Source organism: Symphalangus syndactylus, chromosome 8 (genome assembly GCF_028878055.3).
Source record: "Symphalangus syndactylus isolate Jambi chromosome 8, NHGRI_mSymSyn1-v2.1_pri, whole genome shotgun sequence".
Classification (NCBI taxonomy): domain Eukaryota; kingdom Metazoa; phylum Chordata; class Mammalia; order Primates; family Hylobatidae; genus Symphalangus; species Symphalangus syndactylus.
The window spans coordinates 61,982,623-62,054,505 of record NC_072430.2 but is presented as its reverse complement, the minus strand read 5'-3'; the positions used below and the strand labels follow the sequence as shown (position 1 = coordinate 62,054,505).

General features: G+C 41.8%; 1 protein-coding gene, 1 long non-coding RNA gene and 1 pseudogene across 4 annotated transcripts; 1 reads left to right on the top strand and 2 right to left on the bottom strand.

Moving 5' to 3' along the window:
- Positions 1 to 12,221: 12,221 nt before the first annotated feature.
- Positions 12,222 to 20,746, bottom strand: LOC129487857 (uncharacterized). Its single transcript, XR_008659487.2, has 3 exons — positions 20,628 to 20,746; positions 16,494 to 16,594; positions 12,222 to 12,838 (listed from the first exon to the last, which is right to left on the bottom strand). It is a non-coding gene; the product is annotated as an uncharacterized lncRNA (long non-coding RNA).
- On the top strand, positions 20,668 to 51,738 carry LOC129487856 (putative charged multivesicular body protein 4B-like protein CHMP4BP1). 3 transcript variants are annotated; one of them, XM_063645574.1, is made up of 4 exons: positions 20,668 to 20,835; positions 28,594 to 28,716; positions 47,658 to 47,937; positions 50,797 to 51,738. In XM_063645574.1, exon 4 carries the CDS (start codon positions 50,970 to 50,972, stop codon positions 51,483 to 51,485), a length of 516 nt encoding a protein of 171 aa, XP_063501644.1. In that variant the 5' UTR covers positions 20,668 to 20,835; positions 28,594 to 28,716; positions 47,658 to 47,937; positions 50,797 to 50,969; the 3' UTR covers positions 51,486 to 51,738. The 3 variants fall into 3 exon arrangements, with proteins under 3 accessions (XP_063501644.1, XP_063501643.1, XP_063501645.1); XM_063645573.1 differs by having other exon boundaries at positions 20,712 to 20,835; positions 47,658 to 51,738; XM_063645575.1 differs by lacking the exons at positions 20,668 to 20,835; positions 28,594 to 28,716 and having other exon boundaries at positions 50,785 to 51,738.
- On the bottom strand, positions 23,480 to 32,528 carry LOC129488741 (large ribosomal subunit protein eL34-like; annotated as a pseudogene).
- Positions 51,739 to 71,883: the final 20,145 nt, after the last annotated feature.

Genomic DNA, 71,883 nt, shown 5'->3' with positions numbered 1-71,883 from the left:
AAAAAGGAAAGAAAAGGCTAAATACTGTATGATTCCAAGTATATGACATTCTAGAAAATGCAAAATTATGGAGATGGTAAAAAGATGAGTGGTTACCAGGGATTGGAGGATGGGGTGTGAATAGTCAGGGCACAGAGGATTTTTAGGGCAGTGAGACTATTCTGTACAATACTGCAACGGTGGATACATTCCATTAAACATTTTTCAAAACCCAAAGAATATATAACACCAAGAGTGAGACCTAATGTGAACTATGGACCTTGGGGGATAATTATGTATCAATGTAGGTTCATCAGTTGTAACAAATGTATCACTGTAGTGTGGGATGTTGATAGTGGTCGGGGTTGTGCATATGTGGGAACGGGGGTATATGGGAACTCTCTGTACTTTCCACTTAATTTTGCTGCGAACCTAAAAACTGCACTAAAAAAAAAGATCACTTTTTTTTTTTTAACCTGAAACTTACACTAAAGTTGCAAGTGCAGTACAGAAACCTTTTTTTTTTTTTTTTTTTTTTTTGAGACGGAGTCTAGCTCTGTCGCCCAGGCTGGAGTGCAGTGGTGTGATCTCGGCTCACTGCAAGCTCCGCCTCCCGGGTTCACACCATTCTCCTGCCTCAGCCTCTCTGAGTAGCTGGGACTACAGGCGCCCGCCACCACGCCCGGCTAATTTTTTGTATTTTTAGTAGAGACGGGGTTTCACTGTGGTCTCGATCTCCTGACCTCATGATCCGCCCGCCTCGGCCTCCCAAAGTGCTGGGATTACAAGCGTGAGCCACCTCGCCCAGCCAGAAACCTTTTTTTTTAGACGGAGTCTCACTCTGTCGCCCAGGCTGGAGAGCAGTGGTGCGATCTCAGCTCACTGCAACCTCCACCTCCTGGGTTCAAGTGATTTTCCTGCCTCATCCTCCCGAGTAGCTGGGACTACAGGTGCATGCCACCACGCCCAGCTAATTTTTTTGTATTTTTAGTAGAGACAGGGTTTCACCGTGTTAGCCAGGATGGTCTTCTGACCTTGTGATCCACCCACCTCGGCCTCCCGAAGTGCTGAGATTACAGGCATGAGCCACTGCGCCGGCCAGAAACCTTTTTAAAAAAAAATATTGGCTGGGCACAGTGGTTCATGCCTGTAATCCCAGCACTTTGGGAGGCTGAGGCAGGCGGGTCACTTGAGGTCAGGAGTTCAAGACCAGCCCGGCCAACATGGTGAAACCCCGTCTCTACTAAAAATACAAAAATTAGCTGGGTGTAGAGGCACATGCCTGTAATCCCAGCTACTCGGGAGGCTGAGACAGGAGAATCGCTTGAGCCTGGGAGGCAGAAGTTTCAGTGAGCCATGATTGCATCACCGCACTCCAGCCTGGGTGACAGAGTGAGACTCTGTCTCAAAAACAAAACAAAACAAACAAAACAAACAAAAACCAAACAAAACAAATCTTAAACTGTTTGGGAGTAATCACTATTTGTGATGCCCTATCACCCACCCCCAGATATTTTCGGGGGTTTACGTAGAACACTCTCCTATTTAATCACACAAAAAATCAGGGAATTAACATTGGTAATTAGTGGTATCTAATCCTGAAATCTCATTAAATTTCATCAGTGGTCCCAGTAATAAGGCAACATAAAGAATCCACTTCAAGAAGAAAAAAAAAAAGGAATTGAGAGAACTTGAATAATTTTAACACAAGTCATATTTGAGAACAAATGATCGAAAATAGAAAAACTGGAGGCCATTAATAAAGAGCTGGAAATTTTCAACTCTTTTTTTGGGCTTAAAATAAAGAGTTTGAGAAAAGGACTGATAGAAGAGAAATCTGAGCATTTAAAACAAGTTGAGGTATGACTGACATTAAAAGAAAGATTCAGTCTTTAGAAGATGCATCAAAACACGTACAACTTCAAGTAGCTGCAACCAAAACGGCTTTCAAAATAAATGACAAGAATGAAAACAAATTCAGAAGCACTAAAAGATACTTTGGATGAAAATTCTGGTTTTCAAGAAAACATAAAGGGCTGGACCTGGTGGTGTCCATTGTTAACAGTGTAATCCCATAATCCCAGCACTTTGGGAGGCTGAGGCGGGTGGATCACTTCAGTCCAGGAGTTCGAGACCAGCCTGGCCAACATAGCGAAACCCCATCTCTACTGAAAAAAAAAAATACAAAAAATTAGCCAGGCCTGGTGGCACACGCCTGTAATCCCAGCTACTTGGGAGGCTAAGGCAGAAGAATGATTGAACCCGGGAGACAGAGGTTGCAGTGAGCCAAGATGCATCACTGCACTCCAGCCTGAGTGACAGAGCGGGACTCTGTCTCAAAACAAAACAAAAAAAAAGGAAACATAAAGCGAAAAGTGGAATGGGAGAGTAAATTACCTTATCTAACAGAAAAAAAAATCAGAAACTCTAAATTGCACACGAGACAAGGCTTTTTGTTTGTTTGTGTTTGAGACATGGTCTTGCTCTGTTGCACAGGCTGGAGTGCAATGGTGCAATCTTGGCTCATTTTAGCCTCGACTTCCCCAGTTCAAGTGATCCTCCCACTTAAGCCTCCCAAGTAGCTGGACTACAGCTGTGCACCCACACGTCTGGCTCATTTTTAAATTTTTTGTAGAGACAGGGTCTCCCTATATTGCCCAGGCTGGTCTACGAACTCCTGGGCTCAAGTTATCCTCCTGCCTCGGCCTCCCAAAGTGCTGGGATTACAGTCATGAGCCACTGCGCCCAGCCACAGGGGACAAGCACTAAATGATAAAAAGCAAGCCTCTGGGTGAACATGTGCTAAAAGTGGGAGATTAGGCTGCCGTTCTTGAAGAAGCAAGCCTAGATGGTGGGAACTTACAATTGGATATAATGAAGATAAACCAAAAGGAGCTTGAATAAATGGATTGGTACTGATACATTAATTATTTAAAACCTCTTGGCCGGGCACAGTGGCTCAGGCCTGTAATCCCAGCACTTTGGGAGGCCGAGGCGGGCGGATCACGAGGTCCAGAGATGGAGACCATCCTGGCTAAGATGGTGAAACCCTGTCTCTACTAAAAATACAAAAAATTAGCCAGGTGCAGTGGCAGGTGCCTGTAGTCCCAGCTACTCGGGAGGCTTAGGCAGGAGAATGGCGTGAACTCGGAAGGTGGAGCTTGCAGTGAGCCGAGATCGCACCACTGCACTGCAGCCTGGGCGATAGAGCCAGAGTCTGTCTCAAAAAACAAAAAACAAAACAAAACAAAAACCAACAAAAACCAAAAAACAAAAACCTCTTGAAGCAAAAAGAAACCAAATGTACACTAACTGAAAGAAGGTAAATTAATTGGCACACTTAAAGGTCATCTTAAAAGTCTCCAAATGAGTATGTGTCATTGCAGGAAACAAACAACAAAACAACAACAAAACAGGAAGGGAGAGGCCAAAGCTTTGGCAGAAACTTTAAGTTCTTTCAGAATTGCATCAAGGAAAAAAATAAATTTTCACTGAAAAAACAATTCAGAGAAAGTTTGCCCTGTAAATACAGAGAAGAATCTTTTGAAAGCAGATGTAAAGATCAAGTCATACGTGTAAAGAGCTGAACACCTATAAAATAGAAACCAAATTCTTTCAGAAAAATCCAAAAGAAAAGCTGGCTATTATCAAAGCTAGCTTATTACCTATAAAAGAAAGGCTTATGATAATGAGCTGGGAGCTGTGTTGGTTGAGAGAAACCCTGATAATTTAAGAGGAGAAAATGCATGCATTCAGATGTCTGGAAAAGAATCCTTATATTCCAAATGGGATATTTGGTAGAGGCCCAAGAGGATCACTAGGGAATCCTCTGGATGACCAGATCCCCAGGAAAAAGGAACATTCAACTATACTGTCATGGAGATCCAGGGCTCAGCATCTTGTATGAATCATATGCTGCCCTTGTTGGGTCAGGATCCCACAGAAAGGCTCCCTTCCTCAGGAGGCCCGCAGAAAGGCTCCCTTCCTCAGGAGGCCAACTCCATCTCAATGTGGATCTTCTGCAGGAGCAGGAGAGACCTCGTCTTGCTGTCCTTCACACTAACAGACACTTGGGATCTTCTTTTGGCTCACCTTCCTACCTGACCTGGGAGCCGCTGGTTCCAGTTGATTCTTCTCTCATCCTCCTGTCAGGGGTGAGATGTCATAGAGGGGACAGAAGAGCACCAGGACATACTATGTTGCCTTTCCATCCCTTACTGTAACTTCGTCATCAAAAGCTCCTGACTGTGGTGTGCTGGAGCTAGCACTCAGGTGCTAGTGAGAGCAGATTATGGGCATCTCTTCCCAGCTTCACATTAGTAGCTTGAAATTGGCCACGATGGGAGTATTTACACCATGAAATAGGCAAACGTGATATAAATCAAGCTTCCCTGCATAGCCCACCCCCATCCCCAAGACCAGCACTTTGGCCAGCACTCCCTGTCCCTTTGGCAGTAATTCTTCATTGTTCATCAAAATCACCCATGCCTGGGCTCCTCCTCCCAGAGATTCTTTTTTTGTTTGTTTGTTTTTGAGACGGAGTCTCGCTCTGTCGCCCAGGCTGGAGTGCAGTGGCGCAATCTCGGCTCACTGCAAGCTCCGCCTCCCGGGTTCACGCCATTCTACCGCCTCAGCCTCTCCGAGTAGCTGGGACTACAGGCGCCTGCCACCACGCCCGGCTAATTTTTTGTAGTTTTAGTAGAGACGGGGTTTCACCGTGGTCTCGATCTCCTGACCTCGTGATTCGCCCGCCTCGGCCTCCCAAAGTGCTGGGATTACAAGCATGAGCCACCCCGCCCAGCCTCCTCCTCGCAGAGATTCTAACTCAGTTGCTCTGGGGCTGTCACTATGCATCCTACTTTTCCTAAGCTCCCTAGGTGATTGTAAAGTGCAGCTAAGGTTGTGAACCACTGTCTGTAAATGCTTTCAACGAGCCTTTGATCTGTTTGTTGTAGAAGAGGCCTTTAGACGTTACCTTAACATTTCTTTAAGGAAAAACAAATCTACCTTGAGTTCTAAGTTGCCATCTACTCCCCTGAGCCAAGTAAAGACCAGCATGGGAAAAGGTTGTAGAATGCCTTGCACAGAACCCAGGGTGTTCTCAGATAACAAAAGCCCTCTGGGTGTACTTTGGTGTTATTAGCTCTCCTTCTCATCAGGTATCTAATATTATCCCAGAATGATTTCTTTATGTTGGGTGGTGCTTTTGACATAGGTCTCTGGCACTAACTCCCTTAAAATAAGTGCTGCCTTTTCTTTTTCTCACAAGACTTTTACACTTTTTAGGCAAAAATAAAAGGTTTTAATAATTATTCAGCTTTTGGTTTAGAGCCTGCTGAGGCTTCATTAGCCCTAACAATATATTTGCAATTTATTTTGCATGAAGCATATGGATCAAGAATTTGGGCACTTGATGTGGTGTGACCACAGACTTTGCCGTATATCCATAAAGAAAGGCTGGGATCCTGTGCATTTCTCCTTATGTATTTCTGGGCTCCCTGGGCCCTCCACTGTGCTTGGTCATTGAATGGTACTGTTTTGTAACAGGTCAGCCATGTATCTCTTTGCTTTGTGTACACATTCTGAGAGTGATACGGACAGGAGCCAGGGAAATAATGGGTAGAAGAGGGCAGTTCCCTGGCAAAGGCCCCACCCCCAAGCCTGGAAACCCATGGCCCTAAATGAAAACAGGCATTCCTGTTTTCATGCCCAAATGTTGCCTTCTGGCCCGCCACGCCCCCCATCCTGTACCCATATAAACCCCAAACCCCAGGCTCCATGGGCAGATGAACAGAAGAGCAGAGGAACAAAAGAGTGACATGGCGCAGAAGAAAAGGAGAGAAGAGAAGAAATGTTTACACATCGAGAGAAGTTTGGCTGGGGATGGTTGGATAGGAGATTGGCCGCGGGATGGCTGAACTCCATGGCAAGATCATCTTCCCACTCCATCCTCTTTCCAGCTCTCCATTCATTCTGCTGAGAGCCACTTCCATTTGGCAATAAAATCCTCTGCATTTACCATCCTTCAGTTTGTCCATGTGACCTGATTATTCCTGGATGCCAGACAAGAACCCGGGTAGCAAGAGGGCATCGAACTGGTTAACACTTAAGCTGTCTGTGGATGGCAGAGTTAAAAGAGCACTGTAACATGCCCACTGGGGCTTCAGGAGTTGCAGGCACCCACCCCTAGATCCTACCACGGGGCTGGAGTCCAAAAGCGCTCACCCCAGCTCCTGCACCTGCCTGTCTGCGTGCTCCCCCTCCCATAAGGAGACACACCCCTGTCGCACGTCCAGTGAGGGGGGTCAGGGAACTCCCCTTTCAAGAGTATGGAGCCAATTAGAAAAGCAACTGACAGAAGGACGATTTAGGGGTGAGAGAAGAACTTTGATATCCGTCTCATTGCCATTTCCGTGTATGCTCTTTACAGCATTACAGAAGCATTTGCCTGCCCCTAGACTTCAAATTCCAGGTGTCTTATAAATGCCTAGGATCTGTCATTGTCTTCTCAGTGGAAAAATAGAGCAGTCATGCCCATAAATAGAGGTAGAAGTCATAGCTTCACTTTTTCCACTTAACAACGAATTGTGTCTTATATAGTAAGGCTTTTAAATGTTTTGCTAATAGTGTCTATGTTTCACAAATGCTTTGGGATAAGAGCAGAAAATAAGAATGAATCTAAGGTTTTTTGTTTCATGTCAATATTACCTAGAGGTAATTAATAAGTTTATTGGTTTTCTTCTCAAAGGTATTCACATCACAATTTCTTCTAAAATTTTCAAGCGAAAATTTTGCATTTACTTGTTACTTTTATGAAATATATCCAAGATGCAAAACATATCAGAGTAATTTTACAAACATCCACAGATTCACCATATTTTGTTCACATATTTTCTTTCTTAAATATGATGTTATGGATAAAATTGAAGCTCTTTTGTTCCCCATTCCAATTCTTTCCCCCTTCCTTTCTCCCCAGGGGTAACTATTATTCTGAAGTTGTTTTGGGTATTTTTTCATTCAAGTCTTTAGGCTTTTATTGCAATTGTAGCTGTCCATAAGCAATACCAAGTATTGTTTTGTGTGTGTGTGTGTGTGTGTGTGTGTGATTTGTATGTTTTTAGGATTTGTATAAATGGTAGCATATAGTGTATGTTGTTTTGCAATTTGCTTTTATCACATGAACAAAACGTTTTCTGGCCCTTTCTCTGTTTTTTCCCCAATGAATAGGGGAAAATAACATGTAGGGAAAAATAGTTTGCATTTTCCTAATTATTTGAAAACAGCTTTTAAAAAATAATTAGGTACTTGTGAGTCCGGCTCTGGATTTAGATTTTACCAACAGTTCCATAAGACTGACAGGGAATCAAATAAAAGGGTACTCAGACTGGACTAAAATTGTTGTCAGGTTTTTTGCTTTGATCTCTATTGCTAAAAAAAAAAAATTGTCAGATTCAATTGTCACTTAGATGAATATTAAATTGTGTTTTTATTTATTTATTTTGAAACAGGGTCTCATTCTGTCACCTAGGCTAAAGCGCAGTGGCATGAACATGGCTCACTGCAGCGCCAGCCTTCTGGGCTCAAGTGATCCTCCCACCTCAGCCTCCCAAGTAGCTGGGAACACAGGTGCATGCCATCATGCCTGGCTAAATTTTTTTTTTTTGAGACAGAATCTCGTTCTGTCACCCAGGCTGCAGTGCAGTGGTGTGATCACAACTCACTGCAGCCTTGGTCTCCCAGGCTCAAGTGACCCTCCCACTTCAGCCTCCCTAGTAGCTGAGACTACAGGCACGTGCCACCATGCCTGGCTAATTTTTGAATTTTTTGTAGAGATGGGGTTTTGCTATGTTGCCCAGGCTGGTCTGGAGCTCCTGGGCTCAGGAAGTCCTCTCCCTCAGCCTTCCAAGTAGCTCAGACTACCGGGTGTGCTAACATGCCCTGCTACTTAAAAAAATTTTTTTGTAGGCTGGGTGCAGTGGCTCACGCCTGTAATCCCAGCACTTTGGGAGGCCGAGGTGGGGGGATCACAAGGTCAGGAGATGGAGACCATCCGGCTAACACCGTGAAACCCTGTCTCTACTAAAAATACAAAACATTAGCCGGGTGTGGTGGTGGGCGCCTATAGTCCCAGCTACTTGGGAGGCTGAGGCAGGAGAATGGCATGAACCTGGAAGGTGGAACTTGCAGTGAGCCAAGATCGCGCCACTGCACTCCAGCTGGGCAACAGAGTGAGACTCCATCTCAAAAAGAAAAAAAGTTTTTTTTTTTAGAGATAGGGTTTTGCTATGTTGCCCAGACTGGTCTCAAACTCCTGGCCTACAATGATCTTCCTGCCTTGTCCTTCTAAATCATTGGGATTACAGGCACAAGCCACTGTGCCTAGCCTCAGATTCATATAATTTATCTTTGATAACAATGTGCAAATTTTAGTCCCATCCATGATAATAAGATCCAATCTGCTAATATCTGAAATCAAACTCCCTGAAAAGAACATGTAAGTCATCTTACCCTTGAAAAGGCACCAAGAAAAATGTCAGCATTTGGAAAGACCAATAAGATTCACTCCAGCACATTCAGGTAGTGAAGACCAGTTAACCATTCAGGAAAGGATCACAAAGCTATGGCCTTTAGGGAGGGTCATACTCTTTAATTTTGTTCCATTTAAGTAATATCGACAAATGTGGCAATTTAAATATCACTGCACTTAATGAAGAAGTATTTTTGTCTCTGACTAGTGCGATGTAGTAAATGAAATTGTTCTCATTGATTATTCATGCACTCACTGATTCAATAAATCAGTAGTGTATGCCCTTAATGAGCTCACGTAGGGAGAGGGGTAGCTCTATGCAAAAATTACATTAAAATGTTTTAAATGAAATAGCAAACATGGAAACAAAGTATACCATGCAATCATAGATCTTGGGAATAATTTGTTTAGAGAGTGAAGGAAGAAGTCATGGGGATGACATTGCAGTAGGTGGATAGGAACATGTTGGTGTGCATCACAGTGCTTGTGTCTTCTGTGGACGGCTTGACAGCCACCCAGGAGAAGCGCAAGGGTGGAATTGAAAGAGGCAAAGAGTACCAACTTTACTCATTTTATACTTTGTATAGGCTCTTGAAAGAAGGATGGCTCAGGCAATAATTTTGGAGCTTGAGGCAGGGCGCGGTGGCTCACGTCTGTGATCCCAGCACTTTGGGAGGCCAAGGCGAGCGGATCACAAGGTCAGGAGATTGAGACCATCCTGGCTAACACAGTGAAACCCCGTCTCTACTAAAAATACAAAAAATTAGCCGGGCGTGGTGGCAGGCGCTTGTAGTCCCAGCTACTCGGGAGGCTGAGGCAGGAGAATGGCATGAACCCAGGAGGCGGAGCTTGCAGTGAGCCGAGATCATGCCACTGCACTCCAGCCTTGGTGACACAGCGAGACTCTGTCTCAAAAAAAAAAAAAAAAATTTTGGAGCTTGAAAAACTCCACGTTTCTTTTTTTTTCCTGTGATGTTCCAATAGGGCTTTTATTTATCAGAACTCAACTTCTTCCTTAAAGCAGGAAATTAAGAATTAGATGTGCCGGCTGGCCACAGTGGCTCATGCCTGTAATCCCAACACTTTGGGAGGCCGAGGTGGGCAGATCACAAGGTCAGGGATTCGAGACCAGCCTGGCCAACATAGAGAAACCCCGTCTCTACTAAAAATACAAAAATTAGCCAGGCATGGTGGTGCGTGCCTGTAGTCCCAGATGTTCAGGAGGCCGAGGCAGGAGAATCGCTTGAACCCGGGGGGTGGAGGTTGTGGTAAGCCGAGACTGCGCCATAGCCTGGGCAACAGAGTGAGACTCTGTCTCAAAAAAAGAAAGAAAGAAAAAAAAAGAATTGGATGTGCCAACACACAGAATAACACAGCTGTGGAAACATATTTAGGGTATTTTTTAGAAGGATTTAATGAACTTAAAAATGGAGCTAGTGACCACACTGTTTTTTTTAGAAACAGGGTCTCAATCTGTCACCCAAGCTGGAGTGCAGTGGTGCAATTATAGCTCGTTGCAACTCCGAACTCCTGGGTACAAGCAGTCCTCCAACCTCAGCCTCCCAAGTATCTGGGACTACAGGCACACACCACCATGCCCAGCTAACTTTTTCTGTTTTTTGTAGAGATGGGGTCTCCTTATGTTGCCCAGATTGGTCTTGAACTCCTAGGCTCAGGCAATCCTTTCTTCTAGGCCTCCCAAAGTGCTGGGATTATAGGCATAAGCACCCGTACTCAGCCATTACCACACATATTAGCATTATTCAGAGGACAGAACTCTAGAGTTTTGCCAGTACTAAAAAATGTAAAAAAGAAAATGCTTGCATCCATGCAAAAGCAACCCCTGAGTAGCAAGGAATGGAGGAAATAGTTGAGAAAGGGAGAGGATTCAGATCTGTACTCGACATGCAGAGACCAGACGGATATCATGTGCAGATCAACAGGAGTCTTCTTGGCTAGTGATGACTATAGAAGTCACGCCTATTGGAAAGAAAGTCAAAATATATTGGAGACATGGTAGGGACAGAGGCAGGAGAGAGAAAGAAATACAGAAAACTAGAAAAGTGCAGCAATAGTAAAAGTAACAGATGGCAGAAGCCACAGGAGCAATGGGGCATTAAGGAGCATATAATCTGGGTGTGAAAATGTCAGCTCCAAGATGAGAAAACCAGAATAGCTCTGAACCAGGAGGAGCAATGAGATGCTCACACCTTCACTAATTTTATAAGGTCGTCCTTATGCTACTTTGAAGGTACACTTTGGCTTTGCTGAGGGGAGGGACATCAAGAGAAAGGACAAAAAGGCTCAACTGACTTTAGTGATACATGTAGGCATTACTGTTCAAAGTGTGTCTTGCTGAAGGCACACAAAAACATGTATAACTCAGCAGTCTTAAGAAGGGCCAAGGCGTGAGTTGCTATGAAAGGTCAGTGGGATTCTTTGTCAGTTACAGTGAGCTATAATATAGTGGCACTATAATATACAGCCTATGTAATGGTACATTAAAAAAAAAGCCAAATCGGCCTGGCACGGTGGCTCACGCCTGTAATCCCAGCACTTTGGGAGGTAGAGGCAGGTGGATCACGAGGTCAGGAGTTCAAGACCAGCCTGGCCAAGATGGTGAAACCCCGTCTCTATTAAAACTACAAAAATTAGCCAGGTGCGGTGGTAGGCACCTGTAATCCCAGCTACTTGGGAGGCTGAGGCAGGAGAATTGCTTGCACCTGGGCAGCAGAAGTTGCAGTGAGCCGAGATCATGCCACTGCACTCCAACCTGGGCGACAGAGTGAGACTCCGTCGCAAAAAAAGAAAAAAAACCAAATCACCATAAACTTTTCCAAGGAAAGTATCTGAAGGCACCCCTATTCAAGTTCAATACTAATTAACAAAACAAATGCTTTTTTTTTTTTTTTGGTAAGGAAATCTTGATACCCAAGCTCCACTTTTTGAAAAGTTGTATTTGTTATTTCAAAGTAAGACTTGGCGATCAAAGCATAGTTTTGCCTGGTAAAAAAATGTCAGCAAACCCTAAAACTGCAGAATAAGTTGCTGGGTTTTTTTGCTGTTGTTCAAAGAACTCAACGCTGAGCAAAATCTATCCCCAGGACCATTTTTAGCAGGCTGATGTAACTAGGTTATTTTAGCCAGGCAGCTCTTCCTTTGCTGTAGCAGGTGCCTGTGAATTAGATGTGCTATGGCTTGAGAAGAATAAGGACAGGCTGGCTGGTCTCATGCTAATACTGCAGGCTCCCCCAAATTAAATTTCAATGACTGGAAAATGTCATTTTCTTGAAGATTTCAAAATGTCACATGAGTGCCTACTCATTTACTTAAATAACACAATCTTATGCATTAATAGACAGACTGTTTCCCGCACTGATTTTATCAACTTCTGGTATCATTAGTTCAAGATCATTCTGGAAGCACAGCAAAGCAAAATTACTTTATTACTGGAAAATTGTAGAGCTTGCCCCCAAAGGAGGTTAGTGTCTTTCCTCCCATATTTTATTTTCTCTTCCACATATCAAATAAAAATATAAAATATATATCAGGATGTTTTCAGCTATAAAATTTTTTAAAGCCCTATGCATGACTTAAATAGCAATGGAATTTATTATCTCATATAACAAGAAGTCTCAAGGATTGGTTAAATCAGAGGTGCACTGATGTCCTCAGTCTCAGGTAACTTCCATCCTTCCGCTTTGCCATCCTCCTGTTTCTTCAGCTAACTCCTCTCATGGTTCCAAGATGACAGCCATACTTCTAGACACCACATTGCAGACACAATGGCATCTAGCAGCAAACAGTTGGTTTCTTGCATGTTTCTCTTTTTCTCGTTGTTGGCAAATATGATTTTATTTAGGAAAGTAATGCATTTCAACAGAAAATGAATGTCTCTTTTTAGGGGTAAGAGAAGATTTTTTTCAGAAGTATCTCAGCCAACTTCCCATTGCATTTTATTGGCTAGAATTACATCACACTCCCATAAGATTATTATGTGAGTTGAATCAGTCACTGACAGGGAGATTAGGACCACACTGATTACCGTAGAGCAGGTTCTCTCAACCTTGGCACTACTGACATTTTTGGTGGGATAACTCTTTGTCGTAGAAGCTGTTCTGTGCATTATAGGATACCGAGCAGCAGCATCCCTGGTCTCTCCCTTCTAGAGGCAGATCGTGCTTCCTCTCAAGTAGTGACAACTGGAAATGTCTCCAGACATTGCTGATGTCCTCTGGGAGGCAAAATCAATCACTCCATGAGAACCATGAGGTCAATCATTATTCACACAACGGTTCTGGGCCCACCTCCCCAGAAACACAGATCAGGATTCTGTTAACAAGCAAGAAAAGGGGAAATTGCTGTTCAGTAGGCAGTCAGAGGGCAGTGACTCCCACACCCACACCATTTTCTTTCTTGCTATTTTCAACAAATAGACGAGGGGCTTATTAAAAATATAAAAGACGTTAACACAAGTTATTTGGCATTACCTGATGAATACTGGTGGTTATCTAAATACCAAGTGGCTAATGTAAATATCCTTGTAATCAATGGGTGATCTAGGTAATTAAATCACAGGTAATTTGTGTGGAAGCATCAAAATCATGACTGGCTGGTTGGCTAGGTTCTGTAGGGCTCAGATGTTCCTACTTTTGGTCATATATTTGCAGCAATGACTTAGATTTTGCCTTTATTCAGGTCCTATTTTTAATGTACAAGTCTCTCTACTCATACTACTTTTATTAGTCATCTACCGTAACATTTGCGGCCTGGATTAAATCTTTTAGTAAAAGAAAGTATAAATATTTTTATTAATTCAACAGATATTTATAGGGTGCCTATTATGTACCAAGCCTGAGGCACTGTAAAGGAAAACAAGGCTGAAATACTACACTGGATAGTTAAGGAAGGCTCTCTGAGGCGATGACATTTTAGCTGAGACAAGTTGGGAGAATAAAGAGAGTTGATAAAAGGAACAAGTCTGATTATACTGGGCCACAGTAAAGGGTTCTGATTTTATTCTAAGAGCAGGGAGAAGAATCAAACGGCTTGAAGATTGTGTGTGTGTGTGTGTGTGTGTGTGTGTGTGTGATGAGCTGCTTCCCTTTGCCTGTTATATTTTTGTACTTGGAATGCAGCTGGGTTTAATTCCTTCTGTGCTATAATAATTAGTGGGCTATGCAAACCTGTGTTCTCCTTTTGTGTTTTTTTTTGCCTTCTATTTCTTAAGGAAATATTACCATTTTGGCTTCTAGTCTTCTATGCACAGCTCTTCCATCTCCTGGTTCTTTAAAAGGTCCCAACCTCTGGATTCAAGCTCCAGGGTCTATGGCCTCATCAGGATCATGTCTTTTTTTTTTTTGAGACAGGGTCTTGCTCTGTCTCCCAGGCTGGAGTGCAATGGCGCGATCTTGGCTCACTGCAACCTCCGCCTCCCGGGTTCAAGAGATTCTCCTGCCTCAGCCTCCTGTGTAGCTGGGATTACAGGTACACACCACCACGCCTGGCCTCTAGCTGTGTTCCCATGCCATCCCAAATAAAAATAATATCTAAGTAAAAACTGTGCTGGCTAGGCAAATGTTCCTAACATTAAGTCCCCCAGTTTTGTCCCCCCCTCCGCCCCCACCACCCCCAGAGCCTCCAAAATCCCTCTAAATATAAAGTCGGGCACCTTCAGTGCCCTGAGAAGACTGTTAAGCCAACACCTAAGGTAGTGTTGGGGCCAATCAGGTGCAGAGGGGAGAGGAAGCTTCCAGGCTGAGGGACCGGGAGATGGAACAGATTGCCTGACTTGACGGAAGAGCTAACATAATGCTGTCATTGACTTCTGTTGTACTGCACTTGAGTTCCATAGACTACATAGAGATTTTAAATGTAGGGACATCAGGAATGCAGATTGTAACTTGTGCCTAGAAATCTAGTAAAAATTCAAACATTAAGGAGGGACTTGGAGACCATTGTGGCCTGTTATCTAATCTGCCCAAGTGTTAATTTTGATGAAAAGAATGTGAAGATTTCAGTCTAAGCCTTGCTTATAACTTTAGCAAGACAAGGAATTTCTCCTTTTTTTTTCTTTTGAGACAGACTCTTGCTCTGTTGCCAGGCTGGAGTGCAGTGGCATGATCTCAGCTCACTGCAACCTCTGACTCCCGGGTTCAAGCTATTCTCCTGCCTTAGCCTCCCGAGTAGCTGGGACTACAGGTGTGTGCCATCTCACCCAGCTAATTTTTTTTTTTTTTTGTATATTTAGTAGAGATGGGAGGTCCTCACCATGTTGGCCAGGATGGTCTTGATCTCTCGACCTCGTGATCCGCCCGCCTCGGCCTCCCAAATTGCTGGGATTATATGCGTGAGCCACAGCGCCTGGTTGGAATTTGTCTTTTTTTTTTTTTATTTTGAGACGGAGTCTCACTCTGTCACCCAGGCTGGAGTGCAATGGCACGATCTCGGCCCACTGCAAGCTCTGCCTCTTGGGTTCACGCCATTCTCCTGCCTCAAGCCTCCCAAGTAGCTGGGACTACAGGCGCCCACCACCGCGCCTGGCTAATTTTTTGTATTTTTAGCAGAGACGGGGTCTCACCATGTTAGCCAGGATGGTCTCGATCTCCTGACCTCGTGATCCACCTGCCTCAGCCTCCCAAAGTGCTGGGATTACAGGCATAAGCCACCGCATCCGGCTGGAAGTTCTCCTTTTATATGCTATCAGAAGTGAAATATGGGCACAGTGACTCACACCTGTAATCCCGGCATTTTGGGAGACTGAGTTGGGAGGATCATGTAAGCCTGGGAGTTTGAGACCAGCCTGGGAAACAGAGGGAGACCCCATCTCAACAACAACAAAAAATTAGCCAGGCACAATGGCGAGCATCTGTGGTCCAAGCTACTTGTAAGGATGAGGTGGGAGGATCACTTGAACCTGGGAGGTCAAGGCTACAGTGAGCCGAGTTGGTGCCACTGCTGTCTAGCCTAAGTGACAGAGCAAAACCCTGTCTCAAAAAAAAAAAGAGATACCTATGGAAATTGTGTGGCTCACCGTATTGACAGTGTAGAAACCACCTTCTGAATGTTCTGAGGGCAATACCTTGGGGATAGGAAGATCTGGGACCTTGATTTGTTTCCCATCCATTTTACTGGAAGGGCTGTCCTTGGTCTACATGTCTCTTACACCCCCCCATGGGAGTGCAGATCACTATAAGGCAAGTTAATCTAAGGGACTTTTTAAAAAAATTAAAATTATCTTCTAAACTGTCTGTATATAGCAGGGTGTGCTTTTTTACTTCTGCCAAGAGTCTCCAAAGAGACTCTTGGTTTTTAGGTCTTATCAGATTTTCATAGGGGCACAAGATCCAAAAAGAAGGATAAGAACTATGATTTCCTGGGTTTCAATACTTATTCAACTTTATGTCCCTCACCATCCACATCTTAATTATAAGATAGAATCATATCTGTTAGACAGTCTGCTGCCTTGGTGCTCTAGTTTCTCCTGAGTTGTTCTATTTATTGTGGATAATATTTACATTCTCATGGCTGAGTAGCTCCTGCCCATCCCCCCGTCATCACCAATGAGCTTCACACATGCATAAACCTGGGCATAAGCTCATGGCTTGAAGCATGCTCCAACAGCCGGCCGCATTCCAGGCATATTTTTTAAGTACGTGCTTTACCTTTGCAAAGTTGAAACTTTTCAAAGCACTTCTGCTTCTCTTTTCTTATTTGGTCTTTATAATAACACAGTCAAGCAGGTAGGGAAAGGCATTATCACACCCAGTGGCCTAGGTTCTGCAGCAAAGACAGGTCTAGATGCAAAGTCTAATGGAGCCTGCCTCTTAGTTTCCTTTCTCCAGCAGTGGGGGAAGTCAGTTTGATAAGGAGGGGTGGGGAGTGAGACAGAGAAGATGAAATTGTGGGTGTCCTAGTCTGTTTTATGCTACTATAACAGAACACCTGAGATTGGGTCATGTATAAAGAACAGAGATTTATTTCTTACAGTTCTGGAGGCTGGGAAGTCCAAGGTCAAGGGGTTCATATCTCTTGAGGGGCTTCTTGCTACGTCATCCCATGGTATAAGGCGGAAGAGCAAGAGAACACCTAACAGAGTGAGAGATAGAGAGGGCCAAGCTTGCTTTTATAGTAACTCCCTCTCTTGATAAGTAATCCACTCCCTTGGTAATGGCATTAATCCATTCATGAGGACGGAGCCCTCATGACCTAATTTCTTCTTAAAGGTCCTGCTTCTTAACACTGTTGCGTTGAGGATTAAGTTTCTAACACATAAACTTTGGGGGACACGTTCAAACCATAGTAGTGGGTGTTTTTATTTGGAGGTTGGAGTAAGCTTATGAAGGAATAAGCAGTAAGTTCTTAGTTTTTTTTTTTTTTTCTGAGCAAAGAACAGAAATGAAACCAAGTCTATACAAGACAAACCCCTTGCACTGAGTTTTAATTTAATATGTTTGCTGGCTTGAGACAACTAAGTTTTAATTACTAATGGACTAACCAGATATATATACTATATATATTTAGAACTTTTCTGCTGCTGTGCCACCTCAGTCTTGTTCTTCTTTTGGCTCTCACCAGTCCCATGGCCTCAATGTGCCACCCCATGCTCACCTGGGGAGCACCTTCCTGAAGACCTACCACAGGACCTGTGGGCTGACAAACTATACTGGCTCTACTGGCTTTGCTTATAGGGGATCATTGCCATTATACAAATGGAGAAACAAAATCAAGGGGGGGTCTTGCCTAACATGGTTACGCTCTCTCCTAGTTCTTTCTCTTAGACTGGGGTTATTCAAAGTGTGGTCCACTGGCCAATCTGAGACAAGAACCAAAATTGAGAATAAGATTTTAGAAACTTTACTAGCAATTTGACAGAATAATTTTATGTCTGTGGACTTTAATAATCAATAATTCATAGGCTAGGCATGGTGGCTCACTCCTGTAATCCCAGCTACTTGGGAGGCCGAGAAAGGAGAATTGCTTGAGACCATGAGTTTGAGACCACCCTGGGCAACATAGTGAGACCCCACCTCAAGAAAAAGATGAAAAAATATAATAATTAATAGTTCAGGCTTTTATTATGTCTTTTAAAATTAATTTCATTTTTATAGTGGTTTATTCAGTTTTATGACATTTTACAAAATAATCAGTTCACAGTGTACTAAGTATTTAAAAACAAAGCAAAATGACAACAAAACTAATCTAACTACAAATTGTTTGAGAAGCACTGCTCTAGAACACATGAACTCTGGTGGGACTTCTGACGATGCGCTATTCACGTGGAAACCACTGTCATTTCAGTTCAATGATATCTGCATTGTGCTTTGTAGTTTCAACGTCTTTGACCCCTTTGAAACTCCCAATAACAATATAGTGACATGGTCAGGGCTCTGGAATCTTTGCTAAGTTTGACTCTATACCCTGGGCCGAATAGCTTAATGCTTTAAATCCCACTCTCCTCTTTTGAAATAACAATAGTCCTTACCTCACAGAGGTGTTTTTCTGATTAAATGAAACAATGTATGCAAAGTACTTAGAATAATGTCTAGATGACACATCATAAATGTAATAACATCATAAATGTAATGTTGGATACTAACACTCTGCAGTAAAGACATATATATATATTTATATATAAATATATATTTGTATAAATATATAAATATATATTTGTATAAATATATAAATATATATTTGTATAAATATATAAATATATATTTGTATAAATATATAAATATATATTTGTATAAATATATAAATATATATTTGTATAAATATATAAATATATATTTGTATAAATATATAAATATATATTTGTATAAATATATAAATATATATTTGTATAAATATATAAATATATATTTGTATAAATATATAAATATATATTTGTATAAATATATAAATATATATTTGTATAAATATATAAATATATATTTGTATAAATATATAAATATATATTTGTATAAATATATAAATATATATGTATATATATTTTTTGAGACAGGGTCTCCTTCTGTTGCCCAGGTTGGAGTGCAGTGGTGTGATCTCCGCTCACTGTAGCCTCAAGCCCCTGAGCCTGGCCAATACCATTATAAAACAGACATCATACTCATCTACCATCATGAGAAAAGTGTACATCACTAATATGGTTGTAATTATTCATTAAACATTTAAGCAATATTAAGTGCAATACTCTTTAGTGAATACTAGGATATAATCTTTCCCCTAGCAATTTAGAATCTAGCAGGGGCTATTAAATACACGTATGGAAGATGTGTGTGGAGTAATATAAGGGCCATAAAAGGAAGAGAAAAAAATTAGAGGAATCAACTTTTTGATTCCTCTAATCAACAGGAATCCAGTTATTTTTTTTTTTTTTAGATGGAGTCTCACTCTTGTCACCCAGGTAGGAGTGCAGTGGTGTGGTCTCAGCTCACTGCAAACTCCACCTCCCAGGTTCAAGCGATTCTTCTGCCTCAGCCTCCCAAGTAGCTGGGACCACAGGCGTGCACTGCCACACCGGGCTAATTTTTGTATTTTTAGTAGAGATAGGGTTTCACCATGTTGGCAAGTCTGGTCTTGATCTCCTGACCTCAAGTGATCTGCCTGCCTCGGCCTCCCAAAGTGCTGGGATTACAGGCATGAGCCACCATACCCAGACAGAATCAAGAGGTTTTAAGAAGGACAGTGTTTGAGATGAATCTGAAAGGATAAACTGAAGTTTTACAATTTTGAGCTAACTATGACATAAAGAAGCTTCAAATGATCATGATATATTGAGCTAATATTGATCACATATTAAATCAGACATACAGTTTGATGCCAAGGTGTACCATATAACATCCTTCCTTAATTTTTTTTCCTTTTTGAGATGTGAGCCACCGCACCTGGCCTTCCCCTCTCCAATTTTTATTAAAAATATGTATATAGATAAAGGTCTAGATGGAGATATTGAGTGGTTATTTCTTGGTAATGAGATTATGCGAAATATTTTAATTTTGTTTTTATGTTTTAATATTTAAGATTTTACACATATATTTTACAACAGTAGTTTTATAATTGGACAAAATTATTTTTGTTAAGGACTGGCTAAAATCAAAGTTGCTGGTTTAAGTGTAACTCGGTACAACCTTTTAAAAATCATTTGGCAGTTTGTATTAGTAACTGTGAAAGTGTTGATAGTCTTTTTCACCTAGTAGTTTCACTTTTGGGTATCTTTAAAAATCTACATTCATGAAGATGTTCTATGATTTCTTTATAATGGCAAAAAGTGAAGGAAACAAGTATGTCCAAAAATAGAGAATTAATGCAGTAAATTTTATGTCCACTTAATGTAATTTTATGCAGCTGTTAAACTGGTTATGAAGCTTATGTGGAAATATGAGGAATGTTTATAAAAGTGATGTTTATAAAAGTGAAAAGAGGATGCAAAATCGCGTACAACTACTATTACAGTGTAGTAAAATATATGTGATGGGGCAGAAGTCTAGAAGAAAATACATTGTCCTCATGTTTTTCAATGTGGTTAATATCACTTTCACAATGAAAACAATGATAAGCTTAAAGGTTGGGGATCAAAAGTTCCTCACTGGCCCTCTGATTTGAATATAAAGTGTTAAAAATTTATATCCATCATTAACCAGCCCTTAAGCTTCTACAGACTTTAACAGTTTCGTGTCAACCTCAACGTTTATCTACTTTCTGACAGGTATCCCTGCCATGATTTGCATGGGAAAGAGTCAGAAGGGACCCTTCCAATTTTGTCATTTTACAAATTGAAACTCTGAACCCCAGCCTTCCAAGCTAGCAGCAGAACCAATATGAGGATCCAGGTCTACTAGGTTATCTAATAGTATCTAAGACCATTTATAGCTTCAGGTCCACCCACGAATATTCATAAACTTGACATGTCTGCTGATTGAACCCTGGCGTCACTACCCTTCTGGCTGGCCTGGGGAGTTTGATTCCTTTCCCTACAGTTGTGCTCAAACTTTCATTCTCTACCACTTGGGGGCCGCAGACGAGTCATCCAGGTCTCCCTTTTCACTTCCCCTTTGCCGCCCCCAGTGTCCGGCAGGGGGCGCCGTGAAACTCTGGATCCGTGGCCCCTCCCCCGGCTAACCGTCGATTGGGCCGGCGCGTGACGTCACTCCGTTTTAGCCAAACAAATGGGTTTCGGGGCGAGCGTTGGGCGCCGCCGCGCCGCGCTGGGTGCTCGGTCCGCCTCAGCGGTGGGGAGCGAGCCAGGCCTCCCGCCACCGCTGCCGCCGCCACCACCGCATCGGGCTGGTGCAGCCCCGGGCCAGGCCGCGGCCGGGGCAGGAGCGCAGGTGGGTCCGGGCCGAGGTGGGGCGTGGCGCGAGGGCCGCGCGGCTGGGGTCCGGCGGCGGCCACCGTGGCCGCTCCCCGCCCCCTCCCGCCGCCTGCCTGCGCTCCCGGGGCGCCGGGCGGGTAGGGGCAGGGGCAGGGGCGGGGGCGCCGCCCGCGGGTCCGGGGCAAGGACCGGGCCGCCTGCGCCTCCTCCGGGGCGGCACTCCCCGCGCGCACTGCCCGGGCGCTGAGCGCCCCCGCGGGCCACGGAGGGTCGGGCGGGTAGGGAGCGGGGTCCTGGGTCCTGGCTGAAGCTGAGGAGATCACGGATAGGCCGTGAGCGGGCACCGGACCGGCTCTCCCACCTACGGGACCAAGGGCGGTGAGGAAGTTAGCCTCTGGACTGGGGTCGCCTCGCCCCTGTCGCGCCCGCCCGGGCTCGGCCACTCTGCCCTTCCCTGCCCCAGCGCAGGTGAGCTGGCGCTTGTCCTTAACCTTCCTCGACGACGAGGCGGGACGGAGGCTCGGACGCCTCCCCAGCCTCTGGGCTGGCGCAAGTCGACTGCGGTTCGTCCTCAGTCCGCGATGAAGTCATAGGGCTGTGGGTCCGCGTGTCTGTGACGTCAGAAGATGGGTCCTGGGATGTCATTGCAGGCCCGGGCGGGGACCTGGGCTCGCGGAAGGACCGGGGGGGACCCGCAGGGGAGAAAAAGGAAGTTGTCTTCCACGAACGCCTGGAATCGCAGTGGATTTGAATCGAAAGTTGTTCGATATCAGCATTTTGCAGTTTTATTGTAATAGTTGTCAATTTCTTTAACTTCTTGTCCAGCAAGCGTTGCGAATACAGCTCAGTAGAAGACATTTGATTTCGAAAAATTTAAGTCAGGGTAGGAGGCTTTTTGGAGGGTGTAATGTAAAAAGCCTTTTAGGAAGCTAAATTCATAGTTTGATAGTTTGCGATCAGAATTACTGAAAAAAAGAGAACCACTTCTGGTGCTGATAAATCAGTTTGCTTTGCTTTACTTTTTTTTTTTTTTTTTTGAACTGGACATCTATCTGCTTGTTAGCATTTTTTGTTAGAAAATGGCCAGGAGGAGGGAGAGTGGATCTTACATGATTTTTTTTGCTGTTGTAAAGGGAGGGAGGAGTTTGAATTAATCCAACATTTGTCTTAAATAATAATTACCTGAGGAGTTAATTTATCCAGGTTATCTATGCCACCCTATGCTACCATGCTACCACCCCATGCTACCATGGTTTAGAAGTCAGCAACAAGCCTTTGTCTTGCTTTCTTACTAAGACCTGGCTATAACTTAATATAATAACATATTCCAGGACCGCTTGTCTGGATAGGTAACTAAAATTTTGTCTGTAGTGCTTTTAAATATGAAATTACAGAATTAAAAAAATGATTTGTCTATGAATACTGTTTTTCTTCCAAAGCTTTCAAAAGAGATCTAACTGGAAGAGAAGCTAGTCACTTGTCATAGTGTCCCTCTTCAGGTATTCCAGCATATCAGTACTTTTCGTTTCCTCCTCTGTAGAATAATGTAAATGGAATCTAGTTCAAAAGGTAGGTGGCTTAAACTTGAAGCATAGTTAGTCTTTAGCAGGAAGCTTGGGTAGAAGTCCTTAAACCTTCCTCACTGACCTTGACTTGTAATGGTAGGGTTTTTTTTTTTTCTCTCTCTCTCTTAATACTTCCTGCTCCCCATTTGCCTTTTAGAGGTGATTGATAAGATCCTGTCTCTCTGGGTTTTACATCAACATGCAGATGGAAGTTTTGCCCATTTTCAGGCAGGAAATAAAAGCAAAAATTTACCCCTGTTAGGTACTATTGGATTTGACTGGAAGTTCACAAAACAAGGCTTTCCTGTACATCTTATTTTGATCCTCACCACAACCTTGGGAATTTGACAGCATTGTGTGCGCTACTGAAAGTTGTTCTGGTTTTTTCTTCCTTCTTTTAAGAAATTAGGAATTTTATGCTGACAGTGTTGAGTGAAGTCTCTAAAGATAGAATTTTGTATACAAATTATTTTTTGTATATACAAATTTTGTATACCAAATTTTATATAAAAGATACAAATTTGAGCCTTTAGTTCACCAGAGACTGAGAGGCACTTGAATTATTATGCAACTGCTGATATTGAGAGTGTTAGTCAACCTTTAAGACGAAAGAATCTTGGCAAGATACTATGTGATGCAATTGAAGGAGGTCCAGAATGGACGCTTGCATGTATCTTTCCGGAGCGGTAGCCATTCTGGGGCCGGCTACACGGCTCTATGTAAGTTATGTGTGCTAGTTTTTTTGTGTGTTTTTTTTGAAAGGGAGTCTCGCTCTGTCGCCCAGGCTGGAGTGCAGTGGTGCGATCTGGGCTCACTGCAACCTCCGCCTCCCGGGTTCAAGCGATTCTCCTGGCTCAGCCTCTCGAGTAGCTGGGACTTCCGGTGCGTGCCACCATGCCCGGCTAATTTTTGTATTTTTAGCAAAGATGGGGTTTCACTATGTTGGCCAAGCTGGTCGTGAACTCCTGACCTCGTGATCCGCCCACCTCAGCCTCCCAAAGTGCTGGGACTACAGGTGTGAGCCACCGTTCTCGGCCAGGTGTACTAGTATTAATGGGAAAGGTTGAAAGTCAAACTAAGTAAGAGTTGAAAGACCTACAGCTGATAAGGAGATACCTGCTCTTCGGCAGTGCATTTTTCGCCTCTATTTTGCTTAGCAGTTAGGAAGTTTTTATTTTTCCTCATGGAAAATGAGTTAATAGGTGAAGAATAAATGTCATAATGCATACTGATGTGACTGAGGAACAATGACAGATATTTAAAAAGCCAGCTTGTGAATGTTGGTTTGTAATTATCTAACAAGCCAGAACTCGTGTGAAACATTTTTTTTTTATTTTTTTTTATTTTTTATTTTTATTTATTTATTTTTTTGAAACTTTTTTTTTTAATTATACTTTAGGGTTTTAGGGTACATGTGCACAATGTGCAGGTTTGTTACATATGTATCCATGTGCCATGTTGATTTCCTGCACCCATTAACTCGTCATTTAGCATTAGGTGTATCTCCTAATGCTGTCCCTCCCCCCTCCCCCCACCCCACAACAGTCCCCGGAGTGTGATGTTCCCCTTCCTGTGTCCATGAGTTCTCATTGTTCAGTTCCCACCTATGAGTGAGAACATGCGGTGTTTGGTTTTTTGTCCTTGTGATAGTTTACTGAGAATGATGTTTTCCAGTTCGTGTGAAACATTTTTACAGTCTGTTTCTATTTTTGACAGGATCTTTTTCACCCATGCTTTCCAGTTTTGGGTCTGGGAAGCAGCTTTTACTTCATATAAATGGTTTTATGGAAATTAATTTTGAGATTGGTTTATTATTTTCAGTCATTTTATTCACTTATATAATTTGAAGGCACTAAATTAAACAGTCGTTTGTTATCCATCTTTCTGATGGATAAAAGCAAATGTCAAGAATGAGAGTGCTGTATTGTAGAAATTCCTCAGGATATGTTTATTGGGTCAGTTACTTTATTAACATTTAGGATTTAAATTCTTAAAAATTTTTACTTTATTTTTTAAACTTAATTTATGTTCAGCTAGCTTAATTTGACAGTTTTTATATTCTAGTAACTTTAATCTTGTTTTAATATTTGTTTGGGAGAGAACATACTTATCTTTAGAGACATCATTTAGTGTTATCTTCCAAAATTTGCAGCTGTTTAGAACCAGATACTTGAGGGAAGCTACTATGGTATGATGAATGCCTTCCTTGTTAGGTCATGTGTGACAAAGGCAAAATTCAGCAAGTGCATAATCTGCAGTCCTTTGGAAGCAACAAAAACAAAAAAGAGCAGATTAACTCGAAATGCATTTAGGTCATCTGGAAATTGAATTCCTGTCAGTTCTTATCTTTGCATAATTTATCTTCTCCCCTTTAGTTAACGCTTATGGTATTTTGAAGCTGATGACATACTGTATTTTCCAGGAGAGCATTAATACAGGGTAGTTGTTTCTTAGTGTTGGTTAAAAGAACTTATCAACCTTTCATTCCCACCTCCATCTTCTAGTTAATGCTTCACAGAAGAGACTCTCATTAATTCCTTTTAAAATATTCAGCTTCAGAAACCTAACATGTACATTTCCTACCCTCAGTAGAATGTAGGTTAAATATGAAACTAAGTGCTATGTAAGTGTGGTTATTGCATTATTAGGTATGGATTTCATTCATCCAACAAACATTTTTTTGAGTATTTCTGTGCCAGGTACTTAGCTAGGGACTGTGACACAGAGATGATATGTCCTTCTTGCAAGGACCCTTAACCTTTGTTTTAACATTGCCTTGCTATGGTGGGTCTTGGGTGTGAGAGGCTAGAGTTGGGTCAAGAGGATAAACTATTGGCCAGATGCAGTGGCTCATGCCCTTAATCCCAGCACTTTGGGAGGCTGAGGCGGGCAGATCATGAGGTCAGGAGATTGAGACTATCCTGGCTAACACAGTGGAACCCTATTTCTACTTAAAATTTAAAAAAATACAAAAAATTAGCCGGGCGTGGTGGCAGGTACCTGTAGTCCCAGCTACTTGGGAGGCTGAGGCAGGAGAATGGTGTGAACCGAGAGGCAGAGCTTGCAGTGAACCGAGATGGCGCCACTGCACTTAAGCCTGGGTGACAGAGCGAGACTCTGTCTCAAAAAAAAAAAAAAAAAAAAAATGAGGATAAACTATTTATGTTATGCTAGATTGGCCAGAGGTGTTAAAGGTCAATTTAAGGAGGTATTAGAAACTCAGTTAAAAAGAATAGGAAATGGCTTATCATAGCCCAAGACAGACAAGGGCCTAGATACCACAGATTGAGATTGTGCTAGAATGAATGCAACTTAGTGAGTTTGGGTTTCGTTAGAGGCAAGAACAAGTGCTCAAGGCCAGAACTAGTCTATATAGGCAATCTAAAATTAGAAGCATAGAAAAGAGGGACAACCCGAATACCTGTTCTCCTTTTCTTTCCGTTCTCAGGCATGCATATACCTTCTTTTCCTTTAAAGTCAATCCTTTAATTGATGAACTTGGGAAATACGGAAGCCTCTCACAGCTTTCATTTCCAGTGTTTGCTTTCTTTCTGGAAGATTTTATAGTGAAACATTTCATTCATTGCAGAAAAGTGGAAAGAATTGTTTGTACATTGCATACCTAAATACCCACCACCCCTATATTGTTAGTCATATTTTGGTATATTTGCTTTATTGCCTCACTATCGGTCTATCCATTCATCAGTCCTTTTGTTTTTGTTGTATTTCAAAGTATACTTTACACCTAGACATTTCCCCATGCCTATTATTAACTATTTGTTTACTTGTTTTTAGGCAAAACTTGTGTATAGTAAAATGTACAAATCTTATGTATACCATTCCCTTAGTTTGAACAAGTTCATACATCTTGTGTTAACCCATATCCCTGTCAAGATATAGAACATTATCATCACCACAAAAAGTTCCTTCCTGCATCTTCTAGTTTAATTTCATTAGCTGTTTAATCTCCTGCAGTCATATTTCTACTAGTTTCTTCTGAAACTACTTGTTCAAATGATCTACTTTGTTAGAAGTACATTAGGGTCGCATTGTGCTTGGTGTTCAGAGTATAAAGAAATGAAGAACATAACCCTTGCTCTCTCTATGATTTAATCTTTTGTTTTTTGAGACAGTCTTCGCTTTGTTGCCCAGACTGAAGTACAGTGGTGCAATCATAGCTCACTGTAACATTGAGCTCCTGGGCTCAAGCCATCCTCCTTCCTCAGCATCTTGAGTAGTTGGGTCTACAGGTGTGTGCCACCATGCCTGGCTGCTTTTTTAATTATTATTATTTTTTAAAGAGACTAGATCTTGCCCAGTCTGGAGTGTAGTGGCTGTTCAAAGGCCCGATTATAGTGTACTGCAGCCTTGAACTTTTGGGCTCAAGTGATCCTCAGCCTTCTGAATAACTGGCATGTACCACAGGCCTAGTTTGGGTTTTAATTAGGTATCTGAAGAGAGATAAGTAAATGTTACATGAATTCAGAGGAGGCAAGTTTCTTAGAAGTGGGTCTTGAATTAGGCCTAAGGTCTGAATGTTGGTGTCCCTTCAAAATTTAAATGTTGGAACTTAATCCCCAGCGTGATAGTATTAAGAGCTGGGGCCTTTAGGAGGTGATTAAGTCATGAATGGGATTAATGCCCTTGGAAAAGAGGCTTGAGGAGCTCTTTGTCCCTTCCATCATGTAAGGTGCCATCTCTGAGGAACAGGGCCTCACCGGGCACTGAATCAGCCAGTGCCCTGATCCTGGACTTCTCAGTCTCCAGAACTGTCAGCAATAAACTTCTATTGTATAAAAATTACACAGCGTAAGGTATTTTGTAGCAGCCTGACGAACAAGGACAGGCCTTTATTTAAGGATCCAGAGAAGAATTTTTTATTTTATTTTATTTTTTTAAAGACTGTGACTAGAAGCTTTTGTATAAAGGAACAGTAGCAGACAAGGTGGTTGGGACCAGGTTTTGGAAGGAGTTTGAATATTATTTTGTACTCAGTGATAGTTTTTGAGGAAGGAAGTAATGTTTTTCACAGATCTTTCTGTTAAATCTTTATCCTGTTTGTCATCTTTGGTACTTAGTTATATAGAAGACCTCGTGTTTTGAGTTCTCTCTTCTCTTAGTTCTTTGCTTATCTCTAATTTCTCAGCTTTTCTGACAATTCTTTCTCTTCCAGATCCAGACTATCTAATGCTCTGTTCTTGAACCTTTATTCCTTCTTATAATCCAGCCCTTACCTCCTTAGGGCTTCTCAGTTACAATTCTATCCAAGTCATGCCTACATTTTTATTCATAAACTGTTAACTCTTGTTAGGTTTCTGACTACTAAGAAGATGCTTCTTTTGTATATCCCTTTTTACTTTGACTTATTCAGGATCCTGTAGCAAGAGCATTTGCTTTAAGTAGTTGTAGCAAACAGGATTTATTGAGAGAAAGATAGGTAAACTTTGAGCGGGCTGAATGAACAGATCAGTCTGAACTTCAAGAAACAAACCCCTGAATGACACTGCAGAGCTTGCCTGCCAAGGGGGCTACTGCACCAAGAACCATGTCGTTGAATCAGAAAGCCGCTACCAGAAGTTTAACCTACTTGGGTAGGTTTGTTCTTTCTGTTCTCTGTATCTTATGCAGGTATGTCTGCTTGCCTATACTTAGGTCATAGGTGAAACCTAAGCATTGCCCATATATAAAACAGGAAGTGCATGTGAGAGCTTTTTTGGATTATTGAGTCTGCAGTACATTCAGTTTGTGAGGAACTGAACTCATTTTCCCCAGGTTCCCTCATTGTGACAAAGTTAAGCTTTTTCTAAGTTTTCTTTTTCAGTCCAAAGGCATGGGTATTGTTCCAGTTTTCTGAGGTAGAAACTATTGAAAACTGTATCATTTAGGTTTTTTAATGCTGATGTAACAGAAAACCAACTCAAATTCACTGGCTCACAATATTAAAAAGTCCAAAGTTGAGGCTTGATTCAGTTATACTTACGTGATCAGACCTCATCTTTCTCTTCCTTTATTTAATGAGCTCAGCTTCCGTGGTTTTGGTCCCTTTGTGTTCACAGCGTGTTTGTTGCAGCTCAAGCCCTACAACCTCATGCTATCAAGTCCGGGAAAATACATAGGACTACTGTACAAAGAAAACTAGTTACATTAAAATGTAGTTATAAAAGTATGTTAAAAAATTGTTGGTAATACCTGTTTTTTTTTTGAGACAGGTGCTTGATCTGTTGCCTAGGCTGGAGAACAGTGGTGCTAACAAGGCTCACTGCAGCTGAACCTCCTAGGCTCAAGTGATCTTCTTACCTCAACCTCAGCCGTCTAAGTAGCTGGGACCACAGGTGCGCACCACCATATCCAGCTAATTTTTAAATTTTTTGTAGAGATGAGGTCTCGCCATGTTGCCCAGGCTAGTCTCGAGTTCCTGGGCTCAAGCCATCCTCCTGCCTTGGCCTGCCAAAATGCTGGGATTTTAGGCATGAGCCACCATGCCCACCCTGTTTCTTTATTAAAAATATTTAGTGAAGGCCGGGCGTGGTGGCTCACGCCTGTAATCCTAGCACTTTAGGAGGCCGAGGGCGGATCACGAGGTCAGGAGACCAGCCTGGCCAAGATGGTGAAACGCCATCTACTAAAAATACAAAAATTAGCTGGGCATGGTGGTGGGCACCTGTAATCCCAGCTACTTGGTAGGCTGAGGCAGAGAATTGCTTGAACCCGGGAGACGGAGGCTGCAGTGAGCTGAGGTCGTGCCACTGCACTCCAGCCTGGGCTACATAAGTGAGACTCTGTCAAAAAAAAAAAAAAAAAAAATGTATATATATATATATATATTTAGTGGGGTCTAATAATTTCTGAGTGGTGATGAGTATTATTACTATTTGGAGGTATCTGCAACCAAAGATCATGTGATAGAAAAATAAACTGTGATTTCTACTGGTGACAAAATGAACAGATATTGCTAATATAATACTATTGTGGTGTTTTGGCTGAATTCACAGTGAAAGGAAATGCTAAATTTCAGTTAGAGGTTAAAGATGTAATTTGTTCTTCTCAGTTTAACGACACCCTGAATTCTATATATAAACCCTTGGAGTATGTGTGAGCCTCAGCTTAAGAACCACTGCTAGAAGAGAGTTTCTCTTCCTAGAAGCTCAAGAAATGTATTCTTGTGTCTCATTGACTTTGGGTTATGTTGTCATTTCTGCATCAACCATTAAGGCAAGAGAAATAGGATTTGCTAATTAGTTTAGCCAGCCTGGGCCTACCTCTGGAGCTGGGGGCCATTCCCTCCTAACCAACATCATGGGAGAGGAAGTGGATTTCCAAGGGAAAATCAAGCAGTGGATGGCAGGATCTGGAAGAATTTGCTAAGTGCCCCTAAATAAAGAGCCAGTAGATACTGAGTAGCAAATAGCATTATGTCCATCCTCTCCCTTTACTTCCATGGTCAACCAGTCATTAAGTTTTAGTGAAACTTTCGTTTGCATTTGCCTTTTTCTGTTAAGTCTCTTTGATAATATCTTAAACCTCCAGTGTGGTAGTGTGTGGATTAGTCCATTGGATTGTGGAAAGAAAAATGTTGAAACTTCTGTTTATTCTTCTCATCCTACTAGTATTTATATACATTTTATATGTATGTAAAATATATTAGTACATGATATATATACATACATGTATATATCACATCATATTTGTGGGTACATGTTAAAAATGTTTTAAAAAATGGGAATGGGAGAATCAGAAAAGTTGAGATAACTATGTGGAGCAGTGCTGTTGAGTAGAAATAGCCCTCTAATCTGTGGGTTTATCATCCATGGATCCAACCAACCTCAGATGGAAAATACTTGAGGAAAAAAAATTACATCTGTATTGAACATGTACAGATATTTTTTCTTGTCATGACAGTACAGCATAGCTCTTTACATAGCATTTACATTGTATTAGGTATTTTAAGTAATCTAGAGTTTAAAGTATGTGGTAGAATGTGCGTAGGTTATATGCAAATACTACACCATTTTATATTAGGAACTTTTTTTTTTTTTTTTGAGACAGAATCTCGCTCTGTCACCCAGGCTGGAGTGCAGTGGCGCGATCTTGGTTCACTGCAAGCTCCGCCTCCCAGGTTCACACCATTCTCCTGTTGACTACAGGTGCCGGCCACCTCGCCCGGCTAATTTTTTGTATTTTTAGTAGAGATGGGGTTTCACCGTGTTAGCCAGGATGGTATCGATCTCCTGACCTCGTGATCCTCCCGCCTCAGCCTCCCAAAGTGCTGGGATTACAGGTGTGAGCCACCGCGCCCAGCCATATGTCAGAAACTTGAGCATCCATGGAGTTTGGTGTCCAAGGGAGGTCCTGGAACCAATCCGCCATGGATACTGAGGGATGACTATAATATGAACCTTGTATGTATGTAATTTAGCATTTTCTAGTTAGCCACATTAAAAAAGGAAAAAGAAACAGGTGAAAAATATTTTAAAAATACGTTAACACAATATATCCAGAACGTGATTTCACATTGAAATCAATATAAAAATTACTGAAATAGTTTACAGTCTTCTTTTTCATATAACATCTTTGAAATCTAGTGTGCATTTTACACTTAAAGCATATCCCTCTGGGCATGGTAGCCCATGCCTGTAGTCCTAGCTGCTTGGGAGGCTGAGGCAGGAGAATCTCTTGAACACAGGAGTTTTAGGTTATGGTGAGCTATGATCGTGCCACTGGACTCCAGCCTGGATGACAGAGCGAGACCCGACTCCTAAAAAAAAAAAAAAAAGCACATCTCAGTTCAGACTACTAACATTTCAGGTGCCAAAGGCCACATGTGGCTAGTGGCTGCTGTGTTGGATAGCACAGATCTAGACCAATGATCATTGTGAATTTAGATTTCTATAATTGTCTCTATGACGGTTTTTTATAATTCCATATTTGCCCCCTTCAATCTTATACACAGTTGGCAGGTTAGTTGGACAAAAATTCCAGTGGGATGATGTTACTCTCCAAATGAGAACCTGCTCTAGATTTAGATGTCATAAGATAGTCCCACCCTTCCTCTCCATTTTCTGGGACTGCCTGCAATAAACCTGGTATTCAGGCAGTTTCCTCAGCCTTGCTTTCTCCTTTGATTTCTCCAAATATAACATCGGTTTTATGAAGTCTATTCCCATAAAACCTTGTTGGACTCACCAATCCCTCTGTAACATCCTTACCATTTCCCACATTCCTGTGGTGTATATTGAGTACTTAGCCACTCAGCATGTTGGCATTTCATTGTATACTGTTGCTTGTTGCTCTTTAATTGTTTCACATGTAATGAGCCTTATCTCCCCTAATAAATTCTAAGCTTCATATATTATCCCTGAATGGTAGGCACATATTGAAGGCTTAGCTTTTCCTTATCTTTAGAAAGGACATAGCTGGGCTATGTAAATTTGTAGCTTTACGTTTTTTTGAAATTGTTTATGCCAATAAGTTTTATTTTTAAATTTAGCTTTTTTTTTTTTTTTTTTTTTTTTTTTGAGACAGAGTCTTATTCTGTTGCCAGGCTGGAGTGCAGTGGCACAATCTCGGCTCACTGCAGTCTCCGCCTCCCGGGTTCAAGCGATTCCCCTGCCTCAGCCTCCCGAGTAGCTGGGACTACAGGTGCATGCCACCATGTCTGGCTAATTTTTTGTATTTTAGTAGAGACAGGGTTTCTCCATGTTGGCCAGGATGGTCTTGATCTCCTGACCTCATGATCCGCCCGCCTCAGCCTCCCAAAGTGCTGGGGTTACAGGCCTGAGCCACTGCCCCTGGCCAAATTTAGCTTTTTGACTCTGTGCTTGTGCTTTCAACACTTTCACAATGATTTTCTGCTTCTTGATAAGGAAGGCACCCTTGATCCTGTCATGGACTCATTTAGCACACATCGGACCACGATAGGGCCTGCTGACATGTTTTTTCATTGTAGACAACCTTATAAGAACTTTAAATCTCACGGCACAAACCCCTCAAAATCTGTCTGGGCACATGCCACATGCCAATTTTGTGTCTTTCCCAACCTTCTTGGTTGGTAAACAGTTCTATTGCCAGGGGTTGGGGACACCCTATTTCTGTTGAAGCCTGTATTGTAGGAAAGCTGATGATTGTATGTCATACACTGGACCATTCTGAGTGACTGTAGACAATGTCCCCAGAGAAAAAAGCAGTTGCTGTGTTTTCTACTCTGCTTGTTAACTTAGACACTTTTTAGCAGATTCATTTGTAGGAGTTGGTATTCATTTGCTTTATGACAATTAAAAAGATTAATTTTGTTTGTAGAGTAGTTTATTTGAAACTGTAGAATCATTCTTGGAACTACAGAATAGGGAATTATTGATTAGCTGGAGTTTCTGAAGATGAAATTTGAGTTTCATAAGGTAGTCTCAAAGGACACTTTTGCTTTATTGTCCAGAAACCAGGAGAGGCAAACTTGTTTCCAAAGTAGGGCAAGAGGTTTTATTTCAAGTTCAGTCATCAGGATTATTCTCTGGAGGTTGTCAGTACTTTTTTTACAAACCCCAGTCACTTTAACCCTAGGGAATAGATTTCTCTTGTTCAGGCTGTCTCCTTTCTTGGATGAAGAGCTCTACCATCATCACTATGTTTTAGCTCATTTGTGGAACAAAGGACTATCGAAATGTTTCCTGAAAATAAGTCCAGAGAGGGCCTTAGAGCTTTATGCTTTATTGAATCGTCTTTCATTCGACATTTTCTTTGCTGTGTTTTACTTAACATAGGCTATGATTAGATTGATAAAAAGCTAAAAAAATATGCCAACATTTTTAACTTGTGGAATTTCACAGCCTATTTATTACAAGCTATTTTATATGCCAGGTATTATGTTAAGCATATTAGTTATATTTCCATCACTTTTTCTTTTAGCATAATTTTATAGATATTTATATTCTTTGGCAAATAGCAGTCTTTAAGAATTTATTCTTTTTTTTTTTTTTTTTTTTTGAGACAGTCTCACTCTGTTGCCCAGGCTGGAGTGCAGTGGTGCGATCTCGGCTCACTGCAACCTCCACCCCCTGGGTTCAAGCGATTCTCCTGCCTCAGCCTCCTGAGTAGCTGGGATTACAGGAGCCAGCCACCATGCCCGACTAATGTATTTTTAGTAGAGATGGGGTTTCACCATGTTGGTTAGGCTGTTCTTGAACTCCTAACCTCGTGATCCGCCTGCCTTGGCCTCCCAAAGTGGTGGGATTACAGGCACGTGGGCCACCATGCCCAGCCAATAATTTATTCTTTTTATTTAACACTTTGTGTTTTCTCCCCTTTTAGGTAAATATAATAAAATTGGTTATTAAAGTCCAAAAAAATATTAACTTTACTAGAGAGTTCACATTTTTGATTTATTGGCTGGTAGGAAGTTATAACTTTTCCTAAAATTAAAACGTGACTTTACATTCTAAGTGTGTGTGTATGTCTGTGTGTGTGTGTGGGTATGTGTATGTATTTTTAGAGATAGGGTCTCATTCTTTTGCTCAGACTGGAGTGCAGTGGCACGGTCATAGCTTACTGCAGCCTCAGACTCCTGGGCTCGAGCAATCCTCTTGCCTCAGCCTCTGGAGTGGCTAGGACTTACAAGCGTGCACCACCATGCCTAGTGTTAATTGCATATATTTTTAAGACTGTAGGGTATAAAATTTTTTTTCACTTAAAAATTACAGTATATGGGTTGGGTGTGGTGGCTCACGCTTGCAGTCCCAGCACTTTGGGAGGCTGACGTGGGTAGATCACCTGAGGTCAGGAGTTCGAGACCAGCCTGACCAAAATGGTGAAACCCTGTCTCTGCTAAAAATACAAAATTAGCCAGGCGTGGTGGTGCATGTCTGTAATCCCAGCTACTCGGGAGGCTGAGGCAGGAGAATCTCTTGAACTCAGAGGTGGAGGTTGCAGTGAGCTGAGGTTGCGCCATTGCACTCCAGCCTGGGCAACAAGAGTGAACCTCTGTCTCAAAAAAAAAAAAAAAAAAAAAAGCGAATGATTTATTTTCTTCCTTTTTATTTGATTCAGGGACCTAGCCTCTGGATTTTGAGTGTTTGTGGTTACCTAAAATGTTGTTATTATTATTTTTTTTTTTGAGACAGGATCTCTGTCACCCAAGCTAGAGTGTAGTGGTGCATTCTCAGCTCACTGTGCCTCAACCACCCAGGCTCAAGCAATCTTTCCATCTCATCCTCCCAAGTAGCCGGTACTACAGGCATGCGCCACCACGTCCAGCTAATTTTTGTATCTTTTGTAGAGAGAAGAGTTTCACGCCGTTGCCCAGGCTGGTCTTGAACTCCTGGACTCAAGTGATCCACTCTCCTCAGCCTCCCAAAATGCTGTGAGAGTACAGGCTTGAGCACCATATCTGGCCTCACCTTGGTTCTTACTGCAGTTGTCTTGTTTTATTTTGTGAATCTTTACTATGTTTATCCTGCTTTTAATTGTCCTATTTTAAAATGCAGAGAACATTCTCTCTGGCCAGGTGAGGTTAAAAAAAAAATGCAAAGATGAGGAGTTGTAAAGCTTCTTTCAAGAATTGTTCTGGCCGGGCGCAGTGACTCACGCCTGTAATACCAGCACTTTGGGAAGCCGAGGTGGGCGGATCACGTGAGTTCAGGAGTTTGAGACCAGCCTGACCAACATGGAGAAACCCCGTCTCTACTAAAAATACAAAATTAGCCGGGTGTGGTGGCGCATTCCTGGAATCCCAGCTACTTGGGCTGATTCAGAAGAATGGCTTGAACCCAGGAGGCGGAGGTTGCGGTGAGCCGAGGTCGTGCAATTGCACTCCAGCCTGGGCAACAAGAGCGAAACTCCGTCTCAGAAAAAAAAAAAATTGTTCTTTCTCCTGGGAGTCGAGGAACAGCAGGTTACCTAAGGTGGGGTGAAGGGAGGTTTCCAGGTTGGAAACAGAGCAGGTCAAAACTCCCATGCTGATCAGTAGTGGGATCGTGCCTGTGAATAACCACTGCCATCTAGCATTGGCAACATAGTGAGACCCTATCTCTTTAAAAAAAAAAAAAAAAAAAATTCCTTTATGAACATTTCATGGGATTTCCTCCATCCCCTTTTAAGGGGCATAACAAGAAGGAGAACATGCCTCTTTAAAAGGTATTTTAGCAATTAAAATCTCCCTGCCAGCTCATTTGTTGGTCTACTTAAATATTCAAGTTTTATTTCATTAAAGGTCTTTTCAGGTGTTTCAAGTGTTCCTTTAACCGAACACTTGTTGAACTGAACACTTGTTCATGTTTCTCATGTTTAATGGCTGTGATTTAAATACATGTTGGTGTTACTGAAGTCATAATCCAGTGAGAATTCCTGTTAAAAGTGTTAAGATTTTGGACTCTTGCATAAGTCCCTTAAGGAGTGGTCTGGCAGTTACTAATGTTTGTTTCCCATAGAATCAGGAATACCCTCTATCTTTAGACGTTCAGTCAAAATTGGTTAGAATTGAATTTGAGTAACCCCCGTGCTTGTATGTATACTGCTTATTTAGTATTCATGGAGAATGCTGTATGAAAATTTGATTAGTTCTTTTTTTCCTTCCAAATTGATAACTTAGAAGAGACAATTAATCTCTACCTCTTTCCCTTCCCAATTTGTAAAAAATGAGTGTAACTTCCCATCTTTCTACTTTTAAAGGATGTTAGACTTCTTGGTTTATTAAAGTAAGAGTGATATTCTTGAAGATTCAATGTGAATTCAATTTAATGTTCTTGGCAGACACAAACTTAGTTTTTTTCCCTTTTAGAAGAAAACCATATCAAGCCTTCATTAATGAACCTCGGTGTAACTTTTGGCTTTCTTCAAGACATTTGTCATTTGCGTTGTATGGCTGTGGCGTAGATATCTTCAAATAATGCTTAATTTTAATTTTATTTCCTTGTGCGTTTGTTTTTAAACTCCTGCTCAATTTACTTACCAAATATTAATAATGTGCCTACTTTCAGTCTTCTACATTTTTGAATGTCCCTTTAGTCTATGTTGCTGAAATTCTACTTTATAGAATAATGCAGATAACTGTATTGGAAAGTGTAGTCTTTGCCCTCAGGAGCATTTACTCTGATAGGGTTAATGACTGTAAGCCCCTAACGAAATTTCCACACTAGTTACTAAGAATTTTTAAAGGATAAGTGATTTTGTTTGTAACCCTCCAACCCTGTTCAAAACAATTTGATGTTTGTACTACAGGTTGAGTATCTCTTATCTTACATGCTTGGGACCAGAAGTGGTTTGGATTTTGGATTTTTTTTTTGAATTTGGAATATTCACATATACATAATGAGATATCTTGGAGATGGGACCCACGTTGAAACACAGAATTCATTTATGTTTCATTTACTTTTTTTTTTTTTTTTTTTGAGACCGAGTCTCGCTTTTTCACCCAGGCTGGAGTGCAGTGGCTTGATCTCGGCTCACTGCAACCTCCACCTCCCACGTTCAAGTGATTCTCGTGCCTCGGCCTCCCGAGTATCTGGGATTACAGGTGTGCCATCACACCTGGCTAGTTTTTGTATTTTAGTAGAGATGGGGTTTCACCTTGTTGGCCAGGCTGGTCTTGAACTCCTGACCTCAGGTGATCCACCCGCCTCAGCCTCCCAAAGTGCTGAGATTACAGGCATGAGCCACTGTACCCGGTATCATTTACATCTTATACACATAGCCTGAAGGTAGTTTTATACAATATTTTAAATAATTTTGTTCAGGAAACAAAGTTTGTGTACATTGAAGTGTTAGCAAAGGTGTCACAATCTTAGTCACTCATATGCACAGTCTGTAGTTATTTGGCATCACCATCACACTCAACTGAATTTATATGATACTGATAAGCAATCATTTTCTTATACTTATTCACACATAAGTATAAGAAAAAAGTAAAAAATAACAGTAAAAAGTATGACATACCATTAATATAGTGGAATAATAATGTGTTCAGGGTAACTAAGCACAATAGCATCACCAGAATATCTGTATCTGCTGTTAAGCAACAACATCAACAAATAAAGTTAGGCTTTCAGTCCCCACCTGTGATGTTATTTTTTGATGAAAAGGTTTCTGGACTTTTTGTTTGTTTGTTTGTTTGTTTTATTAAGGCTGGAAGAAACACCAGAATCAATTGAGGGACCAGGAAATGGGGCCTCTAGGGAAGAGAAGGCATTCTGCTAGATGGCTTTAAAAAATATTTCTGCCAGAGTCACTTGTCTCATTAACAACAGTTTTTGTCTTAGAAGTCTCTCTTTGATTTTATAAACCATCATGATTTTGTTATGAATGCATGCTGCTCTGGTTCTCTAATAAGCCCAACATGCATTTGCATCATGTCGGCAATAAGCACTTTTTTTTGCTGTGTTAACAATGTCATCTTCATTGTTGTGTGCCTGTGTTTTGACTATGACCTGTCACATGAGGTTGGGTGTGGAATTTTCCACTTGTGTCATCATGTTGGAGCTCACAAAGGTTTGGCTTTTGGACCATTTTGGATTTCGGATTTTTGGATTAGGGATTCTCAACCTGTACTATCAGCCAGGAAGTATAAATGATGTCTCCTTTGTGGGTTTAAATATAATTTACTGCTTAAGAAGTTGCTTGTAATTGGTATGGATCAATAATTTATGCTTCATGACCTCTACCTTATGATGTGGTTAGTCATCTTTTGGCATTGGTGTGAGAAATAAGGTTTTCCAAAAGGAAAATCCAATTTTTTTTTGGATATTTCTAAAGTAAAGCAATTTTTTAATTTTGTGCATTTAAATTATAATGATTACATAGAAATAAGTACATAAAAATGGAATATAATCATAGCTGGGAAAAAATAGTCCAAGACTTGGGCTACTGCAAAATTAAATGGTTTAATTAAGAGTAGATTTTGAGTAACTCTTGTTGTGTTGTTTATGCCATGAAAAAGGCAATAGTTTATATTCACATATTTTAAAATAGTGTTGAAAAGAAAACCATGTATGGCCTGTTTGATACATTTCTCAGAAATCCTCATTTTATTTCAATCTGATTCATAGACTTTCAAATGATCCTACTTGTAACTGTTTAGAAACTGTACTCCTCTAGCAAGAAAGAACCTTTTGTAATGATTTCTTTTTTTTATTAATTTTTTTTGCACACAAAACAATAAACATTTTCTAAAAATACATACAAACAAAAAGATGCGTATCAAACATATTAGGAAGGTTGCACATGGGAAGACGGGGAATAGAAATGGGGAGTGGGAATTAAAGAAAATGAATGAGAGAGGGACTTTGTATGGATCAATGATAATAACTCAATCCTCTATTTGACAAAGAAGAAGGAGAAGGAAGAGGAAGAAAAAGAAAGTGGGATAAAGGATCAGAAAGGGAGGAAAATAGAAAAAATTAGAGTATGACTCCAGGGTAGACCTGTTTTGTTGTTGCTGGGTTGGTTGGTTGGTTTGTCTGTTGTATTTTTCATATGTTTCGCCATGTTGGCCAGGCTGGTCTCGAACTCCTAGCCTGAAGTGATCAACCCGCCTCGGCCTCCCAGAGCGCCGGGACTACAGGCGTGAGCCACCACGTCCAGCCCTCACATTGCTTCTGGCCTCTGTGGTAGACCTCCCAGACGGGGCAGTTGGGCAGAGGCGCTCCCCACATCCCAGACGGGGCAGCCGGGCAGAGGCGCTCCTCACGCCCCAGACGGGGCGGCCGGGCAGAGGCACTTCCTCACTTCCCAGACGGGACGGCCGGGCAGAGGCGCTCCTCACTTCTCAGACGATGGGTGGCCGGGCAGAGGCGCTCCTCACTTCCCAGACGATGGGTGGCCGGGCAGAGGCGCTCCTCACTTCCCAGACGATGGGTGGCCGGGCAGAGGCGCTCCTCACTTCCCAGACGATGGGTGGCCGGGCAGAGGCGCTCCTCACTTCCCAGACGATGGGTGGCCGGGCAGAGGCGCTCCTCACTTCCCAGACGATGGGTGGCCGGGCAGAGGCGCTCCTCACTTCCCAGACGATGGGTGGCCGGGCAGAGGCGCTCCTCACTTCCCAGACGATGGGTGGCCGGGCAGAGGCGCTCCTCACTTCCCAGACGATGGGTGGCCGGGCAGAGGCGCTCCTCACTTCCCAGACGATGGGTGGCCGGGCAGAGGCGCTCCTCACTTCCCAGACGATGGGTGGCCGGGCAGAGGCGCTCCTCACTTCCCAGATGATGGGTGGCCGGGCAGAGGCGCTCCTCACTTCCCAGACGATGGGTGGCCGGGCAGAGGCGCTCCTCACTTCCCAGACGGGGCGGCCGGGCACAGGCGCTCCTCACTTCCCAGACGGGGCGGCCGGGCAGAGGCGCTCCTCACTTCCCAGACGATGGGGGGCCGGGCAGAGGCGCTCCTCACTTCTTCCCAGACGGGGTGGCCGGGCAGAGGCGCTCCTCACTTCCCAGACGGGGCGGCCGGGCAGAGGCGCTCCTCACTTCCCAGACGGGGCGGCCGGGCAGAGGCGCTCCTCACTTCCCAGACGATGGGCAGCCGGGCAGAGGCGCTCCTCACTTATTCCCAGACTTGGCGGCTGGGCAGAGGCGCTCCTCACTTCTTCCCAGACGGGGTGGCCGGGCAGAGGCGCTCCTCACTTCCCAGACGGGGCGGCCAGGCAGAGGCTCTCCTCACTTCCCAGATGATGGGTGGCCGGGCAGAGGCGCTCTTCACTTCCCAGAGGGGGCGGTCGGGCAGAGGCGCTCCTCACTTCCCAGATGGGGCGGCCGGGCAGAGGCGCTCCTCACTTCCCAGACGATGGGTGGCCGGGCAGAGGTGCTTCTCACTTCCCAGACGGGGCGGCCGGGCAGAGATGCTCCCCACCTCCCAGACGGGGCGGCGGCCGGGCAGGGGCTGCAATCCCAGCACCGTGGGAGGCCAAGGCAGGCGGCTGGGAGGCGGAGGCTGCAGCTAGCCAAGACCACACCACCGCACTCCAGCCCTGGCAACACCGAGTGAGCGAGACTCCGTCTGCAGTCCCAGCACCTAGGGAGGCCTTGGCGGGCAGAGCACTCGGGGTCAGGAGCTGCAGACCAGCCTGGCCAACATGGCGAAACCGCGCCTCCAGCCAAAGGAGAAAAAGCAGGCAGCGGTGGTGGCGCGCGCCGGCAATCCCAGGCAGCCCGCAGGCCGGGCCAGGAGAATCACGGGAGCCGGAGGCAGGGGGTCGGCAGTGAGCGGACTAGATTCCAGCCTGGGCCACAGAGGGAAAAGAAAGAAAGAAAGAGAGAAAGAGAGGAGAGGAGGAGGGGAGGAAGGGGAGGAAGGAGAGGAAGGGAGGAGAGAAAAGGCTTGTTGGACGATTTGATTTAGCTAGCTGTTTTGTTTGTTTTACCCCAAGAGCAAATTATGAGAAATTAAAAAAAGATACAGGGCCGGGCATGGTGGCTCACGCCTGTAATACCAGCACTTTGGGAGGCCGAGGCAGGCGGATCACTTGAGGTCAGGAGTTCGAGACTAGCTTGGCCAACGTGGTGAAACCCCATCTCTACTAAAAATACAAAAATTAGCCAGGCGTGGTGGCGCATGCCTGTAATCCCAGCTACTCGAGAGGCTGAGGCAGGAGAATCGCTTGAACCTGGGAGGTGGAGGTTGCAGTGAACTGAGATCAAGCCACTGCACTCCAGCCTGGGTGACAGAGCGAGACTCTGTCTCAAAAAAAACAAAACAAAAAAAGGGTATGTAATATATATTTCAAGCAGCAAAATGACCCCAAAACTTATCTTTTTGGTTAAAATGTTTTCTTGCCCTTTTCTCTCAAAAGATTTAGAGTTCTTAGCCTTCTCTTTTTTCCCCCTTTCCATCATTTTTAAATTTTGTTATTTTTGTACCTAGTAGTTCTTAGGTAATTAGTTTAGTGTGGAAGTATTTCAAAACCAAAATCTAATATAAACCTTCAAATCATTGAAATCTGCATATACCAAAATTTCAAAACAGTTTGTATAGTTTAGTAGGATGGAAGAACATTTACTTTTTGAATAATATGTTCACATGGTTCAAACACAAAAGGTGCAAAAAATGAGAAGTTTTCTTCCTTCCCCTGTCTCTTGGGCACACTTTACCCCTCTCTGGAAGCAACCAATGTTACCAGTTTCTTATCTATTCTTCCGGTATACGATTCTTTCTATGTATGTACATATGACAGAAAGAAAGAGGTCTTGCTCTGTGCCCCAGGCTGGAGTGCAGTGGCATGATCACAGCTCAGTGCAGCCACAACATCCTGGGCTCAAGAAATCCTCCCACCTCAGCCTCCCAAGTAGTTGGGAATACAGGCATGCGCCACTATGTCTGGCTAGTTTTTTTTTTTTTTGTAGAGACAGAGTCTCACTTTGTTGCTCAGGTTAGTCTCGAACTCCTGGACTCAAGGATTATTCTGCCTTGGCCTCCCAAAGTGCTGGGATTACAGGAGTGAGTCCCCAAGCCCAGCCACTGTCTACCTTTTTAAAAAAAACAAGTATGGTAGCATACTCTGTATACTATTAGCTTGCTTTTTTCACCTAACAGTAGTTTTAAAATTCTTTACATATTGGTATATGAAGAGTGTATTTGTGATAGAAAACTTAAAATAACAGTGACTTAAACAACAACAAAGTTTTTCTCTTAAAAGTTCGGGTAGGTGATTTAGGGCTCATCTGGAACTCATGGTGTGCTGTTTTTCTCTTACTCTCCTTTTTTTAAATTGAGGCATAATTTGGCTGGGCACGGTGGCTCACACCTGTAATCCCAGCACTTTGGGAGGCCGAGGCGGGCGGATCACTTGAAGTCAGGAGTTTGAGACCAGCCTGGCCAACATGGTGAAACCCCGTCTCTACTAAAAAATGCAAAATTAGCCCGGCGTGGTGGCAGGTGCCTTAATCCCAGCTACTTGGAGGCAGAGGCAGGAGAATCGTTTGAACCCGGGAGGCGGAGGTTGCAGTGAGCCGAGATCGAGCCATTGCACTCAAGCCTGGGAGCAAGAGTGAGACTTCTCTCTCAAAAAAATAAATTAATTAATTAATTGAGGCATAATGGATACAGTAACATGCACAGATATTAAGTGCATGGTTCAGTGAGGTCATTATCCCCCACCATCACTTTTCTGATTGGCCTTTTTCTATACTAATACTGCTCTATGTATGCTGCCTGTGTCCTCATTGACTTAGCAAGATCTCCAGCTATTGCAGCCCATTCCGAGCAGCAGAGTGCATGAAAGGGCAGAGGTTCTGTGTTACCCTTTTAAAGGAAGGTTTCTAGAAGCTGTCACTCCATAGCAGTTTGAATTATGTTTCATTAGTTAGAACTTAGTGTCATAGCCACATCTGAATACAAAGGAGGTTGAGAAATGCAGTCTTTATTATCTTGTTTTTCCCCATTATAAACAATGCTGCAGTGAATAACCTAATTCAGATTTATTTTTATTTATTTATTTTGAGACAGAGTCTCTGTTGCCCAGGCTGGAGTGCAGTGGCGCTATCTCAGCTCACTGCAACTTCCACCTCCCGAGTTCAGGTGATTCTCCTGCCTCAGCCTCCTGAGTAGCTGGGATGACAAGCACCTGCCACCACGCCCGGCTAGTTTTTTTTTTTTTTGTATTTTTAGTAGAGACGGGGTTTCACTATGTTGGCCATGCTGGTCTTGAACTCCTGACCTTAAGTGATCCTTCTGCCTTGGCCTCCCAGAGTGCTATGATTTTAGGCATGAGCCATCGTGCCTGGCCTCAGATGGTGTTTTGTGGGATAAATTTTTAGAAGGGGAACTACTGGATCGAAGAGTATTTGCAGTTGGACAATACACTTATTTTCTCATATCCTTGCTGACACAGTTTTTGTATTTGCTAATTTCATAGGTAAAAAAATGACAGAGGGTAGCTCTAATTTGCCTGATAGGACATGTAGGTAGAGAAAATAATTCTACGCTTACATACTGATGATACCTAGAAAGCATGGATTACACAGCTAGTTAATGTAATGCTAGTTGGGCGGCATGTTTTCATTTTATTTAGGCCAATTGTAACAGAAGACTGATGGTTAAAGGTAGATGAGAAACCCTTCTACTCATAAACATGTCACCGTGAACTGACACGAAAACAGGGGAATAATGTATTTTTTAGGAGTTTTTAAGTTAAAAAGTAGATTAGGGCTGGGCATAGTGGCTTATGCCTCCTCACTTCAGGAGGTGAAGTGGGGAGGATTGCTTGAGGCCAAGAATTGGAGACCAGCCTGGACAACATAGCAAGACCCTACCTCTAATAAAAACCCCAACAAATTAGACAGGTGTAGTGACATGCACCTGTAATCCCAGTGCTTTGGGAGGCCAAGGCAGGAGAATTGCTTGAGCCCAGAAGTTTGAGACCACCCTAGGCAACATAGGGAGACGCTGTCTTTAGAAAAAAAATTAGCTGGGCATAGTGGAGTGCACCTGTAGTCCCAGCTATGTGGGGGTGGCTGAGATGGGAGGATCGCTTGAGCCCAGGAGTTCAAGGTTACAGTGGGCTGTCATTGCACCACCGCTCTCCAGCCTGCGTGACAAAGTAAGACCTCATTTCTTCTAAAAAAAAAAAAATATTCATGTATAAGGTTAATTTAGCATTAATTTTCTTTGGTCCTGTTTTCTATCACATACATTTCTTAACATTCAGAAACATATTTTTAACTGATAAAGTACCCTTTAACCTAATGGTTCTTTTTATATAATATTTTTTGTTGTGTTTTCTTTTTATTCTCTGATTGCTAAATGGGTTCAGATACATTACATGATATGTATTCTGCTTAAACTGTAATTTTTTAAATAGAATGTTAAGTGTCCTTAATTATATTTTTAACTATGAGCTTTTGGTTGGGACTTAAGGAAAAACTTCATAGTAATTTTCTATGCCACTGGGTAGTGTTATAAGCTGTATTTACATTTTTTTTTTTTTTTTTTTTGAGACAGGGTCTTGCTCTGTCATTCAGGCTGGAGTGTGGTGGTGCCAACACAGCTCACTGCAGCCTCTACCTCCTAGGCTCAAGTGATCCTCACACCTCAGCCTCCAGAGTATCTGGGACTACAGGCGTGTACCACATGCCTGGCTAATTTTTGTGTTTTTCTCAGTAGAGACATGGTTTCACCATGTTGCACAGGCTGGTCCTAACTGTTAGACCCAAGACCCTTCTGCCTCCCAAAGTGCTGGCATTACAGGCGTGAGCCACTGTGCTTGGCCTGTACTTACTTTTAAAGTAGGAAATGGGAGCATTAGAAGAAAGGATATATATGCATGTTTTCCCCATACCACCTGATGAAGTCTTAGATAGCAGAGACCTCTTACTTAGCTACCATAGGTACTGTGGCATAGTAGATTAGACTGCCAATAGCAATGTTTTGGCTCCTCTGGGTGAGAGGGAGGGATAGATGTTAGTACTTTTAAAATGTCAGTTCTTTAGGTAAAGAAACTTTTCTCTTTTTTTTTTTTTTTTGAAACGGAGTCTCACTGTCTGTCACCGAGGCTGAAGTGCAGTGGCACAATCTCACCCTACTGCAGCCTCCATCTCCCAGGTTCAAGCAATTCTCCTCCCTCAGCCTCCCTAGTAGCCGGGATTACAGGTGTGTGCCACCACACCAGGCTGATTTTTGTATTGGTAGTAGAGACCAGGTTTCACCATGTTGGTCAGGCTGGTCTCTAACTCCTGACCTCAGGTGATCCTGACCTCGCCTTGGCCTCCCAAAGTGCTGGGATTACAGATGTGAGCCACCCTGCTCCCAGCCTTGTTTTTTTTTTTTTTTTTTTTTTTTGAGACAGGGTCTCACTCTGCCACCCAGGCTGTGGTGCATTGGCACAATCTCGGCTCACTGCAGGCTCTGCTCCCAGGTTCAGATGATTCTTACGCCTCAGCCACTCGAGTAGCTGGGATTACAGGTGTGTGCCACCACACCCAGCTAATTTTTGTGTTTTTAGTAGAAGATGGGGTTAACCCTTGCCATGTTGGCCAGGCTGGTTTTGAACTTTGACCTCAAGGGATCTTCCCACCTTGGCCTCCCAAAGCACTGGGATTACAGGCGTGAGCCACTGTGCCTGGCACTAGGTAAAGAAACTATAAGGGCCCAATATCTATAACCTGAAGATAGAGACTTTGAGATACTTTGAGTACAGTATCCAGTATCGTCTCACTTATCTGGAGATAAGATTTCTGCAAATCTCTGCTTTTTTTTTTTTTTTAAATCAGTGAAGGCTTAATAAGCCAAGGAGTAGGAAAAAAGTATTGCTTAGTAAATGGGCATTGTGTTCAACCTCAGGCTCTTTGCTAAGGTTCCTATGACAGAATAGAAAGTATTGCTTGTCCTGTTCTTCTCTGTATCCTTAGCACGAAAAGTGGGACCTAGCACATGGGTATTGTTCGGTAAACATTTGTTGAATGAATGAATTTTTATGAAGTGAGGTTTTTTTTTTCTTCCCTAGCACAGATTTGTGTGTGTGTGTGGAGAGAGGGATATAGAAACTTAACAGCAATGGCTGACATTTTTGCTTATTTGTTAGGTCTTGGTGGTGGTGTTAATCGGGTACATATATGCTTTCCTTAGGATTTGCATTTGCTGTTCCCTGTGTCTAGAACGCTATTCCTTAGATAAATCTTCATTCCTTACTTCCTTAAAATGTTTTCTCATCTATCACCTTCTTAAGTCTGTACTGATCACCCTACTTAAAATTATAACTGCCCCTCTTTGCTTGCACTTCTAAGCTTCCTTACCCTAGTCTGTTTAGCAGTTACCTCCTTGAAACATGCTCTGTAGAATTTACTCATTATGACTATTGTCTCTCTTACTACCAGAATGTTAGTTCCTTGAGGGCTTTGTCTGTTTGTTCACTGTATTCCAGGTGCCTAATAGATGCTCAAAAAATTATTATTTTTTTTTTGAGACAAGATCTGGCTCTGTCTCCCAGGCTGGAGTGCAGTGGTGTGAACACTGCAGTCTTGACCTCCCAAGTTCAAGTGATCCTCTGACCTCAACCTCCCAAGTAGCTGGGAGTACATACGCACACCACAGGGTTTTGCCACATTGCCCAGGCCGGTCTTGAACTCCTGGGCTCAAGTGAACTGCCTTGGCCTCTCAGAGTGTTGGAATTTATAGACATGAGCCACCGTGCCTGGCCTCAAAAAACATTTGCTATATGTGTGAAGAGAGGAAAGGGTACAATGTAAGAAAGTTAGCTATAAAATAGTTTACATTTTAAATACTTATATTTGAAAGTATTATTTCCATTATTTAAAAAGTAATTTTAAAATTTTGCTTTTGGAGACCGCTGCGTTCCATAATTACACGGGGGCAAACACAGCTGTGCTAAGTTTAAGAACTGTATATTCTGTTGGTGGAAAAGGACTGAGTATTGCTTTGCCCAATACATCACCTGCCTCAGTCTTCTAGTGGTTTTGTGGTGAAGTTGCTTTCAGTGGTGGTTTGGTTAATGCTTTTTGACTTACATCCCGATAAATCAGTTGAAAATAAAGCATTGCCGGGCGCGGTGGCTCACGCTTGTAATCCCAGCACTTTGGGAGGCCGAGGCAGGCGGATCACAAGGTCAGGAGATCGAGACCACGGTGAAACCCCGTCTCTACTAAAAATACAAAAAATTAGCCGGGCGTGGTGGCGGGCGCCTGTAGTCCCAGCTACTCGGAGAGGCTGAGGCAGGAGAATGGCGTGAACCCGGGAGGCGGAGCTTGCAGTGAGCCAAGATTGGGCCACTGCACTCCAGCCTGGGCAACAGAGCAAGACTCCGTCTCAAAAAAAAAAAAAAAAAAAAAAAAAGAAAATAAATGCATTTAATATATTTAACCTGCCAAATATCATAGCTTAGCCTAGCCTACCTTAAACATTCGTACAATATGAACATTAGTCAACAGTTGGATAAAATCATCTAACACAGAGCCTACCTTGTAATAAAGTGCTGAATATCTCATTTACTTTATTGAATACTCAAAGTGGAAAAGCCGATCAAAATTTGAAGTGCAGATTCTACTGAATGTGTATCACTTCTGCACCATCGTAAAGTCAAAAAGTCATAAGTTGAACCATCCTAAATTGGGAACCTTCTGTAATGGAAAAAACCTCTAGGTTTGAATGTGTTCCATGGTGTCCAGATGGAACATCCCTTTCCTGCTGGAGGTAGCTTTCTGCACAGTGAGGTGTGACAATGTTAATAGTTAGCTTTATTTATTTCTTAACTTGGACTAGGCCTTATGCTAAGCATTTTATGTATATTATCTATTATATATAATAGCTCTATGAGGTAAATATTCTTTTCTTTTTTTTTTTTTTGAGACAGAGTCTCTCCTCTGTTGCCCTGGCTGGAGTGGAGTGGTGTGATCTTGACTCAGTGCATCTTCTACCTTCTGGGCTCAAGCGATTCTCCAGCCTCAGCCTCCCGAGTAGCTGGGATTACAGGCATGTGCCACCATGCCCAGCTAGTTTTTTGTATTTTTAGTAGAGATGGGGTTTTGCCATGTTGGCCAGGCTGGTCTTGAATTCCTGGCCTCAAGTGATCTGCCTGCCTCGGCCTCCCAAAGTGCTGAGATTATAGGCGTGAGCCACTGCGCCCGGCTGAGGTAAATATTCTTGGCCATTTTTTCTTGCAGAAAATTGATTCTTCATTAAACAGCTTGTCTAGCTATTAAGTGTTGAAGCTGGAATTCAAATCCAGCCAGTCTTACAGAGGAACTTCACTACACAAAACACTTTCTTGTTATAGTAAAGAATACTTTGAAGTAAAAAAGAAATTAGGAACAGCTTAGTGGAACACTAATGTCACAAAGAGACCATTATCTTTTATTTGCTTTAGCTTCCCATGATTTACTAGATTGAATGAGACTGCTGTGACTGAAGCAGTAATGTTAAAGTTAACCAATGCTGTCAGTCACAGTGGCTTGCACCTATAATCCCAGCTACTTGTGAGGCTGAGGTGGGAGGATCTTTTAACCCCAGTATTTCAAGACCAGCCTTAGCAAGTCCCCCCCCCTTTTTTTTTTAAAAGTTAACCAATGCTAATTTAAATAAAGTAAGTATATTTTAAAGAAAGCCAGAGTTGGCTTCTAATTATCTCTTCTACTACTTAGACTTAGTTCAGGAAGAGTTTAGCTTCTTTTTGGGACAGAATTTTTATGTTCTTCCTTTATCCCTAAAAATTATATTCAGCACGAAGGCAAAAGTTGTAACTGTATAGCTGGACAGGAAGTATAATTTAGTGAAGGAGTAGAGGGGTAGACAGTGGGTAGGTTTTGCTGTTCTTTTTTTTTTTTTTTTTTTTTTTTGAGACAGTCTCGCTCTGTCGCCCAGGTTGGAGTACAGTGGCTCGATCTTGGCTCACTGCAACCTCCGCCTCCCAGGTTCAAGCAATTATCCTGCCTCAGCCTCCCGAGTAGCTGGAATTACAGGTGCCTGCCACCACACCCGGCTAATTTTTTTTGTATTTTTAGTAGAGATAGGGTTTCACCGTATATTGCCCAGGCTGATCTTGAACTCCTGACCTTGTGATCCACCTGCCTTCGGCTCCCAAAGTGCTGGGAATACAGGCATCAGCCACTGCACCCGGCCACTGTTCTTGATTTTTAAAAGAAAAACTTCCCCATAATTTATACAAAATTATAGTAATGGAAACAGTCTTCCCCTGCCTACCATAGAAAGCAATTTTTAATTTAAAATTTTGACTAGAATATTCTGATTCTTTAATGTGAATTACTTTTGAACCTTAGCCATTTGTCTTCTAAAAAAATATATTTTATTCCCCAACATGCAGATATTTGTTCTGTTCTAAGGAGCTTCAGACTGTACCTGATTATCTCCAGTACATAAATCAGTTTTAATTTGTTTTAAAACAGTAGTTTAGGGGAGTAAATTAGAATCTACAATTGTAGGAAGACCCACCCGAATCTTACTATGTAAATGTACTTTCCCCTTGACTGGGGTCATTTTGGCTGCTCTTTACAGTACACGTGGCTGGCAGAGAAGGGAAGATGGAGCCGCCATTTTGAACCTGATTGGCACAACTGCCAGCATATATGTCTGCAGCTCTATTTTATAGGCTGCTGTTTGTTAGGAAAATGATTTGGGGCTGCATTTCATTAAAAGGGAAACCTTACCGAGGACTCCCGTACCCTATCTGCCCAAGTAATTTCTTTTTAACTCCTATGTCAGTATTAACATAGAATAGTTCAAATGTTGCAGTCAGATTGCTGGGGTTCACATCCTGGTTCTGCCATTTACTATTTGGTGCCCTAAGTTAACACCTTACTAGCCTCTCAGTGCCCCAGTTTTCTCATCTGTAATATTTAGACAATAATATTACCCACCTATTAGGGTTGTTAGGAAGATTTAGTTTAAAATACATATTAAATGCCTAGCATATGTAAGTGCACAGAGCATGTTAACTTTCCTCTCTTTACCAGCAAAAACGATTATGTGATTTAGATATGGTAGTGATAGCCTCTATTGGAAATTTTATAGGATTAGGTAATTTTAGATTGTTTTTCTTTTTAGAACCTCAAAGAACACTTGGTATCATTATATGAAATGCTAAAATGTATATCTATGTGTATGTGCAAATATTTTCATAAAAGTCTTTGAAAAACCCTCTACTTCTTCCCAAGAAAGGATCTCGCTAAAGATTATTTGATAAAAAAAGAAATCTTGGAGCACAGCCAAAAAACCGGGAATGAAAATATACTGTTTTCACGCCCAGAAACTGTGTCTGTATAATCAGAATTGTATGTCTTAGGATGTTAGAGAAGCTTTCTTTGTTCCATACAAAACAAACACTGACAGTCCACTTCTTGGACTTGAGAAATGTTGAAAGTTTCTTTACAAATGGATGTCTAGGGCAGGACTGGCAGGAGGAAATAATTCTTTTCCCAGAACACTTTTTTTGCTTCCAGTAAGTGGAGGAACATTGTTGAAACTTCCCTCACCACGCCCTCTGCTGATTATTTGTGAAACTCAGGTGAGTTAAATGTGTAGCGCAAGCTTGTCCAACCTGCAGCTTGTGGCTTTGAATACGGCCCAACACAAATTTGTAAACTTTCTTAAAACACTGTGAGATTTTTTTTGTGTGTGATTTTTTTTAAGCTCATCAAATATCGTTAGTGTATTTTATGTGTGGCCCAAGACAGTTCTTCTTTCAGTGTGGCCCAGGGAAGCCAAAAGATTGGACACCCCTGGTGTAGTGGTTCCTCCCGCTTCTCCCATACTTGACCCTTACTTGAACTAGGATTATTTCTCTTTTTTTACCCTCCTGGATGAGTGGAGGAAGTCCTTGAAATCTATTTTACTGCTACTGTTATTACTACTTTCTAAAATGGAAACATACACAGAAGTAGAGTCAGTGAGCCCTTATGTTTGTACCAGTTTTATCCCACCCCTACATTTGACCTACTTGTTCTTGTCCTCATCTTTAAAAAAAGCGAATTTGGCAGGACGGAGGCGGAGGAGGGCGGGCGCCGGAGCCAGCCCAAGCCCAGCGGGAGCCCAGCTGGAGCGGGCGTTGAAGGCTGGCGCGGCGAGCGCTGTTCGGGGCTGGAGGGGGTAGGCCGGCAAGGGCGGCCCGACCCTCCAGGAGGCCATCCAGCGGCTGCGGGACACGGAGGAGATGTTAAGCGAGAAGCAGGAGTTCCTGGAGAAGAAAATCGAGCAGAAGCACGGCACCAAAAACAAGCGCGCGGCCCTCCAGGCACTGAAGCGTAAGAAGAGGTATGCGAAGCAGCTGGCGCAGATCGACGGCACATTATCAACCATCGAGTTCCAGCGGCAGGCCCTGGAGAATGCCAACACCAACACCGAGGTGCTCAAGAACATGGGCTCTGCCGCCAAGGCAAAGAAGGCGGCCCGCGACAACGTGGACATCGATAAAGTTGATGAGTTAATGCAGGACATTGCTGACCAGCAAGAACTTGCGGAGGAGATTTCAACAGCAATTTCGAAACCTGTAGGGTTTGGAGAAAAGTCTGACGAGGATGAGCTCATGGCGGAATTAGAAGAACTAGAACAGGAGGAACTAGACAAGAATTTGCTGGAAATCAGTGGCCCCGAAACAGTCCCTCTACTAAATGTTCCCTCTATAGCCCTACCATCAAAACCTGCCAAGAAGAGGAAGACGACGACATGAAGGATTTGGAGAACTGGGCTGGGTCCAGCGCGGGCAGGATGGATGTGGTGCAGGCAGGTTCCATCGCTCTCGACTCTCACTCCAAAGCAGTAGGGCCGCATTGCTCACTCTCTGCATAGCATGGTCTGCACCTGGTGAGACGGGCGGGGGCGGGTGAAGGGGGTTGGGGAGGGCTGTGGGTGAGAAGTGCCTGCTGTTTATAATGTTGAATTTCTGTAAAATAAACTGTGTTTGCAAATCCAAAAAAAGCAAATTCTAGATATGTCATATTGGCCCTAATTACATTGGTATGTGTCTTTTAAAAAGATATTTCCCCCCCATAACCACAGTGCCATTATCCCCACCTAACAAAACTAACAGATTGATCTATTGCCTTAGATTGATCTGAGTCTTAGTATCCTCAGATTCCTTTTTGTTATCTAAAATATTAAACTAAATATTGAAAATATTAAAATACATTTAAGTTTGTGGTTATCACTTTTAAATGACCCATTTTTCTTCATTTACTTACAAATATGTTGTAAACGTTTGACTTTCTAACTTGCTATGGAAATTTTCAAACAAAAGTAGGTGGAATCCATATAAGAAACCCTCATGTACTTATCACCCAGCTTCAACAGTTATCAACCACTCTACTCATGTAGGAGGGGAAATTATCAAATCATGCCCAAGTTTGTTTGAACTCTTCCCCTCCAACTTCCCCCTCCTGAATTATTCTCAGGCGAATTCCAGAGTGGATATTATTTCATTGGCAGTCTAGTCTGTATCTTTGAAAGAGGGCAAGGATTCTTTAAAATTAGTGTGTATGTGTGTATATATTTATATATGGATAAGGATTCTTTAATATGAGTTACACATACATATATAACTCATATATATATAACTTATGTTAAGGAATCCTTGTCTTTTAAAGATACAGACTATATCTGTATATGCATATATCCACAATACCATTATCACCCCTTCATTCTTTAATATCTTCAAGTATCTAGTATTCAAATTTCCATTTGTCTCAGATGTCATAGTTTTTTAGTAATGGTTTGAATCAGGATCCATATAAAGTCTCTACCTTGCAGTTGGTTGGTAATGACCTTTAAGTCTAACCCTTTAGTCTATAGTCCATTTTTAGGCTTTAGTCTATAGTCCATTTTACTACCTCTCTTTGGTAATGTTTTTTGTTCAAGAAACCACGTTGTGGCTGGGCGCGGTGGCTCATGCCTGTAATCCCAGCACTTTGGGAGGCCGAGGCGGGTGGATCACGAGGTCAGGAGTTCAAGACCAGCCTGGCCAATATGGTGAAACCCTGTCTCTACTAAAAAAAATACAAAAATTAGTCAGACCTGGTGGCACGCGTCTGTAGTCGCAGCTACTCGGGAGGCTGAGGCAGAAGAATCACTTGAATCCGGGAGGCGGAGGTTGCAGTGAGCTGAGATTGTGACACTGCACTCCAGCCTGGGCGACAGAGCGAGACTCCGTCTCAAAAAAAAGAAACCACGTTATTTGTTCTAGTGTTCCTCAGAGTCTGGATTTTAATGATTACATCTGTGGCTCAGTTCAACACTTATGTCCTGTATTTCCTGTAAATTGGTGATTGAATCTAGAGGTGTGCTTAGTTTTATAATATATGTGCACATGGTAAAATTTAAAACAGTTCAAAAGTCTGTGTAATGAAATGTCGGTCATTTTCCCACACAGTATTTTAGGCATCTTCCCCAGAAGGAATTATTCTGTCTAGAATGAATGATGTGTTTTTATTCAGCTTTATATCCCATTGAGCATACTAAATGTTCTTGTAATTCTGAATATACTAAGGTTATTCTTTTGTAAATTTTAGAATTTGATTTAAATACTACAAAAGCACATGGTGCCAGTCACTAAGGTGTAGCATTTTCTTTTTGGTAAAGGAGAATTTGTAAGGTGAAATGACAGTGAATTAGAAGTTGTAAACCAGATTCCTTGTTACTACAGTGGACTACTTTTCATATAATGAACAAGAAAAATCAGCTCTGTAGGACAATGTTAAAAAGAGTGTTCTTGGCTGGGCACGGTGGCTCATGCCTGTAATCACAGCACTTTGGGAGGCCAGGAGGGGAGGACTGGTTGTCTCCAGGAGTTTGAGACCAGCCTGGGCAACATAGTGAAACCTCCATCTCAACAGAAATTCAAAAATTAGCCAGGTGTGGTGGCATGTGCCTGTAGTCCTGGCTACTTGGGAGGCTGAGATGGGAGGATCACCTGAGCCCAGGAGGTCAAGGCTCCAGTGAACTGTGATTGTGCCACTGCACTCTAGCCTGGGTGACAAAGTGAGACCCTGTCTCAAAAAAAAAGAAAACTTCTTTGTTAACATTATACAGTATCTAGTATTGTTAGCTTTATTTTCTTAAACATGAAGATAGTTAAGTACCATAGTTTTCTCATCTGTAAAATGAGGGCATTACTGTATTTATATCAGTGGCCTTTGGTAGGTCTTGAGTGAGAAAGTATCTAGGGAGGAGACTTGAATGTTAATTTCCTTTTCTATCAGTATGGCCATAATTAATTGTGAAACTCTGCTATCTTCAGTAGAAAGTTTTAGGTACAAGGCACGTGGCCAGGGATGTCATGCCTGGTGTAATGGGTTAGATTGGGATCAAGAACAAGTCTGTCAGAGTGAGCCAGGCAGCGTTATCTGAGCCACTTGGTCAGGACAGGTTATGGAACAGAACAGATGAGTCATGTCATGTGTACCATACCACGGTCTACTTTTTCTTGGCCCCTCTCCCCATGCCTACTCCCCTGGTCCCTGTCTGGCAGATAGTACAATTCAGAAGATAGGCATTAGATCAGTTCTAAGCATATAGGAAGAATGATAATTGGATTACCAGCAAGGCAGAGTGGCAGATCAGAGGCCATAGGGAACTGGGACCAAATAAGGAGACTCTCCAAAAGATGCAAATGCAGCTCTACCAGCAAGGAAAGGCAAACTGGTTGCAAAGTTACATGTGTAAAGTTGATTGAAAACAAAAATAAAGCAGCAGTCCTGGCTCCTTAAGTGATAGTTTCTTTTATGAGACCTCGAAACAGTTTACTGATAGGAGTATTCCAACTAAACTTCTAGGTTTGAATAGCAGGACATTACATGGAGGTGATTTTTTGGAATATATTTCTCTGTCAGCTATATAGAGATAGATAGGTAGATTTGGACCTGGGATAATTGTCATCTCTTAGTTTACCTCGCCTGGTTGTGTACAAGTTTGTATGATGTTAGACAGTTAATAGAATAGAAATTTTTAAATAGCCTTGTTCTCATCAAGTGACTCTGTAGCCTCTTTTTTTTTTTTTTTTTAAATTGAGGCAGGTTCTCACCGTGTTGCTCAGGTTGGTCTGGAACGCCTGGCCTCAAGCAGTCCTCCTGCCTTGGCCTCCCAAAGTGCTAGGATTACTGGTGTGAGCCACTGCACTTGGCCCATATTATCTTGTTTGGGGGCAGGGAAGTATGGAGATACAGGAGTCTTTTCAAGCCTTTTAAACTCCCTTTAGTAGCTATTTTACTCATAGACTCTGTGGCTAGAGTAGGCTTTATAGTTAGAAAGTAGTGCTAAGTGCTTACTTACTAGATACAGAAACAAGTTTTATGATGTTTCCTGGGTTTAGAGAAGAATTGGTTAAAGACTAAGAAATTCTGTTTTCTTCTTTGGAAAATCTTTTAAAATCTAATGTAAGTAGTTTTGGGACAAATGCAGCGAAGAATTAGGGACTTGCCTTTGGTTTGAACTAGATGTGTTTCCTTTTTTTGGTGAATAGTGGAAGTAGTAAAGAGGCTAACAGTTGTCAGGGCTTGTCAGCTGATCATGGGATTGAATACTACTGAGGTGAGCAAGTCTTGCCAGCAGTGTTTTACCACCTAAAGATCTTTAATTTAGGCAAAGATAGTTTCTCTTTCTTTGGAATAAATTCTGAAAACAGAATAGTGCATTTTAATGTGCATTAATTTCTCTTTACAGGCTTTTTTTTTTTAGCATAGGCTATTTAAATTTTGACTGCTTCACTCTGTGTTAGCATCATTATAAGAACTGTCAGCTGTGAAAAAAGATGATGCAAGAATGAGTACTAATTTTGATTTGCTTTGAACGAAGCAGACAGGATGAACCTGCATAATTATAGTATCAGCTGGATACTCTGCTAAGTAATCCAGTCCTCATCGCAACTCTATGAAATGTCAGACCCAGAAATAGTGACATGCCCAAGGCCATAGAACTAAGATGTAGCTTCTCTTAGGGCAGAATCCAGGCTTTATAGGAATTAAGATGCTATTTTGCTTTAAAAATTTTGGGAAGAGTGAGAGTCATATGTGTAAATGGGTATATCTAAGGTCATGGTATCATAATTTACTAAGTAGACCAACTTTTATCAAGTATCACAAAGTAGAATTTGGTAGCTAGGACAACTCCATTCTCCCATTCTTATCTTTTTTTTTTTTAATAGTTGTAAAGTTTCTGGGAATTTATGGGAACATGCTTTTCTTTCTTTTCTTTCTTTAAAAAAAAAAAAAAACCCTTTATTTCCTTCTTCCTCATTTTGCTTCCCACTCCCCCTTAATAAAAATAGTAACTTTTATGAAAGAGGGAGAAGGATGTTATGAACTCAGCAGGTTCAGACAAGTGTTGTGAGTGTGGAGGCCAGGAGGCCATGTATACCAGGACCATGTTACTGCCTAAGAAGAAATGAGAGTGTCCAGATGCCAGGGAGGTGAATAGAGAGTCAATTTCAGTTCCCCTTGGTTACTGTGATTTATATGGTTCTTCTGGGACTGATGTAAAGAATGTTTCACCAGACTTACTGGGAAGCCCTCTGTTTTGTGTCCCTCGTAATAGTGATTTTACATCAGAAATAAGCCATCTGATACAGGGAAAGAATAGTGTTTGGATTTATTGCTTAGTTACAGTGACATGTGTGCTGTTAAAGTGATGAAATTAGTATGAGTTAGCATATATCTTAATTCTAATGAAACTAGCTCTAAGTCTATGTTTATGCTTGTGATTTTAGCTTTTACTATGGTAACCTCATTTCTATCATTAAAAACAGTAAAAACTCTACCATGTATTGAGTGCTGTACTTTTTATGTTAGGAATAGCAGATCATTTTCAGTACTTGAAACACCAGCTCCTTAACTCATTAACACCATCATGGTTATTGTCATCCTTGAAAATCTTTCTCTTTTACCTTTTTTTTTAATTTTTAAAATTTTTTATAGAGACAGGATCTCACTATGTTGCCCGGACTGGTATAAAACTCCTGGCCTCAAGCAGTCCTCCCGCTTCAGCCTCAGAATGCTGGGATTATGGGTATGAACCATAGCAGCCAGCCAGTCCCTCACCCTGCCTTTCCTTTTTTGAGACAAGGTCTTGCTCTGTCACTCAGGCTGGAGTGCAGTGACATGATCTTAGTTCATTGCAAGGTCAAACTCCTGGGCTCAGGTGATCCTCTGCCTCAGCCTCTGGAGTAGCTGGGACCACAAGTGCATACCACTGTGCCCAGCTAATTTTTACATTTTTGGTAGAGATGAGGTCTTGCTGTGTTTTCCAGGCTGGTCTCGAACTCCTGGCCTCAAGTGATCCTCCCGCCTCAGCCTCCCAAAGTGTTGATTATAGGCTTGAGCCATTGTGCCCAACCCAGCCTAGCCCATTTTTATTGTAATAGTCTTTCTAGGTTTGGAGCTCTATGAGACAGGTTTGGTTTTTCAAAATCTTTTTTAAAAAGGTTTATTTAAAATGTGTTTTTAACCTATTTTGTTTTTGTACTTTTTGGTGAAAATTATCACAGTCTGTTCCTATTCTTAGAGTACATTAGGGCAGGAGTCACCGAACTCCCCTTTTAATCAACTTCCCTTTCAGTTTAGTTTGAGCAATAGATTTCTCTCACACCAGCATTTAACTAACCTCAAATAAAAATCCTAATTAGTGCATTGGAATTGCACCTGAAAAAGACTATTTCAAAAATGAGTCTTGGCCGGGCCTGATGGCTCATGCCTATAATCCCAACACTTTAGGAGGTCGAGGCGGGTGGATCACAAGGTCAGGAGACTGAGACCATCCTGGCCAACATGGTGAAACCCTGTCTCTACTAAAATACAAAAAATTAGCTGGGCATGGTGGTGTGCACCTGTAGTCCCAGCTACTCAGGAGGCTGAGGCAGGGGGATAATCACTTGAACCCGGGAGGTGGAGGTTGCAGTGAGCCGAGATTGCGCCACTGCACTCCAGCCTAGTGGCAGAGTGGGACTGCATTTCAAAAAAAAAAAAAAAAAAAAAAAAGTCTTAGTCCGGGTGCGGCGCGTGGTGGCCGAGGCAAGTGGATCACTTGAGGTCAGGAGTTTGAGACCAGCCTGGGCAAGATGATGAAACCCCATTTCCACCAAAAAATACAAAAATTAGCCAGGTGTGGTAGTGCGTGTTTGTAGTCCCCAGCTACTCTGGAGGCTGAGGCAGAATAGCTTCAACCCGGGAGGCAGAGGTTGTAGTGAGCCGAGATCGTGCCACTGCACTCCTCAAAAAAAAAAAAAAGCCTTAAAGCCTCTACAACAGGAGTCGTACAGATGAGGGGGAAAGTCAGCAATAAAATTACGTTATAAAAATTTTTACTGAATCAGCTCAATAGCAGGATTTTTCCTGATCTGAATTTTATCCCCCACATTTCTCCCGGTTACTGCAAGTACTGTATCTATGTATAAGGCTACATTGATTTGGCTGTAAAGTCATAATTTATCATTGTTGAGGCTGGTTTTTCATCTCCTTTCTGATTTTTGCCCTGAAGCCTGTCAACAGAGCCACAGTGACAAAGTATCACATTTTAAACCTGTGTGGTCTAGTAGTAAAATAGTTCAATGTTTGATGAACTGAACTTTACATTCTAGCTTAAAGGCCTACTTAAATATGTGTGCATGTATATAATACATAGTCCTCCTCTTTTGCCAGTCATTAAAAACAATTTGAGTTTATGCTCAGCTTGTAGTAAGCCATGAAGTTGAGTTATGTGAACACTTAAACTTCCAAAAAGTTGCTTAATTGCTTAATGTTTTGGACTTCATTATGATTAGGGAAAATGGAGTCAGGGAAACCATATGAGAGAATAATTTGTTTCCTAAGGAATAAAAGCAGTAGAGACCCACAACAAACCACACATTAGCCTTTTATGTTGTTACTTGTTGGCTTCATTCAGTTTGCACTTTTATTGTTTGTGAAACAAGTGCTTTTCTTTAGAGTTGCAATGCTTATATGTTTTTAAAGGTTTCCACTAAAGTCATTTCTACACAGCATCATTTTGAAAATTACATGATGTCAAATCCAGTATCCAGTGCATATATTTTAGGTTAACAGATTATACAAGGAAATGGTACGTGGTCTTTCAAACCTGTGTTTAAAAACAGGCTGGCTGGGTGTGGTGACTCACACCTGTAATCCCAGCACTTTAGGAGGCCGAGGGGGCAGATCACTTGAGGTCAGGAGATGGAGACCAGCCTGGCCAACATGGTGAAACCCCGTCTCTACTAAAAATACAAAAATTAGCCAGACGTGGTGGCACACGCCTGTAATCCCAGCTGCTTGGGAGGCTGAGGCAGGAGAATTACTTGAACCTGGGAGGTGGAGATTGCAGTGAGCTGAGATTGCATCGCTGCAGTTCAGCCTGGGTGACAAAGCGAGACTCCGTCTCAAAAAAACAAAACAAAAAACAGGCCATACTTAGGTCTTAGTAAATGGAAACCTTTCTCAAGTAGTGCTTTTCAAATAGTAAAAATTTTTATTGTGTAAAGGAGGAAGGGAACTTAGCATCTGCATTGGAATCATTTTTTCCTATATCCTATTAGCTAATTCCGAGATTGTTTAATATGGTATCCACCCATTTCATTTGGCTGCACCCTTTGCTCTCATGAAAGTAAGACTGATTGTTCTGAATTGCTATGTATATGTGCTTTGGCACAGCATGAAGGTACCCTTAATCACACTGCCATTGTCTTTAAAACAGCTGCAGTTATGGCTACAAATAAAAGGGTGTGACAGGAGGGCATGACAGATAATGGTTCTTTTTTCCGCCCCTCTGTTAAGCAGATCTGCTTTGTACTACTAGCCTTTTGTGTTTTGTGGACTACCTACTGTATTTTCTGTATGTTTTTCTAGTCAACTAAAATGTGTTTGCATATTTGTCACTGTAACTTTAACTTGCCTAGAGCGGACCTCTTTGAATTCTTTTCGTGGAGGCAGGCAAAACAATGTGTGGGAAGAAGGTGAGTGGCCTTGCTGCTCTTGGCATTTTTTCCCCCACTTCTGTGATTAAACACTTAAGCTGTTAAATTATTTTGTGTGACTTGTCCTCCAAATGTTTATTTACTTCTGTCTGGTTTAGAAATTTGGTTATAATCCCTTTACTTCACTGCACATCTTTACTGTGTAATTTCTTTATAAACAAGGTAGAAAGAATGGCTGGCGGTTTGAGTGTTTAAGTTGCTGAGAGATAACGTACTGACATGAGCAAAGGTTTTTTTGTGTCCTACTTTATTCTGATTTAAAATAACTTTATCAAGTGATGGAGGAACAAGTAAATATAATGCAGAAATTAGAAAAGTTTCGTTGTTGCTTTAGGAAGTTACCTCTAAATTATATATTTCTCATGGATACTTTTTAAGAGAAGGGGACTGACATTTAATGACCTTCATGCTCTCATATGACTGTTAGCATTTATTCCCATTTTACTGATTCAGAAATGGAGGATGAAATGGTTTGGCTGTGCCCCCACCCAAATCTTACCTTGAATTGTAATAATCCCCATGTGTCAAGGGTAGGGCCAGGTGGAGATAATTGAATCATGAGGGCAGGTTTCTCCCATACTGTTCTCCTCGTGGTAATAAGTCTCACAAGATCCGATGGTTTTATAAATGGGATTCTCCTGCACAAGCTGTCTTGCCTGCTGCCGTTTAAAACGTGACTTTGCACCTCATTCACCTTCTGCTATGATTGTGATTAGCAGTGCGAGAACAGACTAATACAGAGGGTCGGAGAAAACAAGCATTTTGCATAGAGTTGCAGGCATATATTTTATTACGGGCACATATCTGACTCCAAAGCTAGTTTTTTGTTCTAAACATATTTTTCATTTGAAGAGGCTTATTACTAAAGTCAGTTTGTTCTTCAGGAGATCTACTGGATAGTTTTAAAGGTATTTAATGTATGAAATAAATCAGTATTTGATGATACTTAAAGCACACTAAGGAAAAAGAATAACTTGTCCAATTTCTCATGTAATTTATTAACAGCCTTGCCTCGCTGTAGTACTTAACATAGATTTTAAAATTTGGTTTTCATGTTAAGGTTCTTCCATAGTCGGGTTAATTATCTTTATTTTACAGATGATGAAACTGAGGTGCACATAGAAACTATAATAGGTTTTCTTACCTTGAAGTATATTGTTCTTTACTCTCTATTGTAACTGCCAAGTATTGCTAGATTTGAGGTTCAGGTTTTCAGAAGAAAACAGTGGTTTACTGTAAACAATACCCAGTGATTCCTGATTTGGAATCAAGATACTCTAGGCAAGCAATATCATCAAATTCCTCCTTAATTCCCTCATCTTTAAAATGAAGAGTTTGAACCAAGAGCTCTCAGTACCTCTTTAATGCTGGAGAATGATTATGGTTTAAAAGCTTCAGAGGTCTGTGAATTTAAGAAAACAGTTACTTATTTTTGCTAGTCTCTGACTGAAATGTAGCATTTCTTTCTAACCACTGCAGTACTACCAGTACCTGTGATTTTGTCATCAACAGAAATCACAGCTATTTTCTTATTACATTGTAGTTCTTGCAGACATCATGAAAATATCATTTGTGTTGATCACAATTTGGAAATTATGGTAACTAGTAGACTTGTTATTAGAGCTTATTTAATATGTTAAAAAGACAAACATGTATTTTATATCATTAGTTTTTGAAACTATTTTAACTGTATTTTAATATAATTGGTATACTGTGTGTGTGGGTATACACACTTTTTGCTTCAAAAAAGTATTATGGGAGTTTATAGTCTTTACACACTTCCAGAAGAGTTTATGGAACAAAGTTAAATATTCCTGTGAATACAAAATGGTCAAGGTTGATGTGAAAAAAACTTTCTGGACACTGCTGGTTTTTTTGCAGGAGTGTGGCAATGTGTGGATGGGGGAGATGTCTCTACAGCAATATCTCAGGTTTCCAGAATGATGGGCTATGATTGTGTCATATTCCTCTAGTACTGAGCAAGCTAGATAGAGCAGAATGATGATAAAAATAAATTTATGATTATTTGGATATGCTTTTTGCAAGAATTAAGCTTCTAAGCAGTTGTTCCATATGAGGGGTTAGGAGACGACCTCTTAAACTTACCTGATTTTTCAAGCAGGAGGACTAGCTTGCCAAGAACAAAAGTTACCCACACAACACATGTACTGCATAAAATTATTTCTGGAACAGAAAATCAGTTGGAAGGCTGCATTACTTTAAAAATATTAGTGCATTCACTGCTGAGTTTTTGTGTGTCTTTTATTTTTTTGCTTGCTTGGCTGTTAGTAATTTACATACTAACTGGTTATGAGGGAGGAAATGGTAATAAATTCTTCATATTTGTAATAATTAGAAATACATACGAAACTCAGTAGCTTCATTGTGACACAAAGACCACTGGAGTTCTGTGCTTTGGTGAGCCTGTTATTCCATTCGTAATGCATTTATCTTTAGATTGGGTAGGGTGGGATTTGCATTGAGTTACAATGAGTTTTCTGATCCTTATCAGTCAGTATTAGGAGTGACTGTTTTTAATAGTGATAATGAGGCAGTTATTCCCAGGAGAAGACTTAGTCACAGGCAGAATTGTCAGAACCCTGAAATAGTTTGGGAAAACTCCGGATGGAAAAAGTAAGCTGTTTCAAAAACAAAACAAAAAACCTGAGTTGCTTTTTTGGGAAGGTTGAGATGGGGATGGATGGAGGTAGCAAGAAACCAGATGAACTTCCTTGAAGCCTGTGAGCTATCTAAAATGGAGAAGAGATTAGTACCGTTTACCTAAAGTACTGGAGTGTGAACATAAAGGTTTGAATAAGACCAAGTTGGTAATAGCTGTTAATGTGGAAGTATGTTTGTTCTCTGTGTAAATTGGCAAAATTTAATTTGGCTTTGAGAAGAAGAGAAATGCTAGTAGCAGGTTACTTTTGTTGCCAGTTGAGAGAAAAATTCAAGTAGCATTTCATGCCAAGAGAGTATTTTACTGATGTTAGAGTGGAAGTGGGGGGTGCTCATGGATCTGCAGGTCACACCACCAAACCAGGATTTACTGATTAATAATGGAGACAGGATAATTTTTGGCCTCATTAGGAAGAATGAAGATGAGAAATGTAGACTATGCCTTCAGGTATGTCTATCCTACCTCAATTTTAAGTGTAAAAGGAATCTTTTAGATTAGGGTTTCTTCATGCCTGCCTGCCTGCCAACATAACAAGCTGTAAAACCTTGTTTAGTTTTCCTTAAATCCAGAAATGATTCTATACCAAATCCATACAAATCAAATCACTCTTAAGGGAATAAGTGAAAACATGTGTATCTGCCTTGGCTGGACTATATCTATCTGCAGATTGCCTCAATTCTCTTTGCTAAGCAAATTTCTTAAACATCCTATGATGACCATCATCCAGTTTGGAGGTAAATACAAGATGTGATAGTGTTTTCTTATCTGAACTGTTTTGTAAACTCTGACCACACTAACTTTTCTAGCTAGATAAGAGTCAACCTATCACTACAAGAAAAAAAAAAAAATCCAACCTGACATACATAAAGACAAAATAAGAACAAATGCTGTTTGATTGCATTAAAACAATATACTGCATGTTGCAATTTACATATTGTATTAGTCCACACTGCTGCAAAAAAACTGCCTGAGACTAATTTATAAAGGAAAGAGGTTTAATTGACTCACAGTTCCACATGACTTGGGAGGACTCAGGAAACTTAATGGTGGAAGGTGAAGCAGATACCTTCTTCACAATGTGGCAGGAGGGAGAAGGAACACAGGAGGAACTAGCAAACACAAAACCATCAGATCTCGTGGTAATTCATTCACTAACATGAGAACAGCATGGGGGAAACTGCCCCATGATTGTTACTTCCACCTGCTCTCTCCCTTGACATGTGGGGATTATGGGGATTATAATTCAAGATAAGAGTTGGGTGGGAACACAAAGCCCAACCATATCATTGTGTTCCTGGCCCTTCCTAATCTCATGTCCCTTTCACATTTCAAAGCCAATCATGCCTTCCCAGCAGCCCCCCAGTCTTAATTAACTCCAGCATTAACTCCAAAGTCCAAGTCCAAAGTGTCATGTGAGATGAGGCAAGTCCCTTCTGCCTAGCAGCCTGTAAAATCAAAAGCAAGTTCAGTGGATCGGATACAGGCATTGGGTAAATGTTCCTGTTCCAAATGAGAGAAATTAGCCAAAACAAAGGGCCTGCAGGTCCCATGTAAGTCCAAAATCTGGCTGGGCAGTCATTAAATCCTTTTTTTTATTTTGCTGTTTGTTTTTTTAAGAGGGAGTTTTAGTCTTGTTGCCCAGGCTGGAGTGCAGTGGCATAATCTCAGCTCACTTCAACCTCCACCTCCTGGGTTCCAGCAGTTCTCCTGCCTTAGCCTCCCAAGTAGCTGAGATTACAGGTGCCCACCACCACGCCCAGCTAATTATTCATTAAATCTTAAAGTTCTGGCCGGGTGCAGTGGCTCACGTCTGTAATCCCAGCACTTTGGGAGGCTGAGGCAGGCAGATCACAAGGTCAGGCATTCGAGACCAGCCTGACCAACATAGTGAAACTCTGTCTCTACTAAAAATACAAAAATTAGCTGGGTGTGGTGGCATGTGCTTGTAATCCCAGCTACTCTGGAGGCTGAGTCAGGAGAATCACTTGAACCTGGGTGGTGGAGGTTGCAGTGAGCTGAGATCACGCCACTGCACTCCAGCCTGGGAGACAGAGTGTGAGACTCTGTCTCAAAAAAAAGAAAAAACAACAACAACAAAACCTTAAAGTTCCAAAATGATCACCATGTCTCACATCCAGGTCACACTGTTGCAAGATTTAGGCTCCCATAGTCTTGGGCAACTCCACCCCTGTGGCTCTTTAGGGTACAGCCCCCTTCGCAGAGGCTTTCACGGGCTGGCCTTGAGTATCTGTGGCTTTTCTAGAAGCACAGTGCAAGTTGTCAGTGGCCCTACTGTTCTGGGGTCTGGAGGATGGTGGCCCTCTTCTCACAGCTCCACTAGGGAGTACCCCAGTGGAGACTCTGTGTGGGGGCTTCGACCCCACATTTCCCTTCCACACTGCCCTAGCAGAGGTTCTCCATGAGGGCTCCACTCTGCAGCAAACTTCTGCCTGATCATCCAGATGTTTACATACATCCTCTGAAATCTAGGTGGAGGTTCTCAAACCTCAATTCTTGACTTCCGTGCACCCGCAGGCCCAACACCATGTGTAAGCTGCCAAGGCTTGGGGCTTGCGCCCTCTGAAGTAATGGCCCGAGCTGTATGTTGCTCCATTTTCACCCCGGTGGAGATGTGGGGCACCAAGTCTTGAGACTGCACAAAGCAGCAAGGCTGTCCTGGCCCAGGAAACCATTTTTTCCTCCTGGGCCTCCAGGCCTGTGATGGGATGGGGCTGCTGTGAAGACCTCTGGCATGCCCTGGAGACATTTTCCCCATCATCTTGGCAATTAACATTTGGCTCCTTGTTAGTTATGCAAATTTTTGTAGCTGGCTTGAATTTCTCCTCAGAAAATGGTTTTTTTCTTTTCTGTCACATTGTCAGGCTGCAAATTTTCCAAACTTTTATGCTCTGCTTCCTTTTTAAACTTAAGTTCCAGTTCCAAACCATCTCTTTGTGAATGCATAGAACTGAATGCTTTTAAGAGCATCCAAATCACCTCCTAAGCTTTGCGGCTTAAACATTTCTTCTATGAGATATCCTAAATCATCTGTCTCAAGTTCAGAGTTCCACAGATCTCTAAGGTAGGGGCAAAATGTTACCGGTTTCTTTGCTAAAACATAGTGAGAGTCACTTTATTCCAGTTCCCAATAAGTCCTCCTCTTCACTGGAGACCACCTCATCCTGGACTTCATTGTCCGTATCACTATCAGCATTTTGGTCAGAGCCATTCAGCAAGTTTCTAGGAAGTTCCAAACTTTCCCACATCTTCATGTCTTCTTCTGAGTCCTCCAAATTGTTGTAACCTTCACCTGTTACCCAGTTCCAAAGTTGCTTCCACATTGTTGGGTATTTTTATAGCGGTGCCCCACTCTTGACGTCAATTTACTATATTAGTCTGTTCTCACATTGCTGTAAAAAAACTGCCTGAAACTGGGTAATTTATAAAGGAAAGAGGTTTAATTGACTCACAGTTTCACATGACTGGGAGAACACAGGAAACTTACAATCATGGCACAAGGTGAAGAAGCAGACACCTTCTTCACAATGTGGCAGGAGGGAGAATGAACGCAGGAGGAGCTACCACTTACAAAACCATCAGATCTCATGAGAACTGACCTCACTGTCATGAGAACAGCATGGGGGAAACCACCCCCACCATGATTCATTTACCTCCATCTGCTCCCTCCCTTGATATGCGGAGATTATGGGGATTATAATTCAAGATGAGATTTGGCTGGAGACACAAAGCCTAACCATATTACATATACTAGAAACTTTGTGTGTGTGAGACAGGGTCTTGCTCTGGCATGCAGGCTGGAGTGCAGTGGCATGATCACAACTTACTGCAGCCTCGACCTTCCTGGCTCAAAGTGATCCTCCTAACTCAGCCTCACAGGCAGCTAAGACCACAGGCATGCCACCATCCCTGGCAATTTTATTTTTTATTTTAATTTTTTTGAGAGCTGAGGTCTCCCTTTTTTGCCCAGGCTGGTCTGGAACTCCTAGGCTCAAGTGATCCTTCCAATTAGGCCTCCCAAAGTGTTGGGATTACAGGCATGAGCCACCACGCCCAGCCCTGAAAACCTGTAATTTAGTGTTGGGAATAATAAAGATGTGAAAAAAAATGGATTTTATTGCCACTTTAGGGCACATTCTAGAGTTCATTGTGTTTATCAGTTTCTCACAACTTAAGTGGAAGCGGTCTTAACAGTGCTTTGACAGACTGTAACCTTGCAGGGGGAAATCTAATGTGAGATAGTTACCCAAATACACATCTTGGTGTAAACTACTGAGATCCCTCCCGGAAGGGAAGCTGCTATCTTCCTGAGGTGTGCCAGATTGGGTATCACATAAATGTTTGTCTCCCCTTGAGTCTATTCCCTGGGAATGGATTGGGTATCATATGACATAGGAACAGCTGAAAATAATGGAGTTACAGATGATTTTGAATATCAGACAGTAGTAACAGCTATGTATAAAATGATAGTAAGATGATAAGTTTTGATTATACAGCAGTAAATTTTTGTTGTAGAAAAATTGGAGAATACAGCAAATGAAAGAAAAAAACCTTGTTGGGAAAATTTAATCTAAAAAAAAAAACTAAAACGTTTTGAACTTTTATCACTATTATGCTTTTATATTGTGTTTTTGGTTGAAATATTAAATGTGCATAGTTTAGTTGATAGCTGTTTAAGACTTGTTTTGAAAAGCATCAGTCTTTCTCCCACTTCATCCCTGCACTTCATCCCCCCACTTCATCCCCCCACTTCTCCCTCTTGGAGGCTTTCATTTAGCTTATTATTTTTGCATTTACCTCCATGTTCTTAACAGCATTCTTGTATTCTGATTTCTTGATTTCTCAGCTTCAGGTATCTTTTGATTTCCCATTGTGGCACTTGAGGATTTAGTTCTTTTTTCTCATCCCCAGGAATGTGTTTGTCCCCCCATTTCCCTGGTATAGGTATTTATAACATTGCTTAGACTAGTATTCAGTGTTGACACATTAAGACTGAAGGTGCATGTTAAGATTCACTGTTAAGCCATGTAGTAATCGTGACTACTTTTACTTTATTACTTTTGGTTTTCCATGAAATTTATATTTTTCTGTATTGTTTACTTTTCTATTAACTTCTCACTAATTTATTTCAAATTGTAACTTGTCCTTATTTACTTTCAGGAAAGTTAGATACTTCAAGTATTCTGTTATCTTCATACTCCTGAAGATGTGTTCCCATCTGGACTGGTTGCCTACTGGGTTTATGCATACCTGTTATCCTGGGACTTCCCTTTACCAGCACCTTAGAGATACTCATTACCTCTTTGCACTGGATTACCTGTTTTTTAGATTTCATGTCTTCTTTCTTGGTTTAGTCTTTCATCTTGGCAGAACAGGTTCTCCAAGTAGCTGCCTGTGAAAGGGTTTATGTAAGTTAAACTTTGAGATCCTAATAGGCTGAAAATGTCTCACTCTGTTCTTACTCTTAATCGATTGTATGGTTGGGTATAAAATTTTAGCTTGAAAATTTTCCTTTGGAATTTTAAAGGGAAGCTCCATTGTTTTTTAGTTTCTTCTATGCTTCCTGCATTGCTCCTGAAGACCTAAACCATTCTGATTCCTGATTTTTCATGTTATCAGTTCTTTTCTTTGTCCCTCAGCATTAGAAATTTCACAATAATGTGCTTTAATGTGGTGAGGTACTTGATGCTGAGTACTTGATGAATCCTTTCCATCGTGAGTAATTATGAACCCCTGCAATCTGGGAGCTATTTTTGCATTATTTTGTTGATGACTTTCTCCCCTCCTTTTTTCTTCCTTAGTTTTCTCTTGAACCTTGTTATTCAGATACTGAACATTTTGGACTGGTCTTCCAATGTTTTTCTCCTTTTCTGTTGAGTTTTTCATTTCTTTGTGTTTTTTTGAGCTTTTCATTTCTACTGAGAAAGCATGCTTGTGCTTGCCCTGTATCTCCTTTTAGTCTTCTTTTTTTTTTTGGTAGCATACTGCTCTTCTTATTTGAATATTTTCTCTTATATTTCTGAAAATAATAATGATTTGTTTTTCTCCAGAGGTTTCTTCTGCCTGCATGGTCTCTATCAGGAATTGACTACATAATTTGCAGGGCTGAGTACAGGATGAACATGTGAAGTCCCTTGTTCAGCATTTATTAAACAATTCCACTACAGGCTGGGTGCAATGGCTCACGCCTGTAATCCTAGCACTTTGGGAGGCCAAGGCAGGTCGATTGCTTGAGCTCAGGAGTTCGAGACCAGACTGGGCAAAATGGTGAAACCCTGTCTCTACAAAAATAAAAAAAAATTAGCTGGGTGTAGTGGTTCACACCTGTAATCCCAGCACTTTGGGAGGTAGAGGTGGGTGAATCCCTTGAGTTCAGGAGTTTGAGACCAGCCTGGGCAACATGGCAAAACCCTGTCTCTACCAAAAAAAAAAAAAAAAAAAAAAAAAGCCGAGCACAGTGGCACATGTCTATAGTCCCACCTACTCAGGTGGCTGAGGTGGGAGGATCACTTGAACCTGCGTGGTTGAGGTGCAGTGAGCTGAGATCATGCCACTGCACTACAGTCTGGGCAACAGAGCAGGACCATCTCAAAAAAAAAAAAAAAAAAAGCCATAAAAGAATTTCAAGACCGCAACAGCAGAGCATTAAACCGATTTTCAGACTCAAAGTCCACGGCTCTGCATGACTGCCCAAGTCACACGCCTATAAAGTTGATCCTGCTCTCTTTTTTCCAACTTGTTTTTCTTGTTTTTATCTCTCTCTTTTATGCTAGAGAGGTCCAGCTGTTTGCTCATATTGAATAGTGAGCTTCTAAAAAAACTGATTAGAAGCTCTGAATATGCAAGTACGGCTTATCAACTAAGCTTCACTGGGGGATGATCTGGCTGGCAAATTTAGACTGGGGAATTTTTCAGTATCTCTGTGTTTCTCCTTTTAGAATAATGGCTGATCAGATTTCCCACAGAAATCTCTTCCAGTTTCCCCTCCCTGAAGTCAAGGCCTTACTGTGTCAGCCTTTTGGGAAGGGTTAGAGGGGGCTCGGGTCAGTGGTGTGTTACAGCTGGTTCATACTAGCTTATCAGAGCCAGTTGTTAAATTTTCAGAAATTTTGCAAGCCAATTGCTAAATATAACAGTTATTTAAAATTATACAAATTTGTAGTTAAATAAGTTATATGAAAAGCCAAGGTAAATGTAAAAATTAGCCAGGTGAGGTCGTGCATGCCTATGGTCCCAGCTATTTGAGAGGCTGAGGTGGGAGAAGCCCTTGAGCCCGGGAAGGCAGAGGTTGCAGTGATCCGAGACTGTGCCACTGCACTCCAGCTTGGGTGACAGAGTGAGACCCTGTCTCAAAAAACAAACAAAAAAAACAGGGTAATAAATACTAAAAACTCATCACTTTCTAATTGTTTTGTTACATTTTGTTATTATGGATGCTCTCCTATTCTGTTTATATGGTGAAATACTGTATAGTAATATATACTGTGCATCTTTTCTGAACTGTGTTCAGTGACATCATTTAGTAGCTTGAAGCTGCCATGGTAAGATATTTATACTGCAGAATCAGCAAATACTACAAACAACTGCCCTCATTCTCCCCATTCCCCCTTCCTTTAACCAGCTGGTAAACATTTACCAACCCACCATGGAGTGGGATCTGGCATGCACATGTTCACTTAAACTGTCCTACCTTACATGGCGATCCCTAGTCCAGATAATCCTCTGTTTTAACCCTCTGCAAAGATCATCTTCAGCCTTTTGCAAGGGTAGGTATTTGCCTGCCTGCCTAAGAGTAAGAAAGGGAATATGGGAATTGGATTGCATTTCAGAAACATTTTCTGTTAATCCTTCCTGTTTTATCTTCTACTTCTAATTTCTGAACCTTTTGTAAGAGAATGTTCCCTGATGCTTACCTTAGGGTTTGGTTTTATTGGGGGTTATCTGAGTTCTTTAACTCTTACTCATTTATTTTTCAGCTTTTAAAGTTTGTGGCTATAATCTCCAGTTCTTTTTGACCTGTGAGTTTATGTCTTTACATTTCCCTAGGTCTTTGGGGAAGGATCAACAAAGAGCTATGTGTTTAGTCTACCATCCTTAACCAGAAGTCTGGGACATAGTTCTTTATAAAAATAGGTAAATAACTTAAACAATTTAAGTTCTAAATACGCATAGCCAATCCCCTGTTGGTTTGCGAGTCATATATATATACGTAGTCAGTAACTTTTTTTTTTTTTTAACTGATTCTGGGGTATTTTTCATTTCCTTAAAGAAGTAACCATCTATATGTAGTTGTTCAACCACATGACTTGTATTTATTTTTTTGTTTTTGTTTTTATTTTTAGAGACAAGATCTTGCTATGTTACCCAGGGCTGGTCTCAAACTCCTGGCCTCAAGTGATCCTCTTGCCTTGTCCTCACAAAGTTTTGGGATTATAAGGCTGAGCTACTGTACTGGGCTTTATCAGTTTTTTATATGGATGTATGAGGAGATAAGAAAACACACAAAATAGTTTCAGGTCATATTGTTTGGTCTTGAGCATTGGAACAATTAGTATTCCATTGTCTCTAATTCTTCAGCAATTCCAGTTGCCCATCAGTAGCTGGATCTGGTGACCTGGTCATCTCACTCGCTTTCAAGTAGGCATTTATTGCCCTGTTATCCAAGACTGGAAGATTGAGTCTTCCAGTCTTGTGACTGTCTCCCTGGGATTTGATGTTATTGAGTTGGTTAGACTCTCATTGTGCTTAATTTCACACTAGGTCATCTCATAGTCCGCTAAGTTCTCCTTTGTCTATTTGTTGATGGTTTTGTTGTTGTTGATGGCCAGTGTAGAAGGGTCATAGGATATGAAGGTGGCAATTTAAGTAGAAAAATTTCCTATTATTCCTATGGATTAAGAAGGTGGAATGTGGGTCTGTTAGGCACTTAAGAAACTCCTGGATTCCTTTATTGAGGAATGCACATATTTACACTTTTTTTAAAAGAAGATTTTTGTGGTTCAAGACAATGACAGCTGTATCTAAAAGAAATAAATACCTGGTCAAGTTTCTTTTGACATTGTACCTGTCTTACAGTGTACATGTGATCGATTTTTAGGTGAACCTTCTCTTTCAAAGTTGTGAAGATGGTAATTATTTTTAAAAATCCAGTATACAGAAATACCCAGTTGCCAAATTTTATTAAGCATTTATACAGAAAGGACTTCTGGCAACAACTTTTTGTTGTTCTTCTTTCCATTCTCTCCTTCTTCCCTCACTATGGTTTGTGTTTGAGTTGTTTTTAGTTTATATAATGACTCTGTATGGGTTAATGGCTGTTTTGTTTTTAATCCTTTGTAATTTTTGGTGATAACCCTGGGATTCTCTTTCCCTGGATGGGTGGCAGGAGAATTAGTCCAGGTTTTTTCATGTGATTGTATG

Excerpts from the sequence above, each read along its gene's own strand:
- LOC129487856 (XM_063645574.1), top strand. The coding sequence starts at position 50,970 with ATGTTAAGCGAGAAGCAGGAGTTCCTGGAGAAGAAAATCGAGCAGAAG.